Genomic DNA, 72089 nt, shown 5'->3' on the forward strand with positions numbered 1-72089 from the left:
GGGGACCATATTTTGTGCAACAGCAATTCTTCTAAATATAGGACACAGAGTGATCACAAGAAGGAGGGGAGCTGTGTCTTTGGATGCTCCTCAGAGCCGGCTGTGACCAAGCTGCTCAGAGGGCTTTGCTCTGGAACCCTGGGCTCCCACATCCAGCCAAAGGCTCGCTCCCTCCTCACAGCACTGGGTGTGGAGCAGAGCCACAGCCCATGCATTTTGCAGTTAACTTCACTTTGTCCTCTGCCATCCTAACAGGCACATAACTTCCCTCCCACCCCCCACCCACCACACGCAGGACATTTGCTTTTTAACCAGGTAGAAGTAAATTTCCTTATCCAAACTCAGGCTATCTCTAACGTTTGCCAGATATCACAGGCCAATTTCTTTTCTTTTTTAAACCTCATCTTCACAGCAGAAACATAAAAGGGGAGATCTATAAACATTTCAGATTCATAATATACTACTTCCTTTAGGTTCTTCTAAGCGGAAACTCTGCTCTTGAGAAAAGGTGAACATCTACTAAAAAAGTAATTTTCTCTGTCAGGAGGGCTCGCCATGCACTCGGTTGCAGCTGAAACGTGTTTTAATAAGGCCTTTATCCTTTACAAGCCCGGCTGGTTTTCAGCTCCATCCAGAGGCAGGAGGAGGAAGATGGCTCTGAGATATCCTTTTGTTACTCTAATCAGAGCCAGAAGGGTTGTATTGACTTTCGGGCCTTGGGGAGTTGTAGTTTTTATATCCATCTCATCCAAGAAAATCAAGTTTGATTAATTTGTCATCAAGGAAAATGTGTGACCCTTCCAGAAAAGGGTCTTTGAAGTGGAAGGGTAAGCCTGGGCTGCAAAAGCTGGGTCAGTGGGCGAAACAGCAGAGCTGCCTGGTCTCATTTACAACACTTAAAAACAACAAATCTTTCCCACACGTGTGCAGAGTTGGAGTGCCCCCTGTCCAGGGTCTCCTTTTGTTTACTTTCATCTTGAAAATAGAGTTATAAGGACTACAAAGCAAGACCCAGAAAACACTTAGCCATGACACCAAGCATGGGGGCAGGAAAGCTTGACCTCCTGCCAGTCCTAAACGATCACTGTGGGTTGGGAGAGTGGGGAAGGTGGAGCTTGGTGTCAGCATTCCTTTCTGGAATGAATAATCAGAAGGGGTCCCCAGCTGGGTCAGGGGACAGATGCTCATTTATGATGTTCTGGTCTTGTTAACCTGCACTTAGAGGAGTCCCAAATTGCTGAAAATGCATAAGGTAGTGGCCCCAAGATATTATTTAATCCTAGACTTAGTGTCATATTTCTTGTTCAGATGCTATATATACTTTATAGAGAACTACAGAGCTTTTAAAAATTACAGAGTAAGCAATCCATAGGCATTCCACAGTAAAAGAATCCCCATATTTAACATGTTGGAGCACAGGCCTTTTTATGATGCTTACCCCTCAGGTATATGCATGACGCAGTGAATTACTGAGCAAAAGTTGAGGACTTGCTTGGCTTTTAAAGGTGTTTGAAAAGCACCAACAAATTATGAACAGCCTTTGTCGTTACTGAATTCAGTATCAAAACTATTATTAGAGAATTTTAAAACAATAATGAGATTAGTGAAACACTCAGCTTTAGAAATCTAACACTATTTTGACTTAAAAAAAACACGTCTGTTTATGACACTTAAACATTCCTTCCTTCAAACATGCATTAAATTCATAGTATGTGGAACTCAAAGATGACTTAATATATACTTAATATATATATTAAAGACTTAATATATACTCCCTGCCTTTTTAATGGTCTAGTACTTCAGAAGTTTTAATGCCATTTACCAATCCACTAAGTTGTAAGCGCCATGAAAACGGTACAATGTCCTGTCTTGCTTATTTTTGTATCCTTAGTGCCTAGCAAGTCATAATTGTTCAATAAATACTGAGTGAATAATATCCCAAACAATTCTTATCACAGCTATATTAATATCTATCAACTTTCCTTTCAGGTATCCGGGATTAAAAGAATATGCAGGACATATGGGGAATTCTTGGGAGCCTCTTCCAATCCTCCTCCAATGATAAGTTTGAGTGCCTACAACCCACAGAGGATAATACGGGATTTATGTTTCAACATGAATTTGTTCAGCTTGGACAACATTTTCATTACCTGAACTTTCTTCTTATATTCCTGAGAAGGAACATCCTTAGAAAACAATTAATTGGAAAGTTCGTTCAGGTTTTAAGTTGGTTCTGGCAAAATGACTCAAAAGTCAGACACACAGAGCTCAAGTGAAAAAGGCAGATTTATTTTCCCCAATATGGTGTGACAAAATAGGAAGGTCAGTAGATAAGCAGTTAGGAGACCAGTAAGTTTGGACAATGTTAACACCAACAACTTGCAGAACCTCAAAGAACTTTAGCTGGACCACTAGCTCAAGAGGAAATTCCCAAAGGTGGATCAGTTCATTCTCTTTACCTATGGAAGAATGGATACAGGCAACCAATGGAAGTACCATTTACTAACTCTACATGAGCAAAGTATTGAGCTGGGTGTCTAAATATGTTATCTGCTTTAAAGAAGCTCTATATATTCCTGTCTAAAGATAGGAGAGCTGGAGCTCAAGAGAACATGAGTGGCTTACTCAAGGCACAAGCTATTGGGATTTCAACCCAATAAAGCAAATTCCAAACAAAGCTCTTTGCATCATCGCAGTTTGCTTCACTTCTGTTTACCAATACCCAAGGCTAAGTTGGGCACCCCACAGGGTTTCAACCCAGAGAGGATCCCGCAGTCTCCCACCAAAACCTCCAAACCTTTTACCAGAATAACACTCTGCTCAAGAAATCAAATTCCATCTTCTGTGCTCTTCTTTCCAATCCTTGGTAGAAGCATTTGCAAACACAGTTAAAGGTCACCAGTAAGAAGCAAAAAAGGGATTTTTGCATGATCCATCTGTGCTGGGATAATCCAGAATTGGCCGTGAATCTGCTGAAGGGCCTACACTATCAGTAATTCTTTTTCACCTGCCATCCACAGCAGTCAAATGTGTTATTTTTATACATTCTTTAGAGAAGAGTGTTAGGCATGTGCATCTACAGATTGGGCACTCAATGAGTGAGACAGAAAAGCAAATTTCAAATATAAATTTTTTAATTCCCAGTTAAATCCTCGAGAAAGCAAGCAAATGGATGGTGTGTCCTAGTTATAAATTGATTTCAAGTCAAATCTGTTTTTGTGGAACTGATACAAAGAAGCAGATTAGAAAATGTGTCTTTTTTCTACATAAGGCATGGAATAAAGGAAAGATTATTGATTTTAACAGCCAGATTTGGGGATCTGGCTGCAACTTTGTCACCAACTGCTTAAACAAAATCTCTGTACTGTTTGGGTCATTTCTACATTTGTAAAATGAAAAGGTTGAAGTAGACCATAGATTTTTTTTCCAATTTTTTCTTAAAGCTGTAGATCCTTTCTTTTAGAAACAAGGTCTTATAAGAAATCTCCAAATTATTGTATATCAGAATCTTTACCTTCCAACAGTACAGCCTAGTGTTCGGAGAACAGGCTGGAGCTACACTACTTCACATGTCTTGGCTCTGTGACGCACTGTGTGACCTTGGGTAAGTTATTTCACCTCTCTGAACTTTGGTTTCCACATGAAGAAAAAGGGGGAAACAATAATTAGTATCTATCTCACAGAGTTTTTGGGAGAAATAAATTATCTCCTTAGATGTCATAAAACGCCACATTAGCTGTTATTACTGATATGAGAGCTATGAACAGAGCCACACCACAGCAGGAGCATGTCAAACTGCCCAATCACTGACTTACAGGGGGTAACAACGGCTCACAGAGTGTCATTCTCCACTTATCATTTAAAGGGCTTATATATAGCTTTTGTGCATACAACTTTCTTTAGCAGAGGAGCTTCTATATAGAAGGATAAATGTTTATTCCTTGAGTCAGAAAAGCAGAGAGAAGTGCAAAGAAGTGCTTACTGTAAGTCAGGGAAATAGTTATTTTAGTGGGGAAGGTGGAGCTGTGATTGGAAGGGGACTCAAGAAGGGAATTCCTGGGTGGCTGGCAAAGTTCTATATCTTGACCTGGGTGCTGTTATAAGAATGTTCTCCTTATAACAGTTTATTAAGTTATACATTTCTTTTGGGCAGTTTTTCCATATTTTTGTTTTATTTTACAATAAAAGGTTAAAAAAAAAAGGTAATGTTTCATTAAAAAAAATTCAATGAGTACATAAATTATGCTTACTGGTTTCCAAAATGTTAACATCTTGTCACATAATACATGTCAGTATGAACGTGTTATTGTTTTACCACACTTTAAATAAATATATCTGCATTTTTTACAATAGAAGCTTTGTTTGCAGTATCTAAAAGTATTTCTGTAGAACCCGCCACCTGGGGAACACTTTTTTGAAAGCCAGAGACTTCTGTTAAAATTTTATTTATGATTCCATGATTTTTAAAGATACATCCTGAATATCAAAGTCTTGTCCCTTATAACGTGTTATCTTCATGAAACACCAACTATTTTTTGCCTAAAAAAAGGGAACATTGCTTTAGTGTTTAACCTTCACTTCCGTTGTTCTCCAGTAAGAGTGAGTCACAAAAACCAATACTTTCCTAAGACCTGAAACCTTCCTCTAGGTCTGCGCTTTCTAGAATCCTCTATGTGTGAAAACAAATGATTTAAGTTTCCTGAGTGAGGGAGGAAATTGGGCAGTAAGAGCTTGTCCACATCTCTGAGGCTGGGAGGAGCACACATGTAACCAGACCATCTGAACAAATGGTACCAGAGTTCAACATGCTTGTGATTAAAAGGGCTTAGGATTTATGCTTGCTATTTAAATATGCCTATGATTTAAAGTTATTTTCTCTGGCAAGAAATAAGTTAGTCAGCATATAGCCTAGCCAGATGATGGGAAATAGATAAATATTTCAGTGATATACATTTTAACTTGCGGAGGCTTGTAAACGCTACTGCTTTCTTCCTGTGACAAAAGACCTATCCTCCTGTAGGACTCCAGAGAGTAAAGAAAAAACACATTCATTAGTGAAAGCTGTTAAAAGTTCTTCAACAGCAATTACTACACAAAAGGAATGCTAGTGTTGGCCTCTAGAAAGCTGCATCTCCGTAGGAAGGCAGAGTCTATGCTCAAAAAGCCACCAAGAACACACTGCAAAAAGTGCATGGAAACCACTAGATATGAAGTCCACACATTAATGGCGGCAGTGATCACACTCAAATATGAGGAGGAGATACTAGGAAATCTGCAAGTCTCCAGAGTGTTATTCCCTGCCCCCTCAATGTTTTCATGAAATTCACTCTTTTCAAATTAACTGAGCATCATTTACATAATCTTGAATTGCTTGTTTCTACAGTGATAAATAGGAAAGTGTCCAAATGAATGGGAGGAATAAGAATTTGCTGGTACTTTTTGTTTCTTTTTAAAGGGATATCCTAGACCCCAGAAAGGAACAGTAAATTCACTTTGTGTGGCTAAATGGGGACAAGTGAATCTTATGGGCAAATTCCAGGACAAAGAGAAGGGTAATCGACTTATTCTAAATGAAACCATTTTTAGTAAAGGGTAAAGAAAAAGAATTAAACTAAGTGAAGTGTGTTTTCTAATAGACCAAATGAGACCTATCACCAAATGTGTTCAGTACAGGAAAGTAATACATAGAAATAGCTGCTTCCTGTCAGAGCACCACCGACACAGCCATGCACGGAGCGTGACATGTTAGAGCAGTCAAACAGGAAGTTTCAATGTGCACTGGGATAAACAGGCTTGTGACAACCACCACACGTATACTTGGGACTTAACTGAGATGAAACAATGTGGTTAATAAAACTGCATGAAATTTTAACCCCAAGGGAGAAGAATGACATTTCTATACTATAAAACCCAGTTAGAGATTGAGAATTATTGGTGACAGATTAGAAAAGTTTAAATTCTACAAACTCATGAACACTTAAAACCCACCAAGTTATAACTTGAAAAAGAAAGGAGAACAAATTCATAGTAATATACCGGTAGTCCCAAATTAGACAAGTGCAAGAACTTTTACATGAAAAGTCTTAACATTTGCACAAAACACATAAATCACTACATTCTCAAGTAAGAAAAGTATAGCCTAGTCTTACCTTATTGCTGCAAAAAGGCTGGAATAAAAATTACTGACTTATAGAAGTAACTTTCACATGTATCTGAACATCAAACACAACACACAATATAAAACAAAAAAATAACTAGAACAGAAAAGTTTTCATTCTGACCTTAAAAATCCTGAGCAAATCACTGGATGAAGCCAGATCAAAGGGGGCATTCCACCAGCTTGGAGCCATATGCGCAAAGGCCCCACTGCACAGGGCACAGATGGTATATACAGTTGGGGGAGGGAACCACAGCAGATCCGAAACATAAGGCCAATAAACTGGCTTCAACTTACACAGGTAAGACAGTTTGGAAGAATTAATAATTTTGAATGCAACTAATAATATTTTAAATTTGGGACAAATGGTGCGAACTAAAGCGTGCTCACAAGTTTAAGCTCCAAAATTCCTTTTTGTCATAATTCAAATGAAAATGAAATCTCAGTGAGGATACATGCAAAGGGATGGTGACTTGTTATTAAACAGTTACTGAAAAGATAGTTAAAACTTTTTATAAAACCATACAGTGATTGTAGGCCATATTACCTGACTAAAGTTTGAGAAATTTGGGAGGAATTTAATGTAGGCTCACAAAATAAACAGCTCTACTCAAAGACAGAAACCCTATTAGTTTATTAAAATGCTCCAAGGTCCTTAATGTTCCCCATTTGTCATAAAATGTAAAGTGCTAAAATTAAATTTTCACCTTCTTAAACCTTTACTAAAAGTTGCTTTTTCATATGTAAAAAAATGAGAGGTACTATTAATTTTCTCTAGGAAACTCAGAAGCACTCATATTTACTTCATACTTATTTCTATAACATAGAGTTGCCAATTTAATAATTCTCAAATAAACACTTGTTCCAAAATACAAGTTTAAGAAAAATACTTACTTGAACTTTAGAAGCTGAAATTTTCATAACAAAATCTTGCATTTCATTAAATGAGTTAACTTTTTTCACACAGCAACCAAAACATTTAACACAGATTCCTTCAACCTCATGACTTCTAAAGGACACAAGAGCCTAGAATATCCAAAAGGCTATTTTTTTATTGGATATTCTAGTAGGGGACATTCAACACACATATATACAATGGCAATCTAAATTTCAGTAGGAACGATGAACAAGAAAATACTGACTCATGATGACTTCGCTTATCATTCACACAGTTTAGGGAATACTTATTTGATTTTTTTGATACTTCCATGTATTAAAGAATCCTTCTAGTTTAGTAAGAGCTTTGCTAAACTACATCTAGGAGTGACAATTAATTTTAGTAGAAATTCACTCCCAGATTACTTTGATAGTCATTTGAACAGTTTTGCATTATTTTACATGCAATTTTATAGCTCTGTAACATTCATTTAATCTTGTTCAATGATGCTGAACCCCAGATGCCATAAGACATTACAGGAAAGCATCCACTACACATACGGAATAACTACTTTTTCTGAGCATTAATTTCTTTCCTCTTAACAAGCTGCGATGGTATTTAGAAAAGAGAAAGGCCACCTCTTTGTATGAAAGCTTTTATGCTATGGACTTGCAGAGACGGGCTACCTGTTACTGCTTGTGGCCCTAGCCATAAAGTGAGGTATTTAAAGTGCGTATTGGCAAGCATCAGCTCAAGACTCAGTAAGAATGGCTTTCTTTTGCCATCCTAACCCTGCTGGTATTACATTCTAATCAGGTCACTCACCGGAGAGAGCTGGGGACGGGGAGGATTTCCTCAATTGTCAGCGTGGGGGTTGGATATAATGAGGGATTCTCAAAGTGAGGTCTGAGGACCATCCACGTTAACATCACTGGAGAGCTGGCTAAAAAGGCAGGTTCAGCCACAACCTGCCCACTCCTCCCCACCCCCGCCCCCAAATCAGTTCTTACATTGGGGCTGAGAAATCTGCATATAAAGTCAGCACCCAGTGATTATTCTGCATGTGAAGGGGTAAGAAGCACTGATAGATGATCTCGAAGGTCCCTTCCACTCTAAAATTCTAAGAGTCTGCGAGTCTTCTTTTAAAAATGGCGTCCTTCCAGCAAAATCAAAGTGTACAACAGCAGAGGGTGACTTTCAGCCTGCATGGGTTAGCCTAAATCATGTGTTCTTAGATTTTCAAGTGACATTAAAAATAATAGAAAATACAAACAGAACAGTATAGTCAGGTATGTAAGAAATCTGTTTGGATTTTTTTTTCCTCACAGGAAAAGTAGAGGAAGAACTCACTAGTAGTACTACACTGGAGCCTAGGTTCCCAGGGGCTTTTCCTGCACCTTACTTCCTATCTTTTTCTCTTCACATTCTGACTCCTCTAAGCTGTAGAGAAAATTACCCAGGCTTTTTACAATCCTGAGTCGCCAAATTCTTAGGTAATTTTTAATTGATCTGAATATATTCTTCTAAGAAATAGACTATTACAGGCAGTCCTCTACTTTCATTTGTAATAAGTGAAATCTTATAGAAACAGAATATAGGAAAAGTAAACAATAGGCCTATTTTTTAAAAAAGGGTTCCATATTCAGAAAGCTAAAAAAATCAAACTGTAATTTTACTTCCCCCTTTGGACACTATATTTATTTGAGTAAACATTTTCTGTATGTTACTTTATTTCATTCTTTCTCTTCATAACTGCTTAAAAGTCTCAATGAGCGTCTAAGATTTGAAATTTTTTTTAAAGCACATCTGGAGAATTTTATCTTTGATGTATTTTATTAGGTATAGGAGAGCTAAACTACTACTAGTAGTATCTACTTTTATAAAACCATTAAGAGCAAAATGCAGTAGACTTTAAAAATAATTACACCAACAAAGCTGAATAAATTATGCTGCTGAGCCAGACCACTGGCTGGAAGGCAGCGCCACCACGTGATGGCTCCCAATGTCAGCTTTGTGTAAGGCCACACAGGTGGGGTCCTCACAGCAACCCCTGCGTCCTGTCACAATCAGGCTACTTTCAAATACCATACTGTAACACTGCTGCAGAGTGAGAGGGACAAATGAGGACTGTTTGTAACGACGAAGTCTGGTTATATATCTAGTCTTATCAGTGGCCAGATTGGATCAGATACTGAGTCTTTGACAGGGTGACTTGTTGGGGGTTTAGGGTGACAGACTTTGTGTGTCCTTGGTTTAGGGAATCATAGACTGGAGGTAGCCTGCAGACATCAGTGTCCAGCTCTGTCACTTGTTAGCCCAATGTCCTTTCACAAAGGACAGGTTTAGTGAAGGTTCTGTGGGTAGCTAGTGGACCCAATTTTATTCCAAGCTTCTTTCAACTATAAAGTCTTACTTATGCCTACTTACATGATGCAGATGAGCTAATATAAAGAAGAAAGTTGTGAAGGTTAAAGTCAAGTTAAACTCCTTTAAAGTTTTTCTTTTTCCATCAGTTGTACCATAAATTTAACAGCCACATTATATTACATATCTATGTTCACTGTAAACTCTCCCCTCATTTCAGAAATGTAGAAAAGTGGCAGGCATTTTAGGAAATGCAATCTTACTGAGAGAGTTGGCACTTTGAGAGTACTTCCAAAAGAAAATTCAAATATAGACAAGTTACTTTCAATGAATATTATTTGACCTTATTTAACAGGTGTACTTCCTTAATGTAAACAGTTAAGCCTCCAAACTCTGACAACCTAGGGAATAATGGGAGGTGAAACACATACTGATTTCAGAGTCCCTGGCTCTGCATCCCAGCCCCTGAGGCATTGCAAAGACAAGAAAGTGAGCTCTTTGGCTTCTGTATCTGTGTGGAGAGTTTAGGCTGTACCTCCAAGGGTTTGGCCGGAAAACCCCTCCACCCCCAGATTCTACTGAAAGATCTCACTCTTCCTAGTACCAGTAGAGATGGGTGTGCCACCCTAACATGACAGTCACATGCCCCACAAAATAGTCCTTGTATCTCAGAAGAGTATTAGATTATTTAATCCAACAAGGTAATGAAAGGTTATCAAACTGATTAAATTAGCTTAGCTCATACAACATTTCTATGAACTAAGTATTCAGTTAAAACAATTTCAAAAGCAAAATCTGACAAAATTCTCTCGTGAAGTAATTTAGATCCTAGGTTCTTAAATTGGACAAATTAAATCCTTCTCACGGTTGGTGTTTTCCACAGGGTCAGAAATAGTGGCACAAGTCCTCTGGGATAAAAATCTACTTTGTATGTTAAGCCATGCTTCATGATCATAAACATAAATTAAAAAACATTAATAATGTGAGCCTAACATTCCTATTTATTTTATTTCACTTCAAAAGCTACATACATGCAAAAGTTGAACATGTCATCACAATGCTTTTAAATAAAGTTCAAAAATAAAAATACTTCAAAATCCATTTACTTATGGAAGTATATATGACAAGTATAATGAAGATAAATTATATGATTTTTCTAATCTATCAGAAAAATATTATAAATAAGAATTTTAATTCATGGGCAGAATAATTTTTAAATCTTTGATGGATAATAAAAACAAATTGGATATTAGTACAATGTTTAAAGAAATAAGTTCCAGGCTTTTGAAAAATGGGTCTGATATCCTTATACCTCATTTTAAAGTTACGGAAGAAACTCAAGTTTAGAAACAAAGCATTTTTGTAAAAAACTATGATCATTGTTGTTATGGTTGATGTAGTTAGTAAAGCAAGTGAAGGGCACAACTTTTATAAATAGATATTTTGAAAGACCTTTCAAATGTTTGAAGAATTTTATTTACAAACACAGGTTGGAGGCCTCAAGTACCTCCATGTCTCTCTGCTGGTCAATACTGCTAGAGGAATTAAAAATTCTGGGTTCGGTGTAGTTCTGAGCATTCGGCCCTTCTGTAAAATGTATAAGCATGCACGAGGAACCCTGACTCCAAAAACACCATCAGGAGGTGGCGTCTTCAAAGGACCCCACCTCTTCCAGGTGGAAGCAGCAGGAAGCACAGCAGGGTCAGCAAGCAAGTCTCAGTGTTCCAGAGGGTGGCCAGTTCCTTATACTAAAACCAGTATTTCTTCGGTAACACAATACAATTTTTATTAACAATTCCAAAAATTAACATGAACAGAATGTACTCTGAGTTCTGGTGAATGTTCACATTCATCTTGGAAATGAGATTTAACTTCCTGCCCCTAAATGAAAAAGGCAGGGGAAGGCTGCCCATTTTGGAGGACTACTGATTATTGGACATGACATACAATGTGAGCAGGAAAGGGGGTTGTTTAACAAAATCTGTCAAATTGATGTGGAAAGCCCTAAGTAGGTAAACACACCCAAATTTTGGAAGAAGCTTAATTCAAATAATTAAAGTATTCCCTCCTCTTTAAATCAGAAGTATAACATTTCTTATCTGGAAAAATCCCTTGTTACCATCCTAAACCTTCCTTTGAAAAGGCCAAATTGAAATTCTGGTTAGAAATACATTCACAGAATCCAAACCTAGAGTTTGATTTGTATCCTGATACTCAACTGTGATTATGGTTTTCATGTTAGGCAACCCAACTATTATTTTTCTTTTATAACTAAAATATAAGTTTTAAAAAGGAAAAACAAAAGATGTGTGTGCTGTCAGTGTAAAATGTGATTAAATGTGGTTTTTATTTTCCCTAGGACACTAAAAGCAATGCCCAGTGCATAGTACACAGGAGTGTGTCATGACAAATAATCAAGACAGGTTTCACTAGCTGGTATTCCTGCAAGTGTGGCATGGTTTTCAGAAGCCGTCCTGTCACAATTATGCATATTCTCATTAACTAGGTGTAGTACAGCTACTTAAAAGAAAATTGACTTCTCATGCCTCAATGAGAGTGTACAAAACAATAATTACACAAAGTAAGTAATTGAAGAGGGGAAAAATTAGAGTAAAAAGAACACAGAATTTAGAAAGCCAAAAAAAAAAAAAAAAAGGAAAAAGAGAAGGGAAGCAATGTGACTGTAGAAACCCACACAGTCTCCCCACCACCCCACCTGCCACTTTGAGTCCTAATTGCCCAATCTGCAAGGACAGAAACCCGCGCTAAATTGACCAGCATTGGACTTCGGCAAGTCTTCTCTTCACTCTCCCTCCTGTTAAGACCGTTTCCAAAACCAATCAGCAAAGGACAAAGAATTCTTTAGAGTGCAATTAGTGTTTTCCACGTCCACCTTCAAAAGCATGATGCTCTTCATGGGCTAAAGAACAGAAAAAAAAAAAAAAGAAAAAAAGGAAAGAAAACTTTAAGCAAAGGATGGGGCAACCCTTCTCTAAGGCATCTCATTCAGTTTCCCCAAATGTTGGCAAGAACTCAAATACCTTTTTGTGCCACTAACTGTTAGCTAAGGCGTGCATTTCCTGAGAAACGTGATAATGAAAATTAAAACAAGGAATAAACAAGCAATGGGCATACTGCCTATTCCTTCTGCTGTGCCGGAGAGGATGAGTAATCCGACAAGCTGATGAAGAGAATGCGTTAAGCTCTGAACAAACTCTGTGGGGAAAATGCACCCCATGGAATGCATGCGTAGGGAGGGACCTCATGTTACCCAAGACAGGGCCATTCACAAGCCTATTTTTAAAAATAAAATAGAACAAAACTAAAACAAAACAAAGAACAACACAAAGGTGGTAACAATTAGGTCTCCTCATCTCTGAACCCCCTCTGTGGGAAATGAAGTTTCATAAAATTGGTGGGTCTTTTATTTTTCCCAAGCATGTTTTTTTTCCTCTCTCATCTCTACTGTCTGGTTTGCAAAATTACTAGTTACAATTTAAAAACTCTAGGATAAAAAATTATCAAATATATTTTTCAAAGACTTAAAATTTTAAAAAAGTGGAAGTGGGAAATGGGAGACCTATGAAATACATAGTATTTTCTCCAAGGCAAAGTGACAAGACTGAAGATCTATTTTCTGGATCTGGCTAACCATCACCATGAACAAGGGCAGATTCTCCTCTCTGAAGTGGGAAAGCCTCTGTGGCTTGGGTCTGATAAAACCAAGGGCAACTCAAGATCCCCTGTACTTTGTCCCCCACCCCCTACCCCATCAGCAAAGATGTTCTAGGAAGGCAGACGTGGTCTGGCCCATTTCACCTCTGAAATCCCTCCTGATTCTCTGATTTTAATATGGACTAAATTGTTCAGGCTAGTTGGTGGCGGGGGGGCATCTTCCCTTCAGAATCATCTTGGATGCTCGCCCCACCTTCTCTTCACTTGGATAAGACATTGGGAGAAGAACTTCTAAGCACTCCTGAGAGTATACTGTAATCCAAATTGATTTAATTGAACATTTTTCACAAGGGGAACTTTATAAATATTTCACTTTTTATGCTTTTTAAAAATGTTTTTTAAGGGAAGATTTTTCAGGGCAGACACCAAAGAAAACATGGTCTGCTCTGCAATAAGATAGACAGTGCTTCTGGTCACATGGGATGGCCATGACCTCACAGAAACGCTCCCCTCCAAATGGTAAAAATAAAGAGATAAGGAACTAGCTAAAGCCTGCATTACTTGTAAGTGTGAGGGACACTTAAGTGCTACGGCTGCATGGGTCATGGATATAGCAGAAGAGAGCATTCAGGATCGGGAGAGTCTGGGAAGCAGAGGGAACTTTGTTCCCAAGTGAGCCTTGGCAGAGAGGGATTATAGAAGTACTCTAATCCAGGACTCAGTAAACTTATTCTGGAAAGGGGCAGAGAATAAATATTGCAGGCTCTGTGGGCCAGAGGGTCTCTTATGCCCATTACTAACTGTGCCACTGTTCAAAGATGAAGCAGCCCTAGATATGTACACAAATGGGCATTGCTAGGTACCCATACACCTTATACACATATGGAAAACTGTTCTTAGCTGCAGCTCACACAGAACAGGAGAAGAAGGGGCAGATTTGGCTTGCAATTCATAGTTTGCCAACCTCTGCTCTAAACAGTTTTCACCTCAGAAAAGACATTTGTTATTCAGCTGCTCTGAAAAACCTAACAGAATTTGGGAAGAATGGTTTCTGTACATGGGGAGTTCCTTGGACAAATAACCAATCTTTATCCAAATCATATATAACTTATCAACAGCCCAGTCATCATCCACCCTGCTGGAAAACCTGCTGTGTCACCTGCCTCTGCACTCTGTGAATGAATACTTAGACCAAGTCCTAGGAACAAGACAGAGTGAAAGCATGCAATTGGCCGTTTCTAACTTACCTCACTGTACAACTGTTCTTAATCTTGCTGTGAATAAGATTTTTGCCCAAACCCTAGTTTTCCAAATCAGTTCCACAGCATGTTTATGTAACCCTACTGAGTAAAGGACTGCCTGCTTTATATAAAATAAAGAGAATTGCTTCTTTCCCTCCCCCATTCAAATTTTCATTTGATTCATCTTTGAGTTTTTAAATGTAATTTATACCATTAAAATATGGATTTCTACTGAGACCTGTAGCCAGTTCTGCATTACCCATAAACTTCACTATGAAATCTGTCTTCAGGGTGTCTACTCAGCTTCATTCAACTGGCAAAGCTGCAACTTCCTCCCTTTGTTTGGCTCCTCCCAAACCCCCTGTCCATCACAAAAGCTGAGCAGGGGCTCATCTTTGTTTAGTCTTGCCTGATGACAGCGGCTGTCCTAAAAATCAGCCTAACCACTCTAATCGCCTAATCGGCATAATCGTCTAATGAAACACTCATATTATGTTGAACCTACTGCTAACCAATATGTTACCTGGAAATGGAATCATATGATTTTGAAGTAGAAGGGACCTTGGAGATCATTTAAGACCAACCTCCTCACTACATAGATGAGCAAGTAGAAGGATGAGAAGTTGTGACTTACTCAAGGTCACACTGTTGATGTCGGACAAAAATCCAGAGTGCCTGACTTAATAATTCCATACTTTTTCTCCCCTCTTTTGAGTGAACTGTGAAGCGGGTTCAAAGATGGTAAAGAATGTTTTAGCCCTGTTCACAAATGACAACGAAACATTTCCTTCCAGAGAGTTTCGGCTGTGATTAGTCTTGTGGAATAGAAGGAAGAAATTAATATCTGGGTTGAAAATTCATTAATGTTCCCTAAGGAATGAAAATTGTATCTACAAATGTGCAATTTCCACACTGACAGCCAATAAGCAACTTCTTTATTTCCTTTATTTAAATTGCCATCTTTGTTTCTTTTATTTAAATAGCCATCTAAAATTTAGAACCTTAGGCACCTCCTGAATATCTGCAGCACCAGCTTACTCTCACTGTTGAAATTTTAATCACTTGGCCTGATTGTGTGATTTCTTAGAGGGAGGCCTTAGTTGTAATATTCTTCATTGTGCTAAGACTATCATGAAATAAAATTTGATTCCCTCCCCTCCATTGAGCAAGGGGCTCAGAAAAGTGAAACAGTAAATGAAGTATGTATTTCAGCAATTCTAAGATGTGCTCCCCTCACTGGCTCCCCTGAAGTCAAAGTGTCATAGTTTAACTGGGAGCCTTTTATTTTTATTTTTCATTAATACTAAAATGATACTTATCATCAAGGGCATCTTAGATTCAATGAAATACAAGAGTTAACAAAAAATTGGGTTATTGATTCTTAGCCAAGTTTGGGAAACAGGAAATTTGTCATATATGTGTAGGGCTGCCAAAGCTTCTATTTCATTGTTGAAAGCGTAACCTCAAGTTTGATCTACCAAACACTGGCTTAATAACACTAACCTGTTTTCATTATGACAAAAATGACTTTTTCGAAAGAGCACACAAAAGCAATGAACATGAATCATGATGGAAACAATGGGTCCACACACCTATTCATACTTTTAACAGTCCACCACTGTGCATGAATTCTCCCTCAGTTCTGTGTCACAGTCATCAGTAATGAGAAAGCATTAGCATGTCAGTAGAATATTCAATCACTGCTGTGCTCAGAAGAGTTCCTTCACAAATACAGATGCTATATATGCATATAATAAAATCCTGTTTGTGAAGACATGATTGAATATCTACGTGCCAGCTCATATAGTAACATTTTTGTTACTGTTGCTTCAAATACAAGGTAATTTTTTTCTGAGAATGACAAATTTAAGATCAGGCTCAAATTTCTGAAATGATAAGTACAACATGTGCATATGTACTTAGTTAGGCAACAATTAAATCTCATTCTCATTTCTGAGACTAAACTTTTTTTTAAACACTTAAATGTACTTTGTTGAAATATTTTCTGGATTACAGAATTTCAAGTGATTCTGCCTTCACCTCATTTGCAACACAGTTTCTATTTTTAAAAGTATGATAGAATTGAAAGTAATAACGGGAAATAGAGCACTTACGTTTATAAAATACTGCTTTAAATGATATGTGGGGCAGGAGTTCATAGATCTTTTCTAAAACAGTCGCTTCGCCCACTGAAGAGGCATTTACATTCCAGACTTGGACTACGTCGTCTCGGTCCCGAACGCTGACGCTGACTCCTATTACTTCGTCATCTAAGGGAAAGGCAGGAAAAAAGAAATGAGTGATAATTTCAAATCTGCCTGCATTATATTTTAAGCACTTATTATTTCATCTGTAAGTTATAATTAAGATGATAAAAAGAAGGTGGCACAAGATAACCCATAATAAATACTTGTTTCTAAAGAATAGTTGGACAAAAAGCAAGTTATTGGGTGAGAGCTGTAGCAATCATATCACATTTAACCAGGGACTTAGATAAACAAAATGTTCTAGTCAAACAAATTTTCTGGATAAATAATTTACCCTTTTAAACATGTTACCAAAGCTTTTTGACTATTTCTTACTCTGTTTTGATGAGACTTTTTCTAAAATGAGTTGCATAACTCTGCCCTCTGAAAGCCAAGTGAACTCAAATGAACTTTTCCTCGATGCCTGACTGCCCTTGTTAAGAACAACAAGTATTTCTCCTTACTTCCTGCCAAGCGTTCAGATATCTTAGGGTGATCAGTACTAACTGCCCCGACACTAACTAGACCTCGACTGTGTATTCTGAGCTACTCTTTTTGCTTTTGGAGGTTTGCTTGTCTCCTTTCCTATTGATGCCTCTTGCTCTCCAGAGCTTCTATCTAGCCATCCCTGTTCCATATTTGGGCTTCTTAACTATGGGCTAGAGAATCAATGACCATTTGTTAGCACTGTGTATAAAGAAAGAGTAAATATCTTCTGAGTGTGGCTCTGCTATCATGGCACTGCAGTGGGTGGGCATTAAAGCATTTACCCACATTAATTAACAGAGGTCTTTAAAAAAAAAAAAAACAAAGCTAAATTCTGCATTTGGGGCTACCTTATAAATATTTGAGAATGGTGTCCAGATCAGTAAAGTTTTGTTGTACTCTCCTTGCAGCCACTTTGTGTATGTTAATTTGCAGCAAAATGATAGGAGTAAAGACTTTTGACTCCTGGTTTGCATATTTATGACAAATCAATGAAATAGGGTCAGCTCCCTGAACCTGCATACCCAGCAACAAGAAGTAAAATGAAAAAGGTAAGCACCAAAATTAGAAAATGTTGCTTTAAAAAATATGCTTTGCATAAATTTCTGTAAATCGGTAACTCTAAATAATTTACGTCATCAGTTCTTCCAATTGTCTTCTGCAAGTTAAAACATTCTGTTATTTAAATACAATTGAAATAAGCACATGTCCAATTTACTAAAGAAATTCATCTTCAGTAAAATAATTATTTTCTTTCCTCCTTCCTTCTCTTCCTCATTCCCTCTCTTCCTTCTTTCCTTTTTAAATGAATTTGGTTCAGCTAAACTTGTATGATTTGGCACTAAATGGTTCCATTTATACAAAAGTTTGAAAACAGGGAAAATCAGCCCTATGATGTTTGAAGTAGACTGGCAGCCATATTTGGGGGGCAGGAGAATGAAGAGGGATTCTGGGGGCCAATAATGTTCTGCTCATTGATATGGAGGCTTGTGACAGGGATCTGTTTACTTTGTGACTATTTATCAATCTATATACATGATAGCTTGTGTACTTTTTTGTATATATGTCACATTTAAACAACTTCCAAAAAATTAAATAGTACCTGACCATGACCATTCAACAGGAATTTATTCCATCAAAACATTTGTTTTATTTACACCTATAAAATATACTTGCTAGAGCTCAGTTATGTTAAATTTTATGTGAACATAAAGTTTTCAAGTAAAGAGGGAAGCTCTACAGTTTACCACTTTCAAGAATGGTCATGAAGTTACTACATCAGTCTTTCAGGAAAATATCAGCATTTTCCAGTCTTTCGACTTGGCCTATTCCTACACTTTTGGTCAGAGGGTGCTGAATATGCCAAACTGTCAAATTTCAGTTTGGCTTGGCTTTTGGTAACTAGGCATAGTCTACTAGTAGAGTGCTTTCAGAACATGCGTGGTAAAAAGGCTGCAACTCTTATGCAAGGACAGATCCATCAGCAAACATGTAATAGTCATAAGCAGAGTCAACAGAAAAACCCTGATTATTTTAGGGTATTGGCAGCGTAAGATGTCAGAGCCATGATGAGCTACTGTGTAAAGATGGGGGATGAGCTGACTTGCTTCAGGTGGCAGAGCCAGGTTTATGGAAGGCTAATGGTGAATAGTTAATGGTGCTCTACTTTTCTGAGTCAACCACAGAACAAGAGGTCTTCTTTACTTAATTCTGGCAATTCATTATTACTTAGATAATTTCCCCTGGTTCTGGAAATGGGAATAATTCATACAGAAAAATTCCTCTCCCAGGGATTTTGGTATTTGCATATAATTATACCTAGGATTCACTTTGGCTGCAGATTGTGAAGTTGCTAACCACTCCCTATTAAAATAGGAGGAATCTGTATTTTTTAAAGGCAATTTCACCTTAAGTAGGTTTTGTCTTATGTAAATAAAAAAGTGGTGTAAGAAGAAAGTAAAAGAAAAGAATGAGCAAAACTGTTAGTGAGATGGATTTGAAACTTGCCATAGCACTGGGTAGGCGTACAGGGGTTCCAAAAATCACAACCAGCCAAGACATCTGAGGGCAAATTACTCAATACCAACTTGTTAAAATAAATAAATAAATGAATAACTGAAAGCTGAACAGGAAAGATGTGATTCTAAATGTTACCTCAGAAGCATCCACCCAGGAAGGACTGCCCAAGAAAAACAAAACTTTAAACGAGCAATTCAATTCCCATCTTTGAGTGGTTTCATGATAAAAGCAAAGCAAAATAAAAATGTACTCACAGAGCTCTCAGAAATTCACTCAGTATTTGAAAATGGTCTCCAAATACAATGAAGACCTTATATTTTAGCCTCTATTGTGGGGTCACAGCTAATAACAGTAAGTACATCCTGTCTATCCTTTATTACTCCCTTTGAGCAAGGGACCAAGAGAGGGACAGGATAAAGGGGAAAGGAACTGAGAGGGATAGAAGGAATTGTGCCTACCTAACAAACTTCACTAGATAACAAAGGCACTTTCCCCTCTAGAAGAACTGAAATAGGAAACCAACCAAGAGTTGTGTTGAGAGTCCAACTGATACCATATTTTCTTTTCTTTTGTCTTATTTATTTTGGACAGATGGTCATAGACACTATTAAGATGAGTTATGAGGGAACATACATATGCATATACACAGACGTATATATACATATAGTATACACATATAACACTAAATGCCACAATCACATGAATAAATCAAAGTAACTTCACAGTTACAAAATAAACAACTTCAAAACATGTAAAAAGTCAAACACACACAAACTTCTGTAAGTGACAAGCACAAGCCAAGCACACCCAAGCGGGCCCATGAGCCATGGCTCTTTACCTGCTGCAGCACAGTCTGTGAACTGTTCCCCGATAGTCGCTAACAACAACTCTTTCCAAACTGTGGACTGGTGTGAAAAAGAATAAAAACAAAAAACAAAACCAAAAAAACACAACATATATATATATATATTTTTTGTTTGTTTGTTTGTTTTTTAGACAATTATATCCAGGAGCTAGACAAGTCCCATTTTCCACAACTTCATGTACACTTTCCATGCCGATGTATACAGCCCACGGACATCTCCTAATTACAGGGGTAAACACAACAGTAGTGTGTGTGTACTGTTTGACAAATAACTTTACACAGATAGATACAGTGATCCAGAGTCACAAACTTTGTGTCCAAAAACGTTGGTGTCCTAAGTCACAAAGCTAATTTCTAGTGAAATCCCCAATAAAATTCAAATAATTGTGGAAAAATGCACTCAAATGATGTAATTTTCTGATTTCTTTACCTCTCTCTGATTCAAAATATATTAACCAGTTATAGTTGAATGCTATTAGTAAAATCCTCATCTTTAAAACCCCTTTCTCTGTTTTTCTTGCAGTTTATAAGGTACTTAAAAGGTTACACAAGTAAAGAGCACTTAAGGAAATTTCTGGTTGACTGAATAATACTAGAGACTTGCAAATTTCTATTCACTTAAGACAGACTGTTTATGTTAAGTGATAGAACTATACGAGTGTATGTATGCATTTTCCCAGGAGAATCAGTACATGGTCTTGTCTACCTCCAGTGAGAAAAAATGGAGTCTTTCTATTTAAGATCTACCAATGCCATGCAACAAACAGGTTATTGAAGGCCTAGAAGTTTTTCCAGTTATTCATCTTGAATAGTTCTTAGTCCCATTTATCTTCCTTGCCTTGGTCCACAGGCTCTGAACTCTCCCAGAATTGGGTTTGATTCCTGACAGGCTGCTTTGCTTAGTACCTATGAGTTGGGCAGGCTATCAACCTCTCTGCACAGGGTTCCACATATGGACAGGGAATAATAAGAGTGCCTGACCTCCCAGGGATGTCGAGACCATGACAGTAGTCAAAAAATGTGTTGGAAGGACTTAGCACTGTGGCTGCAGCCAAAGGACTCAACCACTCTATAAATAGCTGTATGTCTGCTACATGCCAGGGGCTCCATACATATTAACCATAACAATAGTGTTTATTATTACATTCTAATGAGCTGAAAGCAGCCTTGCTGAACTTTTAACCCAGATGACAGCAGTTAACCATTGTGACCTCTTACTCTTGAGGATCATTTTCTTTTCTCTTTCCTAGACTCTCCCATCTGGTCTACAAGTCGCCCATCTAGAAATCATCCTTTTCTTTCCTATCTGTCCCAACTATCAGTCTCTTACACTGTTAGTGATGAAGTTGAGGGGAAGGAAGGACGTTAGGGAAAGGAAGGTTTCCCGTCCTGTTTTGGATTCAGACAAGGCTGGTCTACCAGACTCCTACTCGTTGACAGCTGTGTGCACCAAACTGCTCAGGAGGGTAACGCTTGCGTAGACCTGAAGCGTTATTATTTGTGAATGTGGCCAGTTGGGCTAACAAGGAAAGCACAAACGTGCCTGTCAGCCTCTTTTCACTGAAAATTGGCATCCTGATTGTTTCAACTAGTATTCAGTCTAGGGTCAGAAAATAACATGAAAAAGAAAATTGTTTTTACTGAAATTTTAAAAAACTTACATTCTCTCCTCTTACACTATCTGCTTTCTCTCCTTTTTAAGGGGGACAGAGTGGATTCATAGGCCTTAATAACCAATTGGTCACTGGCTCCCCTGACATTTTCTACTATGTATGCCAAACAACAGGCCAGTCTTAGAGCTATACATCTTGACTACGAGTTTGCATCTTTAACAAATAAATCTTGCTGTATCTTTGGGTGTGTGCTTATAGGAAAATGACCCCTTGCTCAACTGTAGGGGTCTCTGGAGACAGTTCAATCCTTTGAGCTTATCCACATGAAAGAAACCATGAAAAGGTGAGAACGGGTAGCATTTGCCCTTTCATCTATTTTCAAAGAAGTCTTTTGCTTTCCCAGGGCTTAAGAGCAGATATGAACATTCAGTTTCAGTCAGCATGATAAATTTGAGCCCACCTACCCCTGGAAAATTGAGGTTTCTGAGGCTTGGCCATAGCAAAGCAGCATCCCACCAAGCTATTCCTTTATCCAGGTTCCCATCAGCCTCACGTGGAACTCCTGAGAATGGTGAGATCCAGGCCTCCCTAGCACCCTCACTCTCAATGCTATGGTCATTCTCTGAACCACTTTGCCGCCAGTGGAGGAGGGACATGCCTTTGGTTAGGAAGGAGCCTGCTTCTTGCTTTGTAAAACCAACATCCACATGTTAGGTACTGCTTGATGAGGAAATGATCACCATAACGATAATAAGCTTTCTGTAAAAGTTATAGGCATTTAGCTCTTCACACTCTATGACACAGTAAAACTAATACACAACTTCTACAGAGAAGCACAGTAACATAATTTCAAGGTGACAGTGTAAGACAGAAAATCACCAAAGTCAGAAAAGAATTTCTCACCCCCAGTCCTGTTCTGAGATGACCAGGCAGGCTGTCTTAAAAGCACAAAATGTCACCATTTGTAATCAACAACCCCAAGCTCAGTCAGTTTCTGAAAAGGATCAGAACAAACCTACCGTGCTGTCCTTGGGAACTTTCATCTTCCATACGCCACCCTTTGCATTACTTTCCTCTTCCCTGGATCAAAGACCAAGGTCCGAAGTTATACTCAAGGATTAAGTGGTTGTATATACATTTACTTTAACAACAGGTGACATCAAAAACAAACAAAAAAACCCCTGGCTGGTGTGGTTCAGTGGACTGAGGGCCAGACTGCAAACTATGGGGGTGCTGGTTCAATTCCTGGTCAGGGCACATGCCTGGGTTGCAGGCCAGGTCCCCAGTTGGGGGTGTGCAAGGTGACTCACCGATGTTTCTCTCCCTCACTTTCTCCCTCCCTTCTCCTCTCTCTGAAAATAAATAAATCTTAAAAAAAAAAAAAAATAAACACAAACCAGCTTTCTTAAAAAAAAAACCTCTCCCCCAGTACTTTTATTGGAAATAGAAGCAAGTTAAGTGACAAGTGCAGGGAAGATGATGCAACATGAGGTGCTTATCTCCAAGGAGGTGGTAATGAGAGGTTCCCTAGATTACCTGGGAATGGACAAATTAACACCAGTGCTTCGCCTATGTATAGGCCCCTTACATTTCAATATCAGGAAAATGGCATTGCCTTGTCTGACTCATATCAACCTTGTCTCTTAGGTCTATTAGGAGACTCAACACCTTCGGTGGGAATTTGTTGTGCTTCCCTGTTTAGTGTCTACTTCCTCGTCTGGTAAAAGCATCCTGATTTCCCTTTAAGGAACCACTTGTCCCTTATTCTTATGTCAGATCCATTCAGATAGGGGTAATTGCATACCCTAGCTTCTAAGATGGGCTTGTGACCCAGGTTTGCCCATGAGATACTATCTCTTGCTAGTGTTTGTTATCAGTCAAGGATAGAAAGGTGACCCAAGTGAGCCAATGAGAACCAGCCCTGGTATTTTCCTGGGGCTGGTGAATGCTGACATGGATAACCTTGTGGGGTGCAAGATTGGAGGTACTGTGAGCCATTTTTCCCTCTCAAATGGGAGCTGAAAGTTAAATCAATGCAGAGGAAAGCAAAGCAAATCTGATGGACAGCATCATGTTTCTAGCTAATATTTGAGTACTCACATCTGTCAGGAATCAGCCCTACCACTGGACTTCTCAGTTATAGAAGCCAAAAAACATTTTTTTTTGCTCAGATTAAGTTCCTGTCATTTGCTACCAAAGGAGCTGAGATACATTCCCATTTTATGAGACCATAACTTCGAATAGTTGAGGGATATAAGGATTTGTTACTAACGGGGACTCCAGCCCAGGCAAATTGACTTTATGCCCACAGTCCTCATCACTGCACTGAGCCATTAAATAAAGAAGGATGCTCCCTCGCCCAGACCCTAGGCCATGGTCAGTACCATACACTTTTTGTGGTCCATGTGAGATATCTATCTTTAGTGACATGATCTTGTTCAACCATACAACAGGCATGGATCCTCCATCTGTCTCCCTCAGATCCCTACCAGCCTATAAGCTTTTCCACTCAACTGCTCAGGTAGTTATAGAACTAATGAAAGAAGCCCAAACGATGCAACCCTCACACAAAGGGCTGCATCGTACTTTCAGGGCACTAGTAAGACCCCATTTGTGGGAGATTGAATTGGGCCCTTGGGAGAGAAGCACCAAGAAAACTTCTCTCCATCCTGAGCCCAAGGTGAACAGGGTGGAGGGCAAGGGTTTATTTCATATTTAAGTAAAGCTAAAATTACTTCCAGTAACACCTGGAGAAAAGTGCTTTGGCATTCCAGTTCAACATGAAGTATTTAATGAGGGTTACAATCATTTCCCTCCCACCCTAACCTCCAGTTAACATTAGATACTTACCAAAGTGGTCGCCTCTCTCCTCTCATTAAATGATAACTACATCTCAAAGGCAGGCTAGTCACAGGAGGAATATTATTGTACACACTCCAGAATATCTTTAAAAGAAAAACACTTTGTTTAATATACCCAGTATTGATTTTTACTATGCCACTAGATTATAATTTTAATGAACTAGAGAAAAAAATCAGAATCTCATTAAGTCCTACCTATTCAAAATAGGTTTTCCTAAGTGTTCTTTATAATTTTCTGCTAGAAAATGTAACATTAACATTTAAAAATGTTCCTTGTAGCCCTGACAGAGTAGCTCAGTAGGTTAGAATGTCCACTCCATACACTAAGGTTGTAGGTTTGTTCCATCCCCAGTGATGGTACATACAAGAATCAACCAATGAATGCATGAATAAGTGGAAGAAATTGATGTTTTTCTCTCTCTCCCTTCCTCTCTCTCTCTAAAAATCAATTTAAATTTTTTTAAAGAATTTTAAAAATAGTAAAATATATAATAAAAAAATAAATAATGTTCCTTGTTGAAGTCAAGCCAAGTTCCATAGTTCGCAATCCTGTGATTAATAAGCAAACATTCCTATGCCATGTATTGCCACATAAACTGGAGAAGGATCTTATTAATGATTTTTCTGACAGATAGATTGTATCTAAGAAAGCCTGTAGTGCTTCACCATATTTCCTGTAACTGAGAGTTCTTTCTGAGCCTAGAAGGAGTCTACACCCCTTTGGACTAAGCGATGGGGTGTGAAGTAAGAGGCAAGGAAGAGTCACCGGAGGTGCTCTGTCCTCCTTTGTTCCCCTCACAGGAACACTCAGCAGTGACTCAAGATACAGAGCAATATGGACTGCATGTCTGTGTTCTCCTCAAACTCATACAGTAACTTCATATAGGAGGCAAAACCTTGGGAGGTAATTAGGACACATGGATGGAGCTCCATGATGGCCTTCGTATCCCTATAAGAAGAAGAAGAGAGCTAGGCACCTCTCTCTCCACCATGTGAAGACACAATGTGGAAATGGCTCTGTCTGTAAATCAGGAAAAGGGCTCTCGCCAGAACTCAACCATGCTGGCACTTTGACTATACTCAGACTTATAGCTTCTAGAACTGTGAGAAATCAATTTTTGTTGTTTAAGCCACATGGCACGTGGTATTCGGTTACAGCAGCCAGAACTAATGAAGACACAGAGTGGCTAGCAGGCAGAAGCATTGTATAAAAATAATAGATAAATAGTAACAACAGTAATAATAGTAATAATAATAGTAATAGTGCCAAGCTTTGGTCTATTAAGGTTTACATGTTTATGTAATTTGTCCTAATGATAACCTCACTAGGAGGCACTATTATTATGCCTGTTTTATGGTTAACAAAAGTGAGGCACAGAGATTAACCTGCCTAAGCATCACTGTTTGGTATGACCATTAGGATTTATCTGAGAATTGTGTTTATGAAGAACAAAACCTTCCCCAGATTCTTCAGAATGGGATATAGAATCACTCAGCTATGAATTCCATGAGTAGAACTACACCACGAATGAGGAATATCCATCCATGTAGTGAGGTAAGTAGAGAGTGATTGTCTGTGACTCCTAGTGGGTCTGAAGGGAGCAGCACAAGCAATAGAACAAACAGAACAACTTGCCCCAGAGCGTCATGAATAGAGTAGCATTGTTGGAATGAGAGTTATCTATGTAGAATGAAAATCCTTATCAGTTGTTCGAGTCTGTCTTGTGCAAAAGTTAAAGCTGAATTAATTGCAAGGGCAGCAACAATACATGGTATGAAAACTGAAGGTAAAAAACTACCTGCCAGTAGATTTATTAATTAGGGATGCCTTGAATCCTTTATCTACAGCATCACTAATGTGGGGAATAGCTGAAAATGGATTTGTAGAAACAGTAGGTCCTCAAACAGTATCCATCTTTACGGAAGGGGACCAGCATTTACCACCCTCAAAATATGACTTTTGGGACACTGATTATTTTATGCTGGTTTTTTTTTAAGGAACAAAAGACTCAGAAAGAACCACTGACTCTTCCCCTTTCCTGCTTAAAAAAATTCAAATAGAAAAGACCGCTTCAAAAAGGCAGCCTTAGCATATTCAACTTAGTATACATGAATTAAGTATGGGAAACATGGAGGATAGAGCACATCTGTTTGTTAAACTCCCCTCTATTTCCCATTGTTTCTGGGACACCTAGCATGAATATGGTTACCACAGTTGTTCCTTCTCATCTTCCAGTAAATTGTCTGCTTTCCCTTTGAAGCCCCAGAGCTCTGGCTCCCTCTCCTTAGTCCAGAATGGCATATACAAGGTCTGCCCACAAAAAGTCCAGCCATTGTTAATATAATGAGATGGTTTGCATAACATCAATGTAACCTGGCAGCCAAGGTGAGTGGACTGGAAGGCACCTATGTGAACAATGGCCGCTTCACTGTACTAGTCAGTGGGGGTGGTAGACACCATTGAGTGAGCATGTGTACTGTGTGGCCGTCATCTTCAAAATGACTGAGTACAGCAACAAATCTGCATAAAATTTTGCATTAAGGCTTGAACATTCCTTCACAGAAACTACTGGTATGATTCAGAAATTTGCAGCTATGGGCAACCAGTGATTGGCAGCTTCATCATGACAACGTGCTTGCTTATGCATCATTTCTCACACAGGGATTTTTGGTGAAATATTAAATCACCTAGGTGACTCAGTCCCCTAACAGCCCAGATTTGGCACCCTGTGACTTCTGGCCTTTCCCATAAGTAAAATCACCTTTGAAAGGGAAGAGCTTTCAGACTATTGATGAGATCAGGAAAATATGACAGGGCAGCTGATGGTGATTGGGAGAACTGTGTGAGGTCCCTAGGTGCCTACTTTGAAGGGGACATTTTCCTACATACAATGTTTCTCGTATATTGTATCTTCTTCAATAAATGTCTCTACTTTTCATATTACATGGCTGGGTAACTTCTGGACAGCCCTTGTAATCCTCATCTGCCTAATGCATCTTCAAGTCTCTTTTCCTGGTCTTTTGGAACCCCTGTATGTGAATATATAATAAATTACATCATTTTTCTCCCATTAATCTATCTCATGTCAATTTATTAGTCTTGCCTGAAGTAAGAAAGGCAGAAAAAAAATATTTTCCCACCCTTGTAATGTCTGTCCTTTAAATGGCTTGCTCTTAATGTAAAGAATGAGATTACTCCAATATTTCAGTTTCTGTCTGTGGTGCATATGTGGATAGGACTAGAATTTGATGCCAGGCATTTTGATTCTAAAACCTGTGTTCTTAACCACTAGGCTACTTCTTTGATGATATTACTGTAGGTTTTTGGCACCTCTCTCTTCCACCTTGGAAGCCATGGACCAAGTCATGAAATCACAGAATGAAGGAATGTTTAAAGTTATTTTCCCACCAGCAGACACCCTTACCAGCATCCAGCATGGTGGTGCCTTAGTTTCAACCTGGGATCCTCACTACAGTGCGGCAATGACCTGTGTAGAGTTTATAGACAAGACTATGCTAAACCAGAAATTTCTGCCTTATGTAAGACAAAAATGACTTTGGTGCAGGCAAACTTTTAGGTCCCTGAAAGGCATCCCACACCAGAGGACTTGCCCCACCCTCTGACAAAATTCTTGAATCCTGACTTTTTACCTATTGTTGTAAGCACCTTGGGGGAAAAAATAACAAAAACAAAAACAAAAAAACTTCCCCTGCTCTGAAGCTAAGAAAACACCCTAAGGATTGTGCTAAGGTTTATAGTTTTACAAGCTTCTCTTGAAAACAGAAACACATTTATTTTGTTAGTCTTGGCAAATTTGACAGGAGATACAACAGACTTAACTCTGACTTAATGTACTTATTAAAGCACACGGTTGCACATTTGTGCATGAAAATGAAAAGTAGTATCTCATGACATCATTGAAAAAAGCTCAATTTAAAAAGTATGTGGCATTACACTGGTCTATTTTCTTGCTGTAAATCTTATACAACTTGTTAGGTTTGTGTGATGATGGAATAGTTCAAGGAAGGAACCCAGCATTACATTGCTCCTCAGACCATCTTCCTCCCTGTGCAAGTGGAAGGGCTGTTTCATTGGAAGCTTGATAATTCATGATTGTTTTCCCTGCAACACTTTTTCATTATTGCTGAAACACCTAAATTTTACTAGAGATAGAGAACCTTTCATATAGATTTCAAAAGAAATTAATTCTATTTGGGCTTGCAAACAACAGATTGTAGTAAAGCTAAAACTATGCAAAATGCTTATTAATGATGGTCAAATGCTTTTTCAAAAGCCTAATAATAACCCAAGGACAAGGAATAGTATAAGAGTTGGGTGTCATTCATTCAGTCAACATTTGTGAACACCGTGAGGAGTCTTTGAGGAACAGAGCTGAGTGCATGAGGGAGCATCCTTTGCACACAGAGTATGCTCCTTGGTGGGTAAGTTCTTAAGCATCATTCTGGTGCCTCTTCTGTTTAAGAACTGAGGTCAGACAGCCATCCAATAGAGTCTTAAATCCAATGGAGTCTGTCTGGATATAAGGCCAACGTTCCCAGGATGACCTTCATGGGCCACACGGCCCTTGAAACCCAAGTTTCCCTCTCTGTGTAACAGGACAATACAACAATTTCATTAGATAATTCAATTATTAGATAGGAAGTGAAAGTGTGTGGTAAGCCTAAAGTAAGGAAGCAAGGTGTGGTTCGTTTCCTTAGACAGTGATGACCACTTGATAAATCCCCCGTTTATTAGTTCTAATTGGAGCAACTATGTCCCACCAGACAGTCTTTTGCCAAAGAGATGATCATTCATCACCAGAGAAACTGGTAAACTTCCTCTTCAAATTTTTGGAAGGAACAGCAAGAGAATATCCTTGAGAAAAAAAGATGTCATGTGTTGAAAGACATTAAGATGTAAAACAAGCAAAAATACCCACCAAATATAACTAAAAAACAAAACAAAACAAATCCCATAAAACCCAAGCTTTCTTTTGGGGGCTGTAGCATGTGAGGCAGGAGAGCATTTTGATATACTAAACAAATATTTTCTTTCACTGGGTATTTCTGGTTGCCTGGGGCTTGCTCCCACCAAGTGAACCAATGATATTTATGGGAAGAGCAGACTAAGGAGGCTCCTGAAGAGCTTAATGGATGTTTTTAACTCACAGCAGACACAACAGGCTGAAAACAAAGTGCTTCTGATTTGCAAGAGCTGTTTACTGGAGACAAAAATGCGTTTTGCTTTGAATTCCCAAAGGGCTTGACTTAAAGTGAGAGCCCAAATTTTGAGGACTAATGGTCAAGAAGATACGATGAAGGATGTCAGGGCGATTTCCAACCATACAGGGAGTCAATAGAGAAAAACAAGTTCTAGCTGGGGAGCTAAGTGGGCTTTGAACTTTGAGTGACTAAGACAGAGTCCCAGCTCCTGAAAAGTTGGAGGAAACAGCAGAGCAGTGTGTAGCCTGCTACCTGGGTAAAGCCCATAGGTATAGATGGTTCTTTATTGATGCTAATATTTTTAAGTATAAAGGGGCTTCATATAAAACCCAAAGAACTGGGTGAACTCAGATTCCATTTAACAAAGGGTGATACACTGTGAATAAGTGACTAAACAAAAATAATTGGAGTTCGGGCTCCTAGAAGGTGACCAGGAAATATATGGTCAATAAGGGCTGTTTAGTGAGGTTTGTTATGTAGACTCAAGTGATGAGAAAGGAGGGGGCGGGTCCTTTACACAGCGGAATTTAGGCCCTGCTTTTAGGCAGAAACAACTGTGTCTACTGTTTCTCAATTGCCTTCAGCTCAGAATAATCCTTGTAACTGGCATATTCTGATCTCTTTCAGAAGATACCAAGTTTTACCTTTGAAGCAACTAAATTACTTTTACATTGCAAGATTTGGTCTCTCCACTCTGCTGTGCCCCGCCCCGTGCTTGACAGGACCTGAATGAGACACGGGTGATTCCACTTCTATTTCTGCACAACTAGGTCATGACTAAAAATGTTGATCCCGTACATGTAATGAATAATTAAATGATAATAAAGAATCCTATTATTATTAGCCTGTGATAGCCAGAAATAATGAACCAGATCTTGCCTCAAGTCCATCTCTCTCTCTTTTTGGTATAGAGTTTATCTTGCTTTATGCCCACCACCCCATTCATTGAGATGGTTACATTCAGATTATTCTATTGCAGGACACCACACACCCTGAGCTGCCATTCTGTGTCCAGGGAGATGAGTAGTTTAACTCAATCTTCCCATCATTCTCCGTTATCAATACTGACTTATAAAACCTCTCCTTCTGAAAGGGGCAGCCTCACTTCCCAGGGGTTTGGAAAGCCATCTGCTGTCCTAACTTAATGACCTGTGACACTACTACCCCATACTTCTGATAAAGGATGATGTCTTGATGTAATAGTCACAGAAGGAACATTTTCTTAATTTTCATAGATTTTATATATTTTTAAGAACATCTTCTGTTTATAATAAGTGATGTTTATGATTCCATTTACAGAAGAAATATGAAGTGTCTTTTATTTAAATATAAGTAAAAAATCAGTGAGCTTATGGGAAATATCGGGTAGAATACAGTACAAATGAGATACAATGTAGCAGAACTTGAAGTGACAACACCAACAACGGAGGAGGGGCTGATGATACACAGGGGTGAGTTTTCAGAGTGCAATTTTTGATCTGTGGTAGCAAGGCTGGAAGACACTGGGAGTGAGGGAGCCCTCTCTTGTAAATCACATTGGCAGGTAGGTCTTTATTCTCTCACAGGTAAAATCAGCCTTGTTCAGAAGCTTTGTTTTACTCTGTAGAGCATCAATTTAGGACATAAAAACGCAGGAGAAATGTAGAACATTTGGAAATGTTTACAAGAGAGTAAAAGAAATAAGCATCTTAAAAACAAATCTACATGAAAAAATGGAACTTTCCAAGAAAGGCAGGAAAGTGGGAAATACATTTAAGCCCAAGCAGGCAGAATTATTGTTGGCTCTGATGAGACTGTCCTCAGCAGGGGTCACCAGGCCATCTGGAAGCACCCACCTCCTCAGTCAATGGGGAATTAAAGAAAGAGAACTGAACTCGATAGAAGTGGGACAACGAAGTTCCCATCCCAGAGACACGGCATGGCTGGCTGTTTCCACTGGCTGTTTCCACTGGCTGTTTTGGGACACTTACCTCTTAGCCTCAGCCTCCCCACTAATAAACAGGCATAATTATTCCCCCACTCTATCAAGATCTCTGATATGCTGAATGACCTCAAAGTACAAAAAGATACATGGTCTTTATGCAAAGCATGATTCTTTCACGTCCTCCAAACATAAATGGGGAAGAAACAGACATGATTAGGGATGCAGTTTTTTAGTGCTAACATAAAATTCAAGGATTAACTTACAACCACAGAATAAAAAGACAGTGGGACAAAATCAAGTCTTCAAATGACTTTAAGATGGGCACCTAGGCTAGCTGTTAAGTACTAAGGACTATTCACAGATATTAAGGATACTCAAGGGCTGAAATCCCAAAATGTCTATTGGTATAGACATGTTGTCCTACACATGGGTGTTAGCTGTGCTATAAATACTTGAAATAATCAATCTAGAAATAGCAGCACACAGTTCGCTGATATAAAACATGACTGAAAAAGTAAAAAGATGTTGCAGTAGAAGTAGGCGAACGATGGCAGATGAGCTGATTATTATGATGATTGGACCCTTGCTAGTGCCTTCTATTTCTTATACCACTTAATTCTCACAACTTCGTGATACAACTGGTGTCACAATTACTCCCATCCTAAAGATATATAAGCAGGTACAGAGAACTTAAGCAACTTGCCCGAGGTTGTCTGTAGCAGATAGGGGACATAAACCCAGGCAGTGTAACCAGAGCCCACATCCATGCCAAGCAACTGATGGAGGTGAGGGGTGGAACCCAACAACACTTAAGTAAAAGTCTATGAAATCTAAGGGCTAAATGCCAAGTCCTGCTAAAAACTTTATGCAACTTCAATTAGCCCTCAGTCAACTGGAGGAAGTAGGCACTGTTATAATCTCAGTTTTACAAATGAGGAAACTGAGGAGACAGAGACCTCTGAGATATGACAGAACTGCCTGTCCACTCAGATCAGTGTTTTATTATCACCTCTGCTCCTGAAGGAGCCCTTTCTCCTTATCACTCCCTTGTGAAATTTTAATACCACAGAGAGACTGTATATGTGTTTATGTACTGTAGGTATATTTGTGCTTTATACATAAAAGATTTTTTTGCTCACCAAGCATCCATTTTTGCCCCCATTGAGAATGTACAGCCTACAGCTTAATGGATCCTTATAAGAACAATTTGTTGTGACTCAGGAACATGGTTCATTTATTAATTTCTCACTCGTTCATCCAACCCTGATATATTTACTGAGTAATAGGAACCAGACAAAATAAGTATTCTCAGATCCCATTTATATGAGATTCAATAGAAAAACAAAATGAATATATGGTGACAGGAATATGAATAGTGGTTGCTTCTGGGAGAACTGACTGAAAAGAGGCACAAAGGAGCTTTCTGGCACGATGGAAACTTTTGTATCTTGATCTGGGTGATGGATACATGTCTGTATACCTTCGCCAAAACTTATCAAACTGTGCACTTATGAAATTTCCATTAACTAAATATAAACTATATGCCAATGTAGTTTTTAAGAAAGCATTTCCTAGCATGTACCAGCCTGGGTACTCTAAAGTGGTCCCTGAAGCCCCTAAGTTGCTGCAGGTGCCAAAGCTCAGTCAGTTGCTTTGTGTCATCATGCAGCAGGGGGGACCCAAATGACCCCTTCATCTGACTGCACCCAGGTGGGCCAGTCTGCCTTGGAATCCAAGGCACAGCTCCGACAATCCAATGCCATAATGGAAAGAAGAGTCTAATTAGTCCCTCAAAAATCTATGGGATCTAAGATCTTTCATGTGAGAACAGGCTTTAAGTTGGAGCGCTCTGAGGTTTAAATAGCTGCTTCACCACAGGAGAGAAGCAAGGGAAAGCAGCTCATAACTGTCTCTGGTTATTGCAGCAGCACTGATGTTTCGCTCTCCACATGCGTATGTCATTTTCCCAACTAGATCACAAATAGCCTATGGTTGAGACTGTGTCTTTACCTACTGCCCTTCCTGGGACCGCATAAGTACAAATACCACATTTTCTGCCAGATATTGGGAAAACTCTGAAAAAGGCTCTCTTCTGCATGTGAGAGACTGCCTAAGAGTTGCAATCTAGGTGCCAATCTAGTAGAATTCCTATGACGTAAAAGGAATTAGGGGCACAACAGGAAAACTATTTAAATATGACCTTCTAAAAAATTCAGGACTTGGTCAAAGCAATTATGAAATAGACTTAAAAGCCTTGTTCTCTCTATAATAGTGTATTAAACTAGAAAAGGGGGAAAAATTGTAGAATTTGCTTTTGAATAAAACAGAAATGTGATCAAATAAACCAGTTTTTTAAAGAAGTGCTCATCCTAAGAGTTGGAGACAGAAAGAACTAATAAAATTATGCTTATAATTGTTGAGTATCTACAATGTATCACGCATTCAGCTAAGTGTGGTATAAACATTATATTATTTAATCCTCATAACAACAACAAAGTAGGTGCTATCAGTATGCTAATTTTACAGAAATTAAAAAGGTTGAGACTTGACCAATTGAGGACAATGGAATTTGAACATGAAGTAGGAAAGTGGTCTTAGGCCTTCCACTTCCATGCTCAGCGCTCCCCTGTTCCTCTAATGTGATGCTCCAGGTGCTGCCAGTGCCCCTTACAGATGGGAAATAAGAGCTCAGACAGGGAGCTGGTGTCAGAATGGGGACACAGTGTCTGTCTGTCTTTCAAATACAGCACAGCCTGCTGTTCATGAGGGTCTGTGAAAGGTTTAGGTAGTAGATAAATTTTAGCAGTTCACCAAGAAATGAGCAGGCCCCATGGGGGCGTGTCAGCAGTCCTCTGGGGTTGTCGTAGTCAAGGGCAGCTGCACCAAAATGGACTGGAGACCTGTCACCAGAGCAGAAACCTGGATGGGGACTTCCACCACAGTGGCAGTTTTCAAGGTAGTTGATTAAATGTGCCCCTCTTTGGGTCTTACCTGTACTGTTTGTACCGTGTAGATCTTCTTTAGATTTGATGCACACTCAGCTGCAGTGGCACCAGGGAGGGATCTAAGCAAACATAGCAAAAAGACAAAGAAACAATAAGACAGTCAATGTTCATGAATGAGTCCATAGTAGAGTCTGTAGGTGTTCATGCAAGTCAGGTCTACAATCACAGAACTGGACATTTCTGTGACCTGGTTAGAATTTAAAATGTGAAAGTCCTACTTTGTGAAGTCATGGGTTTGCTTCTCCTGAAAAATAAATGTATGTATTCTGTGGGAAGTTAGTAGGAAAAAACGGAAATGTATGTAAGAAAGGTATTAGAAAACTTAAAAATCATATTTTTAAAAAATACTAAAATAACCCTGTAATAACCAAGTCTTTGACTAGGACTTTGGATAAGAAAGTGTGTTGACTGCACAGATAACAATGAAAATGCCAGGTCCTTACCTGGTTACGTGTTTGAAAAATGCATTAGCTCCCAAGTGTTTAAACATTCACAAACTTGAGAAACAGAGTGACTTTTGCCAACTTTTAGAAAACATGATTACTAAAAGTCAACTTCAGTTTCACTAAATTTGCATGTGTTACTAAAACACTTGCCTTTAGAAAATACTTTGAGTTATTTTCCCTGGCTGATTTAATTAGCTCTGCTGAACTTTGGGGTCAGAATACATAAATCTTTAGTTTGCCTATGTTCCACTAGATGGCAACATACTACAGGTTTATTCACCAAAAACCCTATGCACTATGACTAGCTTTACTCAGCACTGGGTTCCTGGGACGAGGGTAGTAGAATGACAAGGTCTTCTCAATCTTTAGAAAACTCTCGGTTATGGACATTTTCTTTCTCCCTATACTGAATTAGCAGTTTTTGCTAAAAAATGTTGCTGTCCAGCTACATCAAACTTAAGGTGAAAATCCACCATTCAATGTTTTAAAAGCGCCATGTCTTTCTGTCAGTGAGAAATAGGAGGCTTACTAAGAGAATGTACTGTCATGGCAGATCCATTAAGATCTGGAATCTATAAAAGGGATGCTCTTTACCCATTTCTGACCCTCAGAGACACAGTCTTCAGGCAACTTCAAGATGCTGAACTCCCTGGATAGGCATTACGGATGCTGGACAAGTGCACAAGCTCACATAGCTCAGTGGTAGAGGGGATGGCAAAGCAAAGGGCCATGCCCAGGTATTTGGAGCCTGGGTATTTGGAGAGGGGAAGGGGGAACATTAGGTACAAGTGGCAGGGCTCTACAGATGACATTCCTCCAAGTATGAGCCAATAAATGTTACCTGGGTGTCAAGCCTTAATACCAGAAATACATTTCTGAAATCAGCTCCTTAGCCTGGAGGTTATTAAGTAAGCACAATTATGGACTAGTTTGAGGGCAAACAAGGGACCGCTGCTGAGCAGGTAAAGTCTGATAAACCTACCTGAAGCACTGGGTTTACAACTCACTTCTAGCTGTTTATAAATAAGCTGGACATTGTTTTTTGTTTTTGTTTTTTAAAGCAAATCCACAGTACTGACCCTGATTGCATTTTGTTGCCAGACTTGAAGCCTCAAGTAACTATGCTGAAGAGTGTGGTGAAGAGGGAGATACTTATTCAGTACCTTGCTATGACAGTGCCTGCCTGTGATTCATCCACCAGTTTATCTGGACTGCCTGACCATGGGGGTGCTAAAGTACTGCCTTGGATAAATATTGACCAGCTGTTTAATGCAGGCTTTTATCTATTTTTGGCTAAAATTATGAAAACATTGGGGGGGAAGTAGAAACTTCTTAAAAACCTTAAACTTTTTCTGAAGAGGTATTCACATGAAAAACCTATTGCTTTTATAGGAAAACCTACAGGTATTTATTCTGGTACTGACTTTTCTTCCTTTGTAAAGTCTAGCTGACCTCTCAAATGAGCATGCCCAGTGTAGATACCCCAGCTCATTCAAAGCGCATAGAATGGATATATACAGGGCATCCCCTACAGAGGAGTGCTAGGGGCCAAAGGGAGTGCATACACTTTGTTGTTTTGTTTTTTTTCATTTTAAAACTGTATACTTCAATTTTTAACTAGTTTTTAAAGTTACACTTCAATTTATGATGATTTAGAACAAAAACAATTTGAATGTTCCCCTCATACAGCATTTTATCAACTGAAGCAAATCCAATGTGAGATCACCACCATTCCAACCTGGAAGGAAGATCACTGATATACTTGTTAAACGCCTCTGGTCTTTCCCTCATACTCTAGTGGAGATTATGAAATAAAGTCATTTAGGTCCCCTCAGTTTTACTTTTTTAAAATTATTTTTTAGTTTTCAATCACAGTTGACATAAATTATTATATTAGTTTCAGGTGTATACCCCAGTGATTAGGCATTACATAACTTACAAGTGATCATCTCAATAAATCTTGCACACATCTGACACCATACATAGTGATTAGATTATTAAACAGGTTCCCTATACTGTAACCTACATCTTTGTGAATATTCTGTAAGAAGAAATTTGTACTTCTTAATCCACTCACTTTTTTTCAATCATCTCTCCAACCCTTCTCCCATTTGGCAACTGTCAAAATGTTCTTTGTATCTGAGTCTGTTTCTGTCCTGCTTGTTTTGTTTTTTAGATTCAACTGTTGATAGATATGTATTTGTTGCCATTTTATTTTTCATATTTTTTCTTTTTTTCCTTTTCTTCTTTAAGTAAGACCCTTTAACATTTTATAAAATACTGGTTTTGTGATGATGAACTCCTTTAGCTTTTTCTTGTCTGGAAAGCTCTTTATCTGTCCGCCCTTCCATTCTACATGATAGCTTTGCTGGGTAATCTTGAGTGTTAAGTCCTTGCTTTTCATCACTTTGAGTATTTCTTGACAATCCTTTCTGGCCTGCAAAGTTCCTATTGAGAAATCAGCTGACAGTGTTATAGGCGCTCCCTTGTAGGACACTAACTGTTTTTCCCTGGCTGCTTTTAAGATTCTCGCTTTATCTTTAACCTTTGGCATTTTAATTATGATGTGTCTTAGGGTGGGCCTCTTTGAGTTCATCTTGTTTGGGACTCTGTGCTTCCTGGACTTTCATGATTATTTCCTTCACCAGGTTAGAAACGTTTTCCATCACCATTTCTTCACACAGGTTTTCAATACCTTGCTTTCTCTCTCTTCTTCTGGTATCCCTATGACATGGATGTTGATATGCTTGAAATTGGCCCAGAGACTCCTTACACTACCCTCATTTTTTTTTTGGATTCTTTCTTCTTTTTGCTGTTCTGATTAGGTGCTTTTTGCTTCCTTATATTCCCAATCACTAATCTTAGTCTCGGCTTCATCTACTCTATTGTTGATTCCATGTAAATTAATCTTCATTTCAGTTAGTGTATCTGTCATTTCTGACTGGTCCTATTTTATGCTGTTGAGGACCTCACTAAGTTCCTTGGGCATCCTTATAACCAGTGTTTTGAACTCTGCACCTAGTAGATTGCTTGTCTCCATTCTATTTAGTTCCTTTTCTGGAGTTTTGTTCTGTTCTTTAATTTGGGACATTTGTGTCCTCATTTTGGTAACCTCCCTGTGTTTGTTTTTGTGTTTTGGATACAACTGCTACATCTCCTGAGCTTGGAAGAGTGGCCTAATATAGTAGGTGTTCTGTTGGGTCCAGTGGCATAGTCTCCCCATTCACCTGAGCTGGGCACTAAAGGCACACCCCTCTGGTGGGCCGTCTACATCTTTCTCTTGTAGTCAAGCCTTGATTGCTATTGGCATGTCAATGGGAGGGATTTACCCCTAGGCTTATCAGCTGCAAGGACTGATTGTGACCACTGACCTCTGACTACCATGGAAGATCAGCTGTGCTGGGGCCCACACTATAGAGCAGGACATAATTCAGGGACATACTCTGATGCCTGCTAAGTCTGCGCCTTAAGTGTGTTGCCTGTCGAGGTGGTTGGGTGGTGGTGCTTCATTATGGTTTGAAGCTGCCCACTGTGGGTGGGTGCTGGTTCTGGGACATCCCGGGAGATGAGAGCGAAGGTCAGCCACCACTGTGTTCTGCCCAGGGCCACCCACCATGGGCTACAAAGTGATCTGCAGATAGCTGCGACTAGTGCTAGGCTTGGAGGTATCCAGGAGAGGCCACACTATGAATAGGGCGAGCTACCACTAGTGCCAACTTTGTGTGTTCTCGTCCAGACCAGTTTTTGCTGAGTCTCATTTCTAATGCTAGATTGTGTCCATATAACTTTCTTAGAATAGTGTTTGCAATGGAGGAAGATAGGAAAGGTCCTCACTAAAACCAACAGAATCATGTCAGCAATAGCTCTATTCTGGTTAACATCTTACGATGCTGATGTATTGGTGTTTGAAAGGAAACATGTCAGGTTCTATGTAAACTGGTTTTTCTAATTTCTTACTGGAGGAAGTTGGATTCTGTGATCTGGGGCCACTTAGCCAGAGTAGAGGGCACTGCAAAGCCAGATGCTGCCTGTTTGAGACATTTTAATAAAGCCTGAAGCATGAGCAAAGACAGGTCCTTTCTACAGAAAAGCTACTGGAAACAGCTTGGGTGGGCCTAAAAGGTGGTGGGGTGGGGACTCAAGAATCATCATGGCAGGGCAGAGAGTGTGAGCTAGGTTGATGGAACTCAGGTATGGTGTCTGTCTACTGGTTCTGTGGGGGGAGGATTCAGCAAAGGAACAATAGCCTCTGTCAGTACTTCTATCTGGGAGAAAGCTGCACCTCCAGCTCTCACCCCTACACCAGAAAATCAACTCATCCCCATATGTCCCTGGTACCTTTCAAAAAGCTGCCCCAGTGCTGGAACTCAGAGGGAATGAGACTGAGTAAGTCCATGTATGGGCCCTTTAAGAGGAATACCTTGGACTCCAGAAGTCTTCCGTTTCCCACAACTTCAATGCCTACTGGTGTTTACAGCCAAAAGTTATGGGGACTTCTCTTCCTGCCACTGGAACCTTGGGCTGGGAGGCCTAGTGAAGGGCTGGGACCCCTCACTCCTCAAGGTGGACCTCTCCAGACAAGACATTAAACAGTGTTTGAAAGGAAGTATGTCAGGTTCTATGGGAACTGATTTTTCTAATCTCTTGCTAGAGGCTGAAAGCTGTGATCTGAAAGGCTCCTTTCAGGTGTTGCAGTTTCATGGATATCCAGATTTCAAAGTAACAAAACAGAGTTGTCAGAACTTCTCATGGTAGTAAATATTTGGCTTGGCCAGAGCAAAGCATGGCATTATTCTGTGAGCCAAGCCTGATTCTCACTGTCACTGAAAAATGCCAATATGATTACCTCTCATGTCTGAACTTCAGACATCTTCAACAAGCAAAACTAGGCTGTATCCACAAAATCAATTTTAACATAGGCAAACAAGCTGAGATTTTTAAATAGTCTGCCTTGTAAGCAGACCAGTGTGTGCTGGACTTGTTGGTTCAACGCTGATCCAGAAACTGTATTGTCTCCTCTTCCTGTTTCTTAAAGCAGCAGTGAAGGCTGCTAATGGCAAAGCTTTATTCCTGGTGGCAACAGCCCACACCTCCTCTTCCCTGTTATGCTAACAGATAGTTGTAGCAACTGGAGGGTAAATGTCAGTAGTGGTTTTCTAAGAAAGAAACATTTTTACTGGTATCGCACATACAGTATCTTTTATTTTTTAAATGTCTTCTTACTTCATGCACGTTACAAACCTAAACCTCCCAAGAGAACCCTACCTGAGCCCTCTCTCTCTGCAAGCCAAGGATGCTCATTTGTGGAGGCTGTGGTCCCCAGGAAACATTTGGCAATGTCCAGAGACATTTTTTGGTTGACACCACCTAAAAGCTTACTGGAGATGCAGAGTCTCCAGGTATCTCTTGATGCAGGCTGAATCCAAGGTAATTAATATATACATTAAAATTTGAGGTGTGTTGGCCTATGTCATCTAAATCATGTCATCATAAGAAATGATGACATCACCCTAGCTGGGTGGCTCAGTCGGTTGGAGCATCGTCCCATACACCAAAAGGTTATAGGCTTGATTTCCAGTTGAGGCACATAGCTAGGCTGCAGGTTTATTCCCTGGTCACGGTGCATACAGGAGGCAACCAATCCATGTCTCTCTCTCTCACATTGATTTTTATGTCTCTCTAATAAACATAACCTTGAGTGAGGATTTCAAAAAAAAAGAAGAAGAAGAAATGCTAACATCTCAGGAAGTAAAAGCTAGTGAAATATTGATAGCATCCAAAAACAAACATGTGAACATCGCTATTATAACACAGGCATTTTTCATCACTCAGAACTTACTGAGACAGTGTTATCATTAGAATGAAAGACAATTCTATAAAGGCACTTAAATATAGGTTTTAGGCAGGGTTCTCCTCTTTCCCTGCAAATTTTGAAGCAGGAAGTCCTTGGCTTAATTATCTCTGATGACACTGGCCCTCGGTGTCCTCCTTTGTAGAATTAAGAGGTAGACCTAAATTACCTCTCATGCCCTGTCCAGCAACTGTATTTCAGATATGAAATATGGGAGAATTGTGTCCCATTCATTGTCCACATTCAAAGGGATGCAGTATTCAGTGGTGTTAGAAAGTCTAGAGCTTGGGGCCACACAGTACTTAATTCAAATCCTGTTTCTGTTCAATGTTAGCTGTATGATGTCAATTAGTGACTTCTCTGAGGCTTAATGTTCTCATTTGTAAAATGCTGCTGATACATCCCACTTCACTATGGTGAGGATTTTGTGGGTAATTATGTACAGCACCCAGTCTAGTGTCTACCTAGCACACTGAAGAAAATGGTAGTTACTATTAATAGGTTAAAGTGGAAAAGGATGTTTAAAACTTCATATAAGGTACAGTATATCCAGCTAATGGAGACACATGTCCAGTGCACATGCAGAAAAAATGGTGATGAAAATATGAATGATGACAATACTCCACCTAATCTGAGAGATCATCTTATCTCAGTGACAAGAACTACTTTAAGGAGGAAAACTATAAAGCCAGGAATGTGTCTCCTAAAGGCCAATCTTGTTGAATTTACTAACATCAGGCTCAGTGGTCAGAGTGAAAATCTGCTCAGGCTCAGTTACATGATGAATGACATCCCTTATAGATCATCCATTGCTTTAAATCACTTTTAGACAGATTTCATTTCAATCACTTTTAGATAGATTTGTGGTTTGTGGTTTACTGCAGCTTGCTGTTTGAGAAAGAATCGCATATAAAAATGATTCAAGGCCTATTATTAACATTTAATAATGCACCCACTGAAACTACATAATCTATGCTTTACTTTTGCATTTTTATTATATTTTGATTTCTCCCGCTTCCATCTGTTGTCACTCCTAGCCTATAAGCTCCTTGACAGCAGCAGCTGGGACTCTTTTGATCTTGATATGTAATTAATTCTTCAGTACATGGACTTTGTGTGAAAGAGAGGTGTAACAGAGGTATTCCGTATTAGAGTTGACAACAGAACTAAGCAAGGCCAGGCTTCAACCTGTCATCATAGCAGATCACTAAAGTCTTGCCAGTTGTCTTAGGTTTGGAAATAAGGAAATGGCAACTCTAATATTAAAAGGAGAAAATATATTTTTGGAACAGTTAATACTAGGTAAGAACTAGTAATTCTTCTGAGTGAGGATGTTTAGGGACCACAGGCCTATCTGCCAAAACCAACCACTGACCCATGGACAGGCTGTGAGCCCCTAATCAGGGCTTTTCCCTGCCTGATCAACCCACAGACCCTTAACCCATACATGAAATAAAATTCTGGGTTTTTAAGAGAATGTGTAGATTCAGAAATGCAAAACTGGGGAGGGGGAAGAATAGGAATAGCTGAGATGCTACACACCCTCTACCTGTCAGCTATGGCCTTCTGTGTAGCCCCTTGCCCTCACCTAGTCTCCATGGACCATTCTATGAAGAAAGATAATATGAGGATCCTCTTTGTCAAGACTTGCCCCACTTGCACAAATCAGATGTGTTACTATAGAGCACACAATTGGAATGCATTTGAAAGCATCACACTCTGAAAGGTGGGTCCCTCTAGAATTCAGTACCTTGCTGAACTCGTCATTGGTGCTCTTGAAACATACAGCATGTGAAAGAACCCTCCTGGGAGGCCCAGGTCCAATGTTGTTATCATCTTTGCATTCTCAGCACCCAGAACAGTGACTAGCAAGTAATATGCTCAATTAACCTCATTAATAAACAGAGCAGTAATTCTCAAGGTTTGAGGACTAAGGCATTTGTTAAAAATGCACATTCTACCCCAGAGGCCCCACTGAGTAAAGCTGAGCAGGGTCAGGATCCTGAATTTTAATAAGCACAGTCAGGTGATTAGGAGGTAAGTGGTGAGGGTAAGTGGTGAGGGACTGAGCCACCTGGCCATTGTTTCTAAACCCTGATGGGGTGGGGTTTGTGGGAGATGTCCATCATGACCCACCTCTATGACTAAAAACACAAGAACACAGTTCTGGCCAGGTGGCTCAGTTAGTTGGAGTGTCGTCCCTTACACCAAAAAGTTGTGAGTTCGATCCCTGGTCCTGGCGTGTACAGGAGACAACCGATCTGTTTCTCTCTCACATCTATGTTTCTCTGTCTCTCTCAAGTCAATAAACACATCCTCAAGTAAAGATTAAAAAACAAAACAAGAACACAAATATTCACTAAGCACTGACTACATGCACTGGAATATGCATTCCTGGGAGCCGAACAAGAGGCAGTTAGAGCCTCATGATCAAGAAGGGACAGAAGAGGAAGCAATGATCCTTAAGTACTGGCCTACTAAAAATGCTACAGTGGGTTTAATCCTTCCTGAGCCACGGGCTACTGAAAGACAATTATAAATGTAGCATCTTAGTGAGGCCTGGAAGGGTACAGGACAACTTTGCAGGTAGACAAAGGGGAGAGGGCATTCCAAGCAGAAGGAGCACTGTGAGACCAATCTCAGAGGCTGGCAAGTCCATGGTTTATCCAGGAACAGGGCCAGTAGTCTGCTGTTACCAGAGAGAAAGCACAGACTAAGTGGTACTTTTGAGCTGAGGGAAGGTAGGTGATGAGGCTAAAAAGGAAGTGCATTTCATATTAAACACAGCAGTATAAAACTTTGTACCATAATTTGGAAGTCTACAGTTTTCACTTTTTTAAAGCGAGGGAATGCTTTTTTCAAATTCAAATGGCCCACTTCTAAAAACACAAACAACAAAATCCATCAGAGATGCTCTGGTAAAAAAGTAGGTGTGGAGATCCAGAATCCCACCTGTCTGGTACATACAATCCCACAGCAGAAGCAACCTTAGGTGGTGAGAGACAAAGAGTCAAAACCCGATGCTGTGGCAGAGAAGGGCAGGGGGTTTGGGAATGATAAGATATGGTGTTTAGGAGGCTCCCCCTGCCAATCCAGGTCGGGGTGGGGGTGTGTGTGGGGGGGCACTTGGAGAAGGGAAAAGCTAGGATAAGGTAAACTAGTGAGAATCTGGGCCCAGAGAGAACTGGGCCTCTAGAGGGAGAGACGTGGAGAGGAGGGGACAGATGAGGCTTGGAGCAAGTTTTCCAACCATGAGTCAACAACTGGAAGTACTACAGAACTGGATGAAGGAGGGTACTTGAGAGAGAAGAGGATTCAAGGGATAATATGAATTCCAACTTTGAAACATTTGTAGTATGGTGGTATTGTTACACAGCACATGGTAGGTAGTATGTGTCGAGAGCTCAGGAGAGAGTTCAGGGCTAGAGATGCAGACATGGAAATGATAATCAGAGTAGTATGAACCACCATAGGAGAAGGGAAAGTCATTGTAGGTAGAATTTAATAACGCCCTAAATATTTAGTGTGGGCCAACTTGTTCTAGGCTCTGATCTGAGAGCTGTGGACAGAGCAGTAAGGAAAGAACCCTGTGAAGTTTATATTCTAGTGAGAGAAGACAGGCAAATGGATCTAATCCTGTAAAGAAAATAAAGCAGGGTCAGGGAATGTGCCTGGATGTGCATGCTAATTTGTATCTATGCTCAAGGATGGCCTCCCTCAGATGACATTTGAGCAGAAACCAGAAAAAGAAAAAAAGCACAGGCACCTAGCAGATGACTGAGCGAACAGTTTTCCAGGCAGAGGGAACTCGGTGGCACAGGACCATGCTTAGGATAATGGATAAAGAACAAGAGGGCCAGTGAACTAGAAGGGTGTGGGGGGAAGGAGAGTGACAGGGAGACAGAGGGGAAAAAGGTGTTCCGGGTGAGGACAGGAAATGCTGCAGAGTCTCATGGGCTGTTATAAGAACTTTGTCTTTTGCTATTGAGTGAAACAGAAAAAAGAAAAGTGACACACTTTAATTTAGGTATTAAAAGGACCACTAGCTACTGTGATGGAAATGGGCTGTAGAGACAAGGGTAGAAGCAAGGAGATGCAGTTAGGATACTCTTGCATTTATCCAGGTGAGAAACATGGTGTGGTTCAACGTCTAAGATGCAGGTAGTGCCAATGAATTGGATTCTGGATACACTTTGATGGTTGAATCAATAGCATTTGTTGATAATGGATGTAGCAGGGGAGGGAGGACAAGAGAGAAGAGAAAGGGGGCAGGTGAGGAGGAGAGTCACAGATAACTCCAAGATTTCTGGGCTAAACAGATGGAAGGAAGGAGTTGTTAACTGCTTTTATCTGAGATGGACAGATGGAAGGAGGCATGTCTGGGAGGGAAGCTGAGGTGGTCTGCCACACACTGAGTTTGGATGTGTATTAGACAATCACAGAGAGATAGGAAGAGGAGCTGAATGCACAGTGTCAAGTTTGGGGAATAAGAGTGCACAGATGGAACTGAAAGCCTTGTGAATGGATGAGATCACTGGTGTGGATGGAGATACAAAGAGGGCTGAGGACTGAGTCCTGCAGATAACAATCAGAAAAAAGCGGGTAACCATGAGATGAAAACAAAGCAGAGACACACAATGAAGAGTAGCCTCCAAGAATCAAGACAGGGTGGCGCTTTAAATATCCAGAAAATGGAAGGAAAACTCTTCATTCTACACTCTCAACTAAAATTACCTCCCAAGTGCTTAAATCCTTAGCCATACAGTCTACTGAAAAAAAAAGGAAAAAAGGTCATATTGGAGTTTACTATTGAAAATGCAAATAACTTCACTGAGGGGGTTCTCCAATTCACTCATGAGGGGAATGAATGAGGTCTTGGCTTGCTCACACTGAGTTCAGATAAGCGCTCCAAGGGTTGTGGGGGGAGGGGGAGGGTTGTGTGTGTAGGAGAGGGATGTTGGGAAGGGAGGGCTTTGTAATTTAGAAGCATAAAATACCAGTGTTAAAAGTTAACATTTATTAAGTTTTTATGTGTCAGTGTTTCACATCAATGGCTCTCATTTAATCCTCAGAGCAGCCCTATGAGATATATCCTAGGATTATCACCCTTTTACAAACAATGGAAATGAGGATTAGGAAGGCTAGATCACTTGTCCATCATCACACAGTGGGATGGATGGTAGGACAGGCTAGGAGATGGATGCTGAAGGGGAGTTTTAAGTAGAAGGAGGCCTTTGGATGGTGTGCACCTCAACACTGATGTCTTTAGGGGCAGGTATCGGCAAAAAACCTCACCACTCTCTCTAGAATCTTGCTTCTCTAGGGGAAAAATTTATAAATGAACCTCTAGAACTCAATGTGTTATACACCCAAGAGGAAGGGGGCAGCCTACATAAATGTAATCGACTCCCGAAGAAGTGGAGAAAGTTCAACTAAAGCTATGGGATAATTAATAAGGAAAATAAATTCATGTCTGCAATGCTGGAACTAATTATAATTTCTAAATTAATAGTAATTTCTATTAAAAATTTGGACACAGTAACAATAATAGTACATTTCACTTGACTTCTGGCTTTCAGAGAACAAAAATGTGTAATTACACAATATGAAAGCTATAGTTGTCTTTACTGAAGTTACCATCTTATCTTAAAAGATACCAAGTATTCTTTTAAAGTTATGTGTTGTTATGTAGTATTAATATCTTAGACTATGCACCATTCTTAAAATGGTACCCCTCTAAGTAGACTAATTTTTGACGTGTTTAGAAAGAAACTCTTTTGATACTGTTCCCACCAGTCAACAGTATTCATAATTTAGACCACAGGTCCAGGTTTAACTCCTTCAAAACAGATACCAGTTAATAACCACAGTTACACCACACCCTTGAAAATAAAGACACGCATGATTTCATTTTGATAGTGTGCCAAAACCATTCTCGTTATGACAGTAAATTCTCCCTTAACATCCATCCCATAATGAAAGTGAAAATATTTTGAAAACAGACTCGCTATATCTCCCCCACCCCCAACTTCTTTTGGGTCCTGGAAAAGACAATGTCTCCAAGTGTCAATTCTTATAGATGGGTGCTAATTCCAAAAGGAAGAAAAGAATGAGCCTATCTTTCTTAAAGAGATGACAATCACTTTTAAAAAGTCTTGAAGGCATTTTATACCCCAGGCCTTTTAAGACCTGCCTCTAAGAAAAGTAAATTTCACAGAAAGCTGTCACGTACATTTCTGCCAAACACTTAAACCATAGTACAGACAGTGCTCGCAAAATTTCCATGAGCTCTTGGGACAGACAACCCTGCGATGTCATGCTGGGCACCCACATGTGACAGATACTAAAAAGGGACTTTGTATTTATAAATTTGTCAAAAATTTCTTGTGCTCCTACAGTGTGTCAGGCACAGTTCTAGGTGTTGGGATATACACAGCTAGTGTCAAAAATAAAGTTCCTACTTTTTGGCCCTTAACAGAAGGGAAGTGTTGAGGGATTGAGAAAGATTCCTGCCGTACCGTTAAGCGTCATAACAAAAACAAGGGCAGAATAGATAATGGTTGGAAGGTGGGGTGCACTGATTTTAAGATGCGGTAGTCAGGGAGGCATTTCTGAGAACATGGCACTTAAGCTGTCCCTTAAGGAAGCTATAATCGTCCCAACTGGACTGACAAGGTGAAGTATTGTTCCCCATTGAATCCCCAGCGCCTAGCAGGTGTGTGGCTCCATGGTAAGTGCTAAGAAAACCAAAGGAAAACCAAAAACAAACAAAACACCAAAAACAACCCTCCCCCCTCGCCCAATGGGTAAGAGCAACTCAAGAAGATACGCACGGCCGCTTCGGTGCCGCACGAGTACAGGAACCACGGTGCTATTCTAGTATCAACACCACACACTCCCAGGAGCGGGTCAACTTTTCCCAGTGCTGTCACTGCCAAGGTCGTGTCTCGAGCTCCCCAAGAGCCCCGGAGGGGTGACTGGCCCTCTGCCTCCTACTCCGACGCTCGCCAGCAGTTCTTCTTTTAAAGGGGAAAAAAGGGGAAGTGCGGCCGAAACTTCTGGGGCTGAGCCTCTTCTCTCCTAGTCGCTCGACTGGGCCCAAACCTGCTTTGCGCGAGGCCCCGCGGCGGCAGACAGGGCCTGGGAGCCCGAGACAAAGCGGTGGCGCAGGCCCGCAGACACACGGTGGGGTCCTCACCTGTCTAGCCAGAAGGTCCAGGACGAGTGCAGCGGAACCCCGCCCGGCTCGGGCCGCAGCGCCGACAGCGGCTGCAGGCCCCTCGGCAGCGCGGGGGCGGGGGCAGCCCGGGGCCCCGCCATTTTTTCCGCCCCGCCTGCCAGGCCGGCGACCGGCGGACCAGTGGACCGCGGGGCAGCAGCGGCTCAGGCAACCCGGTCCAGCCCCCACCCGCCCCCACCCGCCCCCACGCCTACTCCCGCCAGCCCCGCGCCAAGCCCCGCCCACTGCGTCCCGCCCCGTGCTAAGTCTCGCCCTTGTCCCCTCCCCGCTCCGCCCCCAGGCCACGCCCAGGTCCGTGCCCCGCCCCTCCCGCCCCAAGTCCTGGCCACCCAAGCCGGCTGAACAAAAGCTGCCAGGCCAAAGGGCGAAGTGGTACCATCCCGCACAGGCCCAGACCCAAAGGACGGAGGGCAGAGCAGGGGCCTGGGAAGTCTTGGGAGGCTATGGCGATGGGGGAACAGTACCGGTCTAGCGGCTGACTCAGCAGGCAGACAAGTGGTCGGCAGTTGAATGAATGGACGGGCCACTATGGAAAGATGATGGGAGGTGTAACTCCGTGGTTGGTAGGAAAGGAGGAGTGGGTAGGAAAGTTGGCAGATGACTGGAGTAGGAAGGAATGATGAAAGGGCAGATGGAAGCACAGTTGCATGTGACAGATGCAATGCGAACTTCTGGACAAATTGATAAAGAGACTGGAATGCCCAAGAGTGCAGATAGAAAGGGCCAGGCAGACAGAAGCTAGGAACCACTAACTCATGAAAATTTAACGGGTCAGCCTTGCATTCCTCATGGTGACTGCACTTTCCGAACTGAGATGATTTGGAGGGACTAGAGCCCCCAACCCACCCTCTCTTGGGGCCACCATATACCCATAGTCAGGGGCTCAAGCCCAGCCTATAAAGTGTGGTCAACTTCAAAGGAAGATTCCCAAAGTCAGCTGAAGTTCTCCAGGCTTGCCCCAAAGCACCTGCAAGGATAGAGGAGGAAACCAGGCAGTCTTGAACTCAGAGCCCTTTGCTTTCTGCACCTCTGAATAAAGAGGAAGGCCCTACCGCCAAAAGATTCCTCACGGATCCTACTAGCACAGCCCCTCTTACCAGATCTTTGTCGCTCTCTCAAAAGAAAAGGAGAAGCGTGAGGGCATGTGAATACATGTCTCATAACTGGCATAGGCATGGATACTCTCTTTAACCTTGAATTTCTTTGGCTGTAATGGTTCCAGCTCCTCCTAGATTTTCCACCTAGCCTAACACACTCTACTCTTAGCTTGAGCATTCACTGCAACGAACCAGAAGAGCGGAAAATCCAGGTGCACTCAGGGTCATCATCACAGGCATGGTAAATGCCTACTACAAATTCCAGGGTAGGTACCTTCCCTAGAAGGTATTCAAGTCCAGATAAAATGAGAATGAAAACAAGATGACTACTTTTTGATCACTGCTTCAAACATAATTTCTATACAGCATATGATGCTGGAAGCAGTGACATGTATATAATATCTTTTGAACTCTTAAGTACTGGGGGTCCTTTAGGTTAGATGCACTTAAAAAATTTCTCGTTTTATATTTTTGAGAAAAATACAAATATAGCATTGTTTAGGTTGTTCTGAGCACTTTGTATTTAACTCATGTAATCCTCACAACAATGCAATGAGAGAGGGGTACTATTATTGGCCTATTTTATTGGTGAGAAGTGGTGAAGTTAAATTAACCCCCAGGTCACATGCCTAGTAAGTGAGAGAGCCAGGATTTGAACAGAGTCTAGGCTTTTAAATTCCAAGCTCTACTGCCTCTTTAACTAAAAAATCTAACATGTCCACATAGTAAAAATAAGGACATAAATAGTAAGTCTTCCTTCATTCCAAGGCTATCAGTCTTTCTGCCCAGAGAAAACCACTGTTAACAGTTTCCTTCCAGAAAAAAGTAAGTATGCATATAAATGCATGCATCTAAATATATAAACTTTATACCTATCTATATTTTTTATAGCAGAAATAGAAGCATTTTATACCATTGCTGCACATCCTTGTCTTACTTAACATTATATATGTAAAGTTTTTTTCTGTATCAAAACATATAGATCTACTTCATTTTAAGGGCTGCAAAGTAATCCATTCTAAAGAAGTAATATAATTTAATTCATTAGCCCTCAAGATTTCTGTGGTTTGTAGTCATTTCATTTTATAAATAATGCTACCATAAGCAATTTTGTATTTGATATCTTTCCTCATCTGTACAAATTTATTTCAGAGCAAGTTTGGAGAAGCAGAGTTTTTGTCTATGTTTAAAAATTTTGATACATTTTGCCAAATTATTGTGCAAAGTGGTTACATAAATTTATACATTATTAATTTATAAATAGTAGCTGATTCTTAAAATTTATATTTACCAAGTGACATTTATGGTGATCAAATTCTCAGGCATTGGTAGAAAGGGGGGTTTTGCTTTCTAATGATTAAAACTAGCCAAACTGTCAAGTTTAACTTCTTCCTTATGTCCTTTAACAACACCCTAAACAAGAGAGGCTTAATTTAAAAGTTTTATATGCAGTTTCTAAAAGACAATATGTACCACATGATAAATTACTTTCAGAAGTTAGAACAGTCTGACAGTTTTTCTTTACTGAGTAACAGTTATGTATTTCCCTCTCTTTTTTGCTTTGGCTTCCAGGATGGTCAATATTACATTTGATGGTTAATCACAACATCAGTATTAACCAATGAAGGAACATCACTTTTTATATTACTTTATTCCTATTTTATTGTAATGACCTAATTTCACATGTGTATCTTACGCATATGCATCTTATACAACCCCTCAAACCTCTTTTGGAAGTAGGTGATATACAAAAAAAATTTTTTTAAATGACCTTTAGGTCAAGTAATAAGAGGTCAAGAGTAATTTAGGTCAAGGATAAGAGGTCAAGTAATGTCACTAAGGTGAGAGGCAAGGAGAGAACAAGAGCATAACTTTCATTCCTTTACTGTTTGAAATGTGTTATTGCTCTTCAGAATCATCCCCAGAAGATAACAAATTGGGAAAATTCTCCTCATCTTCCCCCTCTGTAACTGGACAGCAGGAATTAGAATTTCAGCAGGAATTAGAATTGATAAGTTTTTGATAAGAAAGGAAATTTGAAGATTATCTAAGCAAACCTATCATTTTACAAATGAGGAAACTGAGGCCCAGACAGATAGGGTGACTTACCTGAGGCCACCACTCTAGGAAATGACAGGACAGGACTAGAGCATGGGTAGCTTGAGATCCAGGCCAACGTGCTTTGAGTAACACGCAACTCAGATGACTTGGGGTGGCAGGAGAGAGGAAGAGAAGGTAACCATACAGCCCCTAGCAACAAAAACAACAAAAAGGCACTCATAAATAATTAAGCAATTAGCTGCAGCAGCTACTACCCTCCCTCCAGCATACAGTCACCAAGGCAACTTGGGCAGGGTGCCTGCTGGTTGCCTGGTAACAGTGTGGTCGGCTCCCCTGACACGCTCCCTAAGCATCAAAGGATTTGAGAGCAAGGAAGAGCCTTAGACAGAGATTACTGTTCTAACACCTTCATTTTTCAAATGGGGAAATGGAGGCCCAGAGAAGCTGAGCAACCTGTGCAATGTCACACAGCTTCTCAGAAATTTCAGTTCCTTTCCAGTGCATTAGGGCTGCCTTGGGGACCCTGCAGATGATGGGGGTTTAGGGGGAAACATCTCTCCACAGTTCCAAAGAGAATAACTAAGTGAGACTCAGCAAGCAAGCAAGAGACAGAGGTCTTGAGATCTCATATGCAATTAACTGATAATCCCATCAGCCCAACTTTCATCATCACCATGGCAACATGGGTGAGGTGGGTGCTGGTTGCCTAGTAACAAGTGGTCCTCTCTCTTCCACTCACATCAGGCTCCTTGGGAGTCACAGGAATGGTAGAATATTGGAGCTGGAAGGGAAGGCAAAGATCCTAAGTCTCTTTCTTTGATCAGTAAAGAAACTGAGGTTTGGTGATACTGTGCAAGGTTACACAGCCATAGAGCTAGCTAATGACAGGGACTCATTGTTGGCCAGCCAGCCTTTCCTGAATCCCCTACCCTCAGTGTCTCTGTCACAGCATTGCAGGAAAGGAAACTTCACTCAAAGTGAAAACATTGAAGGGGAATGGCTGGTGGTCCCCTGGAGGTAGTTCTACCACTTGTATAAACATGGCTATGCCATACAAGGCCTAGCACACAGCACCATGCACAGTTGTTAAATCCAGGGTGTCCAGACTCAAAAAACCTCAGTCAAAGCCAGTTCTGCCCAAATCTGACAAGCTTCTTACCCCTTTGTGCCTCAGTCTGCACATCTGAGGAATGGGTATACTGACAATGACTATCTCTCAATGAGCATAAAGATTAAGTGAGAAAATAGGCATTAAGAGTAAATGAGCATTATGATTAAACAAGAAAAGGGACGCAGCAAGTGAAGTGACTGGTATATATCGGGCTGGCCAAAAAGTCTGTTTAGTTTTTCCTGTAAAATAAAAGACACACTTTTCATTTTTACCAATAACTTTATTGATTTGGATATTTTGAGAATGTCAGCTATTTCCTGCTATTGGCTCCTAGTGGGTAGAGGCCAGGGGTGCTGCTAAACATCTTCCAATGCATAAGACAGACCCATAGCAAAGAATTACTTGGCCAAAGTATCAATAGTATGAAGAAACTTTGCAAACCACTTTTGACATGTTCGATCAGTCACAACACCATATACTGGACAAACCTTTTTTCTTTTTTGCATTTCAGTTGCATTTTTACCTTTGTTGAAATAATAAAGCATAATATGCTGAAAATGTTGTGTATCTTCTTCCACCTTCAATATTAAAATGGCTGCACAAAAATTCACCAATTTTGATAAGTATTTTTAAATGCACACTGATATGACAGCTGTCACAATACTACCTAACAAAATTGTTTTGAATGAAGTTAAAGACAACTAAGCACTATTAGAGCCATCGCACAGAAAAAAAATAAACTCTTTTGGCCAACTTAATAGTATGATACAGTAAATGTTAACTATTCATTTATTCTACATTCAGTAAGTACTTGTTGCATGTCTGCTATGCAAGTTCCTTGTCCTAAGCTCTTGAGATTCATTATTAAGTGATACCGGAAAAGACATCCCTTTCTCAGGGAGCTCACTTTCCAGGGGAATGGCGTGTGTGACTGTGTGTGTGTGGGGCGGGGCGGGGGGGTGTCTGTGTAACTTTTTTAATATTTGTTGAACGAGTGGAGGAACTTATTGGCAATATCCTATGTTTATGTTACTGGGCTCCTTCTGAGAAGTTTCCTGTTTACAGGGTGTAACACTATAAATACGCAGGACTGTCTTGTAAATGGGAACTTCTTTCTTCTTTCTTTTAAAAGCTCAGGAGAAATAAGAAGGTAGTGGCCACTAGATGGCAGACCTCATTCTCCCTAGATGAGGGGCACAGGTGGGAGGCACACCCTGGACACACTTCCAGCAGAAGCAAGTGCTGCAATTGGTCAGCCTTAGGGTGATGGTTTGGAGGAGATGGGGAGACTTGAGAATCCCATAGGACACTGGGGGTAAGGGAGAGGCTGTGTAGCAAGGTTTAAGAGTGATTTCTTTCATGAGACTGAATTCCACTTTAACCAAGATCCTGCCAGGGGTAAGCTGTGTGACTGCAGGAAGTCATTGACCTTTCTGAGCTCCAGATTCCTCATCTGGAACACGGAGAAAATGACAAGAGCTACCTGAAGCTGCTGCTGTGAGGCATGTGTAAGAAAATATGTCTAATGCACCTTGCAAGCTCAACAAATGTTACTTACAGAAAAAGCTCAACCAATGTCACTCATCTAGAATCTAAAAGATCCCTGAAGAGTGCAAGTGGTTCAGAGTGCCAAGTGGAAGGAAAAAGGGTAAAGGGGACAGTATTTGTTAAAAAATGTGCAGTGAGGAGACTAAGGTACTGCCAGTCACCAAACCTGTAAAATGTGACGTTAGGATTCGGTTGTCCACCCTCTACATCCAAACCCACCCGTCCACCAGACTCCTCTTTTCTCTGCACCCCTTGTGCTGGTCTTCCTTCTTTTTCCCAGTGGTTTCACCCAGCTCCAGTCCTCACTTCCTGAGTTCCAGCCAAGCACAACACCCTCCTCACTGGTCTCCCTGCTTCCAGCACTTGCTCCTCCAAGCCGCTGCAGAGAGCAGCCTGAGCAACTGTCCACAAAGAGTTACTTGATCTGATTGCGCCTAAAGTGTTTGCCGGCTTCCTGCTGCTCCGAGGACAAAGGTGGGCTTGGCATCTTTTGGATCCTTTCTGCCTTTCCAGCCACACAGCTGTGCTTTTCCCCCTTCCTCAAAGCAACCTTGAGGCATCTCCACGTGCTAAACAATCCCTCTGCTCTGCATGGCCAGCCTCTTCTCCCACGCAAGCCTCCTTGGAGGCCTACCCCACCCTCCAGCTCCAGAGCAGGTCCCTCCCTGATTGTTTCCTTCACAGCACACATCACAAACTGTACTGATCCACTGCCTGTTCCAGAGGACTGTGCCTCCCTTGTAAACCTCTCTGCCCTGTTGCCTAGCATAGGGCCTGCCACATCGATGGCACACCACCAAAATTTGTTAAGAAGATGAACTGGTTTTACAATAGCTACTGATTGAAAGGAATAGTCTGTGAATTCATCTCCCAATTTCTAGTCTTTCTCCTCTGCCAGTTTTTCCTTTCCATGGATGGCAGATTAATGTCCTAAAATGCACTTTTTCTGTTACTTCATTGCTTAAAAGCCCCAAAATGGCCTACTGTCTCTCATAAGCTGAGTTCTAAAATCTCCAGTCTAGCATTTGAAATCTTCCCCACACATAATCCAACGGTCTAAATGCATTTGCAAGTACAGTTCCTTATATTTGGTTACATATTTATTTACATATACTTGGAAACATATATTAAATATATGCATTTGTAAATACACATATATTTAATACATATATTTAAAATATTATATATATTTTTATATATATATAAAAATATATGTATTTGGATGTGTCCTCTTTCCCATGGTACACCTTCAGCTCGGCAATGACGTGAGCTCCTGAGGGCTGGTCTTTGACCTTCTCCTCCACCACTGTTTCCTCAGTTCCTAGAGCAGCATCTGGTACATGGAGATTCAACTTTATGGAATCAATGGTCCATCTAATCCCCACTCTGTAAATACACTGTGTACTCTCACATTTCCATACTTTTTTTGAGACCACTCTTTTCTTCTCTGCCCATAAAAACTCTCCAACTACCCTTCAAGCACCAGATCACGTTCTATCAGAGATCAGTCACTAAACACAACTCTGAAAGGGGCAGGAGATTTAGAGCTCCTTAGCAATGGCTAAACAAGTGCCTAGACTACTTTCCTTAGGAATCTCTTGCTCTAGCAAAGGGAACACTATAGAATAACCACGCTTTTCCTTGGTTAAGAGGAGATGATTCCAGGATGTGAGGGCAATCTGGCTGCGACATCTATCACCCCACTGATTGCCAGGGTTGATTCGGCTGATGTGGCTGACTAGGCAGGTGTCCCCTTCCTCCCTCACCGATCCGTGCGTGTGTGTCCCTCCCTAAGCTGTGCGCTCGGTCGAAGAGGACGACCTTCCCAACTAGAGGAGAGGACTGGTCTTTGGTCAAGGGTATAAAAGTAGCTGCACTCCCCTGCTAGAACCTCCAAACAAGCTCTCAAGAAGAGATGATTTCAGAGACATTGGCTCTGTGACCAGTCTAAGAATTCAGATGAATGGACCTTTTTTGTGGCTGCACAGGATTGTCTACTGATTGCAGGACCAATGATTCATATAACTAATTCCTAGCACTGGTCATTTGGTCATCAAGGTTTGTATCTACAATACGCAGCGCTGCAATAATATGTTCTGTAAACCACTGGCTCCTTATCAAAGGGTACTCATTAATGTTCCCCCAGGCCATTCAACCAGAGATATGAAGATCTCTCAGATCAGAAGGCGGAGCTTAATGGGAAAGCCAGTAGGCATCAATTTGGTCTTCAGCAGTTTTTAAAGGAGAGGAAAAGATGGACAGTAAGAGGCAATGTGAGCAGAAGAAACTCCAAACCGTGTGTTTGAGTCCACACTTAACAGCTGTGTGATTTGGGACAAGTCATTCAACCTCTTTGAGTCTCATTTTTTTTACTTGAACAATGAGTGTGCTAATGATACCTTCACAGGGCTGTCTGGAGGGTAGGCCCTTCATACACCATACGATGTTACACAGTGTGGGTTGCTGTGTCCTGTCAGGATATGAGCACTAAGTCTCTGAAAACCCTTCCTCAGTCTTGGCATGTCCACAGAGCACGACCTGTTCCACTTGGTTTCCTGCATCCGTCGCCGGGCCCTCATTCCCCACTGGCAGCTGACAAGGGCTTGTATAGCAGCAAGTCAGCATTGTGCAGGTTATCTCTTTACAGCTAAAGCTGCTTTAGTGGTAAGATTTTGTTTTGAGCTTTTAGTTATTCATTTTGCAACATATGGGAACATTTTGCAAGCCAACACTCTGAGGAAGGGTGTTGTGCTTTCTAAGCTTAAATAATCACCCCATATAAATAATCACACCAATAAAATACAGTACCATAAGCAATCCTGATACAGAAAATATCAACTTATAAAGCAAAATACTAGGAGGTGGTGAGTTGTGTGCAAAATGACCTCCTGCACCTATTTCCCACATCAGCCTCAGCTCCCTGAGGGTGAGGAGCTCACCTTGCAGTTCTTACAGAATAATGACAAAGACTGTTCATGCAGTGGATACTCAATAAGTATAGAATAATGAATCCTTCTATGATTAACACATTATTAAACTACATTGAAACGTCATCTTACTTCGTAACGGCTGTGTACTCTAAAACTTGAGAAGCCATTATCAATTGATAGGCAATTATGAAAGGAAAATAAAGCAATTTTTGAAACGGAGACATTCGTTTTCAAAAAAGTTGTAATTGCATACAATTTTCAGAACCATAACTACTATGATAAGTGCTACATTAGGATCATGAAGATACTTTCAAATGGCATTTTAGGCCAAGGAAAACTCAGTAGTTACTTAATCTCTTTCCTTTTACCATCAGCAAGAATTGCATACTCCCAATACAGAATGATTCTATCAGTTTTTAACTCCCTTTCCTGTTCATTTTCATTTATTACATATAATGTACATAATGTTAACTTGCCTGTTATATAATTTATATTTCTTTAAAAGTTTCTTAGTTTCTATAGTAAGATAGTATCTTTTTCTGGGAGGTGAAAAGCATGCACATATTGATCATACTTGGTCTGTTACAAAGTGTGGTCTCTAATGGGGATGATGATAAGTATGGTGCCCACAGGTCATTTTGCAAATAGGTTTTGTGTCACAAATGTTTACTGTCTTTGAAAATGACCTTAGAGATAGCTAAGAATCATCTTTGTCCTTTCAAAAACTTCTAGATTCTTCACATCTGAACTCTGAATTATCCTAACGTTGAATAGATTCTCTTGTATCCCTAAAATGCCCAAAGGCATATTTTCTTGTCTTATTGGACTAAAACTTCCATGTTATATGAAATATAATTTTGTCAACAAAATACAGTACACTTTTTTCATATTATGCAAAAGCATAGTTAATGATGAAAATAATTTCCTATATTTTATTCTGAAGAAAAACCATTAATAAAGCCATACTTCTTGCAAGAATCAATATTCAAAGTGGACACAAACCACCCAGTAAGGCAAGATTAGCAGTGAGGAAACAAGCCTAATGATTATAATGTTCAGATGGTAATGAAGAGCTGAATCATTCTTTGTCAAATCAAATAACATTTTAATACATCGCTGTGTTGCCTCTGTCGATTTAATTCAGCTAGAAAATATTAGAAAATGATTACAACCAGCAAAAATAGCTTCATTTCCTATGCTTATTAACATTTGGCCTGTGACTCCTCTCTTTTTATTTTGAAGGTGAAGTTACCCTCCAAATGGTCTTTAGTCTTCTTTTCCTCAAAAGCAGCCATGTTAAAAAGAGAATTTGCCCAACGCTATAATTAAATTACTGAAATTAAAAAAACCCTCAATCCTCTGTGTTTGGTCAAATCTTTTATCATAGAAAGAATTCAGACATTTCTTTTACCAGGCAGGCTGGTAAGTACAAGTTGTCATGGAAACAGGATGTTTTCAAATTACATGAGGAATGACATTTTTCATCTAACTAGGTGTTCATTTCCTCTAAATGGGGAGAAATTGTTGTAGCTGAAATCCTTTATACTTATTTCAGATCTGCATTAAAAACAATAATTTCCTGTATTTTATATAGGAATACAGTCACAGAGCCCCACTCTAATATAAGGAGGAATTAAAATGACTTGCAAAAGAATTGGTGCATAAACAAAGACATAAAATGAATATGAATCCCATGATATAAATCTCCTGATGCATAGTGAAGAGGTAGGAGAATGGAAATCAGAGAATATAATACCTCCTGGGACCTATTTTTCTTCAGTGGCATTAGTGACTATTTTTAACAGAATGATCTAGGCCAAAACAGTTTTCAGGAAGTTGTGGTAACTTGCTAATAGGTGTCTTGTCACCATTATTTGGTAACCTACAGGCTTCCAAAGAAGACACAGAAGAAAGACAATGTTGTGTTGAAGATGGTTTTCTGACTACTTGAAAAGGCAATCATTAGGAAACACATGGCATAAGCTAAATTTGTGGGGTGGAATTTATAGCTTAGAGGGCTTTTGTCCCCAGGAGGCAGCCTAAAATATTTTTGGATCGAGGTAATCCTAGGGATTTTTTTTTTCTTTTTCAAGTGAAGATAATTTCTCTATCTACCTCCAAAGAAAATAATTTTTTATGTTCTGCAGCCTAGGATGGTGAGGCCTCAATGAAGCCTTTTAGGTAACACATAAGATAAGAATGAGTCAAATGAAAATGCCAAGAGCTCCAAAATATTTTTTTAAACTATTAAAATAAACATTAAAAAATGAAACACCTGATTTCAAAGTGGGCAAAAGCCCTGGAGAGACATCTCACCAAAGAAAATAAACAGGTGGCAAGCAAGGATATGAAAAGATATTCTACATCCTATGGCATCATGGAATTGCAAGCTAAAGCAATAATAAGATACCACTACACAGAGATTAAAATGGTCAAAATCCAAAACACTGACAATACCAAACACTGGTTGGGATGTGGAACAACAGGAACTCACACTCACTGCTTGTGGTGATGCAAAATAGTGCAACTAAAGAAGGTGGCAACTAAACATAGTCTTACCATGAGATCCAGCAATTGTGCCTTGGGTATTTACACAAAGAAGTTGGGAACATGTTCATACAAAAATCTCCACCAAATGATTACAGCAGCTTTTTTTCATAACTGACAAAACTTGGAAGCAAATAAGATGTCCATCAGTAGATGAATGGATAAACTGCAGTATATCCAGACAATGGAATATTATTTGGAGATAAAAAGAAATGAATTATGAAGCCATGAAAAGACAAAGAATAAGCTTAAATGAATATTACTAAACCAAAAAAAGTCAATATGAAAAGAATACATTGTGGGAATGTATCCTTATTCCAAAAACACTAGTAAAGGCAAAACTATGGACACAGTAATAAGGATCAGTGGTTACTAGAGGTTAGGGGGCAGGGAGAGGTAAATAGACTGAGAAAAGAGGATTTTTAGGGAAATGAAACTATCCTTTATAATACTATAATTGTAGATACCTATCATTATACATTTGTCCAAACCCACTGAATGTACACCACCAAGAATGAACCTCATGTAATAAACTATGGACTTTGGGTGACAATGATGTGTCAATGTAGGTTCCTTGATTGTAACAAATGTACCACTCTGGTGGGGGATATTGATAATAGCAGAAACTGTGCATATGTGAAGATGGGTAAAAGGGGAATTTCTGTACCTTTAGCTCAAGCTGCTACGACCTAAAACAGTTCTAAAAAAATAAAACCAACAGTAGTAATAGTTACCATTTCATGAATGTTTAACAATGTTCCACAGTTAGTTATCTCACTACTCCTCATGTCAAATTTATGAGGTAGGTATCATTGTCATCCTGATTTTATACATTAAAGGCTGAAAATGGTTAAATAACATTCCCACAATTACACAGGAAGAGATATGGAGTCCAAACCCAGGCTTGCCTGGTTCCAACCATGTGCTTCTATCATCTGCAAACTTTCTTCTGAGGACAAGTTTCTTCCCCATGAGGGCATCCCTACGTCATCTGAAAAAAAAAAGTGGGCCTTTGACTTAGAGAAGTATTCAAATTTTGTTCCCAAATGTTCAAAATACAACACTGTGGAAAAAGTGCTTGTGTATCTGGTGTACGAAGCGTATGTATATCTATTAAGTAAACAATGTGGGACATAGTAAACATCAGAGTTCAACTACAAATTCACAACAGTTTAGCATTTGCCATAAGTCCGGTTGAGTCATCTGGTTTTGGAGAGGGTCTAGTTAAGAGATATAAATTCATAGGTCCAAGATTCTCAATGAATTCCAAACATAAAAACATGAAGAAAATCACACTAAGGCAGAGCATAATCAAATTGCTCAATACCACAAAAACGGACACTTTATGAAGAGAGAAACAAAAATAAGAATGAGAGATGACTTTTCACAGGAATAATACAAGCCAGAAGATACTGGAGCAATCTCTTTAAAGTCCTGAAAGAAAGAAAAAACTGTAAACCTTGAATTATATACCCAGTGAAATGTCTTTTAGAAACAATGGAGAACAATTCTGCTTCAAGAAAGATGGAGTAGAGATGCTTTTCCTAATTCCTCCCACTAAGTACAATAAAAAAACAAAACAAAACAAAACAAAAACCCATGACCATTATATATAGAACAAACACAAGATGATTTAAAGGTAACAAAAAGGTGCCATACCAGCTAGAAACCTTGGAACCCAAGAAATAATGTGGTGATGAGTTCCCTGGGTTTCCCTTTTTGTCCTATATATCCCAGGCTCGGAGCTGGAGAAGTTGGCGACCTGAAAATACCAATAAGCAGAGGCAGAAAAGAAAAAGGGCCAAGAAAATTCTATTTTCTCTGGGCAAGGAACATGAAAAGGAGCAGCCTAGCAAGACTGAAAACTTTCAGACAATACCTTCTCTATGTCGGCCAAACACCATGGAATAAACTGCGACCCCCACTTCTACCCAAGACAGCAAGGCCAAGTGGGGAGCTTAGACTTCTACCTTCATCAAGCAGACTGGATTAAGAAAGCAATAACAAGAACAATAAACCCCATGGTCCAACAATATGCTCTCTACAAAAAACTCACTTCAAATACAAGAACATGGGTAGATTGAAAAAAACAGGTGGAAGGAAATATCATGTAAACAATAATTTAAAAAACTAAGAGTAGCTACAATAATGTCAGATAAAGTGAACTTCAGAGCAAAGTTCACTAGAGGCAAAGGACATTACTTAATGATGAAAGATCAACCCACCAGAAGACATAATGAACCCAAATATGTGTGCAGTGAACAAGAGCCTCAAAATATTCCAAAGCAATCACTGATAGAGTGAAAGGGAGCTAGGCAATCCACATTATAGTTGGGAACTTCAACAGCCCACTCTCAGCAACTGATAGAATTAATAGACAAAAGATCAGCAAGACTATAGAAGAAATGAACAACAAAACCTGCCAATAGCACATAACTGACATATACAGCACTTCAGCAGAACATACATTTTTTTTTCAAATGCTTCTGGAATATTCATCGATATAGGTTACATCTTGGATATAAATAACAAATCTTAACACATTTAAAAGAAATCAATAAGAGAAAGACAACAGGAAAGTTTCCAAACATTTGAAAATTTAATAGTATACATATAAATAATCCATAGGCTAAAGAGAAGTCTCATGAAAAATTTAAATACCCATGAAACTAAATAAAAATGAAAATAGAACCTATTAAAATATTTTAGATGCAGCAAATGCACTACTGAGAAGAAAATTTTTAGCACTAAATGCTTACACTGGAAAAGAAGAAAGGTTTCGAATCAATAATTTAAGTCCTATATTAATAAACTAGTAAGCTAAAAGCAAAGGAGACCCAAAGCAAGAAAAAGGAGGGGAAATATAAAAATAAAAGCGTAAGTAAATAAAATTGAAAACAAACATTAGAGAAAACCAATAAAACATTGGCCCTGGCAGGGTGGCTCAGTTGATTGAAGCATCATCCCATGTACCAAACAGCTGCCAGTTCGATTCCTGGTCAGGACACATATTTAGGTTGCAGGTTTGAACCCCAGTTGGGGTCATGTATGGGAGGCAACTTAACAATGATTCTTTCTCACATCAATGTTTCTCTCTCTCTCTTTCAAATCAATAAACACATCCTTGGGTGATGATTTAAAAAAAATAAAACAAACAAAAAAAGAATACATAAAGACACTCTGAGACACACAAAGCTGAATATATCCATCACTGGCACACCCACGGAACAAGGAATGTCACATGAAGTCCTTCAAGAAGAAAGAAAAATATAGTAGAGGGGAATTGAGATCTATATAAAGGAATAAAGAGTACTGGAAATAGTAATCACATGGGTAAAAATATGAGGATTTTTTTCCTTATATTTAAAATAATCTATTTAAAAGACCACAATGGACTGGTTAAATAAAAACAGTAACAATGCAGTGTGGGGTTTATAACATATATAAAAGAAAAATGTGTGACAATAATAGCACAAAGTTTGGGAAGAAGAAATGAAAGTAAGCCATTTTAAGTTTTTATACTATATGTGGAAAGGCATAATATACATTGAAGGTAGACTGTGACAAATTAAAGATTATTCTATAAACCCTATGTAAAGCACTAAAATAACATAGCAAAAACTACAGCTAATAATCTAACAAAGGAGATTAAAAGAAATCATAAGAAACAATTAATCCTAAAGAAGACATGAAAATAGGGAAAAGGGAACAAAGACCAGGTGTAACAAGTAAAAAAGAGAAAGATGGTAGATTTAAATCTCACCATATGAATATTCACATTAAAAGTAAACAGTCTAAATAACCCTAATTATTATTTTTTTCATTCTGGAATGTAAAGCTCTTTTTAACTAAAGTATAGTTGACATACAATATTATATTAGTCTCAGGTATACAATATAGTGATTTGATATTTAGACACCTTACAAAGTGATCATCATGAAAAGGCCAGTATCCATCTGCCAAAGTACAGTTATTATGATATTATTGACTGTATCCCTTCTGCTGTACTTTACATCCCAGTGACTTATTTACATTATAACTATAAATTTGTACCTGTAAATCCCCTTTTATCATTTTGCCCATCCCCCACCCCTCTGGCAACTATCATGATAGTTTTTCTGTTATCAGTCTGTTTTGTTCATTTGTTTAGTTTTTTAGATTCCACATATAAGTGTAATGATACATTATCTAAAATGTTCATTTTCACTGGTTCATTTCACTTAGTATACTGGTTCATTTCACTTAGTATAATACCCTCTAGGTCTATCCACATTGTTGCAAATAGCAAGATTTCATTCGTTTTCGTGGCTGAGTAATATTCTTGCCATGTTGCCCCTGCAACTACTGTGTCTCCGGGCCAGATCACCAGTCCTAAATACCCTAATCAAAAGTTAGGGATTGTTGACTTGTTTCAAAGATGGTGGAGTAGGTAGAAGCTACACTCATCTCCTTCCTGATCACATCAAAATTACAATTTAATTATAGAACAGTCAACCTGGATAACCACCTGCAGACTACCTGAACAGAAATCCTCTAACCAAGGATCTACAGAACAAGCCACATCAAGACTGGCAGAAAGGGTGGAGAGCAAAACCAAATGGCCCCATGCCCACATGTAGTGGCTGAGAATCAGAAGAGATACCTCAGCTGCAGAAGTCCCCCTTCAGGAACAGGGGTCTCTGTCCCTCTCAGGACTCCCTAGCCTGGAGCACCAGTGTTGGGAAGAGGAGCCCACATAACATTTGGCTGTGAAAATCAGTGGGGATTCCATCTGCCCAAGGGAGAAGAATGGCTTACCCTAGGCTGCAGCAGAAAGATGGTGGCTCAGAGGGTGCCAGGGACATATAGGGACAGACTCAATTGTGTGGCTCCAGAGAGAGGGTTGGAGGGACAGTCACCAGTGTCCCTGGGTGGAGTCCCTGCCCCACACCTCCCACACATGTGTCTTTCCTGGGTTGCGTACTCCTTCCACACATCATTAGCCAGGGGAGCTGTACTAGCACCACAATGATGACTGACTCCTTGAGACCCTGCCCTACCAAACCTGCCCATGGCTGTGGGCTCTGGCAGCAGAAGCCAACCTGGGCTATGTGGCAGTCTTTCTTAAAAAATTCTTGAGTAGGTCCATACAAGCTGAGGAAGTGCCAGAAACACATGGGAAGGCATGGAGCACTGTGGCTTTAGGGCGAGGGCCATCTTTTCATGTGCCTGACGGGTGCCATGATTCCTGTGCGGGGCCCTCCCTCCACACAGCCAAATCTTAATCTGCTTTAACATGATGATCTCTATTGGCCTTACCCTGAAGACCCCCTGAGACCCCTGCCACACTGAAAAGGTTCCACAACCTTCAGGCAGGTTGCAGCTGGCCTTGGTGTACCCTGAGACTTTAGGTGAGTGGCATCAACCCGTCACAGATGCCAAGTCTGAATCTATATTAACCTGGTAAATACTACTCAACCCTACCTGGTGACTCCCTGTGCATTGGCCTCATTCAATTCGTATACCACCTGAGGCTCTTTCAGTGGCTGAGTCCAGTGAGCAGCTGATAGGTAGCAGCAGGTCTTGAGGTACATTGGGCCATTTGCTGATCTGCCCCAGGCTTGGTGCTGGTGGCAGCCAGCCTTGGTACATAGCTAAGCCTCTCCCATGTGCACCCAGGCCCAGTACAAACAGCTATCCAGAGTGAATTGCTTTTTAACTAACAGGTAGCCCAGGGCTGGTCACATGCAGGGTATGACAATGACATGCACCAGAGGCCCTCCCAAGAGGCCCCAGAAACAATTAACCCAGTGACTGGCTTAGAACTTAACAGAGCATGACACAATTAGCTACACAAGTGACATACCCAAAGCAGGCACCAGATACAACTTGGGAAAATTCCTCTTTGTGGAATCAGCCCCCCACATAGCAGCTCATACACTGTGGTTGTGGCCAGTCCCCATAGACAGCCAGCCTGAGGGTCAACTCCACCTATGGATGAGCCAACAGCAATCAAGGCTCAACTACAACAGAACACACATAACCCACACAAGGTACACTCCTGGAGCACCCAGCTTAGATGGTCAAGAAGACAATGCCACTGGAACCCACAGGACACTTACTATGTAAGGCCACATTAGTCAAGACTGGGAGTCATTGCAGATCTACCTAATACATAGGAAAAAAAAACACACACACACAGAGCCAGCCCAAGTGAGGAGGCAGAAACCTATAAGAAACAGGGGGGAAAAAAACACCAAGAGAAATCTCCAAAAAAATGACCTAAATGAAATGGAGGCAATCTACCAGACACAGAATTCAAAACAATGGTTATAAGGATGCTCAAGGAACTTAGGGAGAACTTCAATAGCATTAAAAAAGGACATAGAAACCATAAAAAGAACTAGTCAGAAATGAAGAATACAAATTCCGAAATGAAGAATACACTAGAGGAATCAACAGCAGATTAGATGCAGCACAGGACTGAATCAGTGATTTGGAAGACAAGGTAGCAGAAAACACCCAATTAGAGAATAAAAAGAAAAAAGGATTTTAAAAAATGAGGATAGATTAATGCGCCTGTGGGAAAACATCAAGAGTAACAACATCCACATGATAGGGGTATCAGAAAGAGAAGAGAGAAAGGGATTGAGAACCTATATCCTATTTGAGAAAATAATGACTAAAAACTTCCTTAACTTGGTGAAGGAAATAAACTGACAAATCCAGGTAGTGCAGAGACTCCCAAACAAGATGAACCCAAAGAGGTCCACACCAAGACACATCAGATTTAAAATGACAAAGGTGAAAGGCAAAGAGAGAATCTTAAAAGAAGCAAGAGAAAGATAGTTAGTTACCTACAAGGGAGTCCCCTTATGACTGTTAGCTGATCTGCCTATAGAAACTTTTCAAACCAGAAGGGGTTGGCAGAAAATATTCAAATTGATGAAAAGCAAGAACCTACAACTGAGACTACTCTACCCAGTAATGCTATCATTTAAAATTGAAGGAGAAATAAGCTTTCCAGACAACAAAAAGTTAAAGGTGTCCATCACCACCAAACCAGTATTATAAGAAATGTTAAAAGGACTTTTAGAAAAAAAGAGGAACATAAATAACAATAATAAAATGTCAATAACTAAGTACCTATCAACTGTTGCTTGAAATATAAATGGATTAAATGCTCCACTGTCACATGAAGTGTAAACTGATTAAATGCACCATTCAAAATACATAGCATAACTGAATGGATAAGAAAACAAAATACATATGCTGTCTACAAGAGACCAACCTCAGAATGAAAGACACACAGAGACAAAGGAAAAGGATGGAAAAAGGTCTTCATGGAAATGCAAACATACAAACAAAAAAAAGCTAGGACAGCAATACTTACATCAGAAAAAATGGACTTTAAAACAAAGTCTATTATAAAAGACAAAGAAAGGCATAATATTATAATAAAGGGGCCAACCCAACAAGGGAATATAACCCTGTAAACATTTATGTACCAAATAAAGGAATACCTAAATATATAAGGCAAGGACTGATGGACATAAAAGATGAGATCAGGTAGGGGACTTTAACACCCCATTGGCATCACTGGATAGATCTTCCAGTCAGAAAACCAACAAGAAAACAGCAGCCTTAAATGACCAGATAGATAAAATTGATATTTTTAGAGCATTTGACCTCTAAACAGCAGAATATACTTCTTAAATTAAATATTTTACTGTTGCTCTATTACAGTTGTTCCAATTTTTCCCTCTTAGCTATCCTCTGCCCATCCCACCCCCCACTCCCACAGTCAATCCCCACCCTGTTGTTCATGTCCATGCATCATTCATACACATTCCTTGACTAGTCCCTTCCCCTTCTTTTCACCCTTATTCCGCTCCTGCTACCCCACTGACAGCTGTTAGTCTGTTCCTTGTTTTGATGCCTGTGGTTCTATCTTATTTGTTTGTTCATTAGATTCCTCTTATAGGTGAGATCATATGGTATTTGTCTTCACACAACTGGCTTACTTCACTTAGCATAATATTCTCCAGTTGCATCTATGCTGTTCCAAAAGGTAGTTCTTTCTTTCTGCTGCATAGAATTTCACTGTGTAAATGTACCACGGTGTTTTGATCCAGTAATTTACTGTTGGGCAGTTTGGCTGTTTCCAGCGCTTGGCTATTGTAAATAACACTGCTATGGATATAGGGGTGCACAGGTTCTTTTGAATTGGTGTTTTGGGATTCTTAGGGTATAATCCCAGCAGTGGAATCTCTGGGTCAAAAGGCAGTTTCATTTTTAGTTTGTTGAGGAAACTCCATACTGTTTTCCACAGTGGCTGTACCAGTCTGCATTCCCACCAATAGTACACTAGGGCTCCCTTTTCTCCACAACCTTGCCAGAATTTGCTTATTGATTTCTTTTTGATGGTCATTGTGACCGGTGTGAAGTGGTATCTCACTGTGGTTTTAATTTGCATTTCGCTAATGGCTAGTGTTTTTGGGCATCCTTTCATATGTTTATGGGCCTTCTGTATGTCCTCCTTGGAGAAGTGTCTGTTCAGGTCCTTTGCCCGTTTTTAATTGGATTGTTTGTCCTCCTGGTGGTGCGTCATATGAGTTCTTTATATACTTTGGAGATCAAACCCTTGTCTGAGGTATCATTGGCAAATATGTTTTCCCATATAGTTGGTTCCCTTTCCTTTAGCCATTGCAAAAGCTTTTTAATTTGATGTAGTCCCATTTGTTGATTTTTTTCCCTTTATTTCCCTTGCCCTAGGAGATATAGCAATGAAAATATTGCTGCAGTGGATATCTGAAATTTTACTGATTATGTTTTCTTCTAGGCCTTTTATGGTGTCATGACTTATAGTTAAGTCTTTTTCCATCTTGAGTTTATTCTGCTGTATGGTGTAAGTTAGTGTTTCTTTTTTTTTTTTTTTTAATGTACCTGTCCCGATCTCCCAACACCAGTTATTGAAGAGACTATTTTTTTTTTACTCCATTTTATGAGCCTGCCTGTTTTGTCAAATATTAATTGACCTTTGACACATGGGTTTATTTCTGGGCTCTCTATTCTGCTCCATTGATCTATGTGTCTATTCTCATGCCAGTACCAGACTGTTTGGGTTACAGCGGCCTTGTAGTATAGTTTGAGTGTGATCCCTCCTACTTTGTTCTTCTTTCTCAAGATTGCTGAGGCTATTTAGGGTCTTTTTTGGTTCCACATAAATTTTTGAAATATTTGTTCTAGATCTGTAAAATATGCCATTGGCATTTTAATAGGGATTGTGTTGAATCTATAAATTGCTTTGGGTAGTATGGACATTTTAATCATGTCAATTCTTCCAATCCATGAACACGGTATATGCTTCCATTTATTTGTATCTTCTTTCATTTCTTTCTTCAGTGGTCTGTAGTTCTCTGAGTACAGGTCTTATCTCCTTGGTTAAGTTTATTCCTACATACTTTATTTTTCTTGTTGCTATAGTAAATGGGATTTTTTCCCCCATTTTCTGTTGCTGATATTTCATTGTTGGTATGAAAAAATTCCTTTGGTTTATGAATATTGACTTTGTATTCCACTATTTCACCAAATTCACTTATTAGGTCAATAATAAATGAATTTTATTATTAACTCTATAGGTTTTTCATGAAGACTATATAGTTTTCTATGTACGCTATCATGTTCTGCAATAATGACAATTTTACTTCCCCCTTTCCAATTTGGGTGCCTTTTATTTCTTTCCCTTGTCTGACTGCTGTGACTAGAACTTCCAATGTCATATTGAATAAAAGTGGGGAAAGTGGACACACTTGTCTTGTTCCTGATCTTAAGAGGAAAGCTTTTAGTTTTTGCCTGTTGAGTATGATGTTGGCTGTAGGTTTCTCGTACATGGCCTTTATTATGTTGAGGTAGGTCCCCTCTAGTCCAACTTTTCTGAGTGTTTTTTTTTATCATAAATGGGTGCTGGAGTTTATCAAATGCTTTTTCAACATATATTGATATAATCATGTGATTTTTTGTCTTTCATTTTGTTTATGTGGTGTATTACATTTATTGATTTGCGAATATTGTACCATCCTGACATCCCTTAATTCATTTATTTTTTGTTTTCTGTTGCTGATTCCCTGTTCTTTGATTGGAAGAATTAACATCATTAAAATGTCCATACTACCCAAAGCAATCTATACATTCAACACAATCCCTATTAAAATACCGATGGCATATTTCACAGAAATGAAATAAGAGGATGAACCCCACTCAATCATAGTGCATGATCTTTTCAATGTATTGCAGGATCCAGATTGCCAATATTTTAATGAGGACTTTAGCATCTATGTTCATCAGAGATGTTGGCCTGTAGTTTTGTTTCCTTGTTGTGTCTTTATCTGGTTTTGGAATTAGGATAGTACTGGCTTCATAAAAAGAGTTTGGGAGTCTTCTCTCTTCTTGATTTTTTTTTGGAATAGTTTGAGAAGATAGGATTAGCTTTTCTTTAAATATTGGTAAAATTCACTTGTGAAGCCATCTGGCCCAGGGCTTTTGTGTGCCAGGAGTTTTTACATTACTGCTTCAATTTCACTAGTTGTTATCAGTCTGTTCAGGCTTTCTGCTTCTCCTTGATTCAGTTTGAAAGGCCGTATGTTTCTAGAAATTTGTCCATTTTGGCCAGGTTGTCCAATTTCTTGGCAAATAGTTGTTTGCAGTAACTTCTTACAATACTTTGTATTTATGTGGTATTTGTTGTAATTTTCCCCCTTTCTTTCCTGATTTTATTTATTTGGGTCCTCTCTCTTTTTTTCTTCATGAGCCGGGTTAAAGGTTTGTCACTTTCATTTATCTTTTCAAAGAACCAGCTCCTGGATTTGTTGATCCTTTGAATTGTTCTTTTAGTCTCTATGTCATTTAATTCTGCTCTGATCTTGATTCTTTCTTTCCTTCTCACTCCCTCTGGGCTGTGTTTGTTGTTCTTCCTCTACTTCTTGTAGATGTAGAGTTAGGTTGTTTATTTGAGCTTTTTCTATCTTTTTTTAACTAGGCCTGTATTGCCATGAACTTCTCTCTCAGACTGCCTTCGCTGTGTTCCATAGGTTTTGGGTTGTTGTGTGTTCATTTTCACTTGTTTCCAGAAACTTTTTGGTATCTCTCTTGATCTCATTGTCAACCCATGCATTATTTAATAGCATGTTATGCAGTCCATGAATTTGAATGCTTTTGAGTTTTTTCCTTGAGACTGGTTTCTAGTGTCAAGCCATTGTGATCTGAGAAGAAGCTTGACATGATTTCAATTTTCTCAAATTTGGTGAGGCTTGTTTTGTGTTCTACCATGTGGTCTATCTTTGAAAATGTTCTATGTGCATTTGAAAAAAATGTATATTTTGCTTATTTGGGGTGAATGATACCGTATATATCAGTTAAGCCCATTTGATCTACAGTGCTGTCCAGTGCCACAATATCCTTCTTGATTCTTTGCTTGGAAGATCTATCCATTGCTGACAGTGGGGTGTTAAAATCCCCTACTGTAAGTGTATTGATGTCCACATAGTTCTTAAAGTCCTCCAAGATTTTTTAATATAATTAGGTGCTCCTATGTTTGGTACATATATGTTTATAAGGGTTATATCTTTGTGATAGATTACATCATTAAATATTACGTAGTGTCCCTCTTTGTCTCTTTTTAAGGTCTTTGTTTTGAAATCTATTTTGTCTGACATAAGTATTGCTACACTGGCTTTTTTTTTTTCCTGTCCATTTGCTTGGAATATCTTTTTCCAAAGCTTCACTTTCAGTCTGTGTAGGTCTTTTGTTCTCAGATTGGTCTCTTGCAGGCAGCATATATATGGTCATGTTTTCTTACCCATTCAGATACCCTATATCTTTTGGTTGGAGCATTTAACCCATTTACACTTTTGGTTATTATTGACAGGTACTAATTCATTGCCCTTCTTTTTGCCTTTTTACCTGTGTTCCTCTACCTTTCTCTCTTTTTATTCATCTTAAAGCACTCCCTTTAGCATCTTTTGCAGTTCTGGTTTGGTGGACATGTATTCTTTTAGCCCTTTTTTCCCCCTGGGAAACGACTTATTTTGTGTTCCATTTTAAATGAGAGCTTTGATGTGTAACGTCACACAGCAAAAGCTGGCCTTTACTTTTCATTACTTGGAATACGTCTTATCATTCCTTCTGACTTGTAGTGTTTCTGTCGAGAAATCAGCTGATTGCTTTACCAGAGTTTCTTTGTATGATCCTAGCTATTTTTTCCTTGTTGCCTTTAAGATTCTGTTTGTCTTTAAATTTTGCCATTTTAATTATAATGTGTCTTGCAGTAGGCCTCTTTGGGTTCATCTTGATAGGGACCCTCTGTGCTTCCTGGACATGCATGACTTTTTCCCTCATCAATTTGGGGAAGTTTTCTGTCATTACTTTTGCAAACAGGTTTTCTATCCCTTGCCCCTCTTCTTCTCTTCCTGGTATCCCTATGATACATATATTATTACATGTCATGTTGTCCTGTAGTTCCCTTAAACCCTCTTTGTCCTTTTTGAATCTTTTTTTGTTTTGTTGCTTTGAAAGTTTTTTCCTACCTTGTCCTCCAGCTTGCTTATTTGATCCTCTGCTTCATCTAGCCTGCTTTTAATTCATTCTAATGTATTCTTCATTTCAGATATTGTATTCATCATTTCCACCTGACTCTTACTGATAGTTTTGATGTCCTTTTTCATG

General features: G+C 39.6%; 1 protein-coding gene across 1 annotated transcript; it reads right to left on the reverse strand.

The window, feature by feature from the left end:
* Window positions 1–11158: 11158 nt before the first annotated feature.
* EIF4E3 (eukaryotic translation initiation factor 4E family member 3) lies at window positions 11159–48253 on the reverse strand. The gene is made up of 7 exons (XM_054595842.1): window positions 48052–48253; window positions 34543–34615; window positions 24394–24488; window positions 22563–22623; window positions 19904–19970; window positions 16429–16584; window positions 11159–12318 (listed from the first exon to the last, which is right to left on the reverse strand). Exons 1-7 carry the CDS (start codon window positions 48171–48173, stop codon window positions 12272–12274), a joined length of 621 nt encoding a protein of 206 aa, XP_054451817.1. The 5' UTR covers window positions 48174–48253; the 3' UTR covers window positions 11159–12271.
* Window positions 48254–72089: the final 23836 nt, after the last annotated feature.

The sequence above is a fragment of the Pteronotus mesoamericanus genome, unplaced genomic scaffold (assembly GCF_021234165.1).
Source record: "Pteronotus mesoamericanus isolate MK-2021 breed Mesoamerican mustached bat unplaced genomic scaffold, CSHL_Meso_final scaffold_54, whole genome shotgun sequence".
Classification (NCBI taxonomy): Eukaryota; Metazoa; Chordata; class Mammalia; order Chiroptera; family Mormoopidae; genus Pteronotus; species Pteronotus mesoamericanus.

Excerpts from the sequence above, each read along its gene's own strand:
- EIF4E3 (XM_054595842.1), bottom strand. The coding sequence starts at position 48,173 with ATGGCGGGGCCCCGGGCTGCCCCCGCCCCCGCGCTGCCGAGGGGCCTG. Across the intron at positions 16,585-19,903 it reads CACAGACTGTGCTGCAGCAG|ATGACGAAGTAATAGGAGTC; the intron begins GTAAAGAGCCAT and ends CCTTTCCCTTAG. Across the intron at positions 12,319-16,428 it reads TAAAGCAGTATTTTATAAAC|CCCATGAAGAGCATCATGCT; the intron begins GTAAGTGCTCTA and ends TCTGTTCTTTAG.